The 72,089-nt window shown below is 40.6% G+C and overlaps 1 protein-coding gene across 1 annotated transcript; it reads right to left on the minus strand.

Moving 5' to 3' along the window:
• Positions 1-5,468: 5,468 nt before the first annotated feature.
• Positions 5,469-32,575, minus strand: triqk (triple QxxK/R motif containing). Its single transcript, XM_082520571.1, has 4 exons — positions 32,084-32,575; positions 26,567-26,641; positions 16,888-16,973; positions 5,469-7,260 (listed from the first exon to the last, which is right to left on the minus strand). The coding sequence occupies exons 2-4, from the start codon at positions 26,625-26,627 to the stop codon at positions 7,153-7,155; spliced, it is 255 nt and encodes an 84-aa protein (XP_082376697.1). The 5' UTR covers positions 26,628-26,641; positions 32,084-32,575; the 3' UTR covers positions 5,469-7,152.
• Between the last annotated feature and the right edge of the window lie 39,514 nt (positions 32,576-72,089).

Genomic DNA, 72,089 nt, shown 5'->3' on the forward strand with positions numbered 1-72,089 from the left:
AATATCAGATAAAGTTTTTCCCACTTTGTAGCATAGACTCCTGTGTACACTGCCATGTCACTCAACCTGCCACTAAGTGTGCAGACAGCCCAGACAGCTACCTGTCAGGTGATGCTGATTCTGTGATAACTTTAAGCTTTTTATACACAAGGACTTCAAGACAAATCTTCATGATAAAAGCAGTTTTGTATGATGTAACCAAACTATGGGCCTGAGTTTATCATCAATAGGCCTTTCCTCTGCAGGGCATGCCATTTTTAAAAAAAGTCAATTTAAAACGTGTCCATGGAACCTTTTTTGTTTTCATTGTAGATTGAATCCTTTTGCATGTTTTGTCTGATCCCATGTAAGTTTTGGGAATCTTTAAAGAGGGTGAAGATGATCAGCAAACACTCGCTGGTTAGCAAGCTGTATCTTGGGGAACATATTTTGCAATCTGAACATCATACTTTATTGTAACATCCACTGTCATTTCTATCATGTCTATACCTGCTTAGTGTGATGGTGTGCTAACATGATCTAATCAGCATTACACATGAAATACATGACGATAAAGCACAAAGTTTTACCTGATGACGGCTTAAAGAGGTAAAGTAAAGAAAATCATTTCTAATGTTTCTATTAAATTGCCAGGGAAGCCATTAATTTTAGTAGGTGTTGAGTCATTTTAGTTAAATCCACAAATGTTCAGGTCAGTGGGAGAAGGTGAAGACCACTAAAGTCATTAGAAGATATTCCAAAAGGAAAGGAAAATTCTTTGGAAATCTTGTGATCCTCCAGTTGTGCACATGTTTTAATTAGGATTAACTAACTGCTTTAATCCCCAAAGCCATGATCTACTATGATAAAAACATGATGTAACTCCAACATCTACAGTATATAATCAGTCTAACTTATTTAAAAGAAAATAGAAGTGAATAAATATTCAGCTCATGGAGAGAACAAAGACCCCAGTTCTTTTTTATACACTGTTTTATACACAGCATTTGGTTTTCATGACATATTTAACCCTGGCCTTTGCGCAGCTACTCTTAGTGAAAGAATTTTCTAGTATAAAACATCTAGCTGAGCTGAGATGCAGCGATAAAAAAAAAAAAAATGAAACAACATAAAAGTTTTTGCTGAATGGTGGTCTTTGTTCCTCTAAGTTTTCTATGACTGAATGATATCTCCCCTAACCTCCTATGACCCCCTGGCTCAAGGGGACAAGAAATAGAGAGACTGGTCACTGGTGGGCAAATAGAGAAAGCAGTGTATGTATTTGTGGGACAAAGTGAGAAAAGAGGGGAAAAGCGGGAAAGAAGGAATACGAGTGTGAGTGCCTTCTTGCCTTTTGCCCCAGGGTTAGGAGACCTGTGACTCTGTGTCTTCTAAATCAAAGACAAGGCACAGCCATAACCTTCTTAAGAGAATGAGGATCCTTTCACTACCTTGCAATCGCTCTATCTTCTCAGTGCTCAATGCTTACAAGTGTAAATATTCCCTAAGTAACTCACAAAACTACAGATGTAACATGAAAAGGATGTATTGAGCAGGTGGACTTTCCAAAGCACTGAGAAAACAGAAAAGACCATTACATAAAGACAGCAAGACAATTGGTACACACAGCTAATGGGCATATGGTCCCTGATCCTGTGATTTGACCTTTTACCCTTGTGTAATATGATATCTGTTTAGATTTGCTTGGGAGGCTAACAGAAAGATTGATAGCCACTTTTTTATTGGCGCATCGATCATGTTCACTTGTTTCACCTGCCAAAACATAGTGATGATGCTTCTGCCTATTAAAATACTAATCGTGCTGGTTATGCTGCTAAAGTGTGGTCGTCTTAGTTCTGTGAATTTTTCTAGTGCATTTAGGTGATCTAGACTTCATCTTTGTCTATCAGTCTATCAGTAAAACAAATAAATTGCTGAATGTTTTGTAAACTAGGAAGTGACTGGAGAGCCTCGTAGTGCAGAAACAATCACGTTAGCCACTTTACTCCTTAAACGCGCCCATCGCTGCTGTCTACTTTCTGGAACAGTGATTCGCAGAGAGCGGAGGAGGGAGCTGAGATCGCCTTACTTATTCCAGTAAACAACACAGCGATCTAAAAGACAACATGTAGATATTATTCCCTCGGGTAATTCAACGCTCACTAGTGCATAGCCAACAGCACAAATGTGAGAAACATAGTAACTTTGCTCTGGCTAAAAGATAAAAAAAAAATAAAAATGAAAACAACAGATTTTAAGAAACAGGTTGCTCATGTTCTTTGCTCATTTAAAATATATATATGCATGTGATCTGAACAGACAAATCACAGCAAAAAGTGGCACTTGGCTGTGAATTTTTATTCACTGAAAGCTCAGGCAGCTGTGATGCATACTGCAGCTTTTGTTGGAAAGATAAACGACACTTGAAATGCAAAACAAATAGATGCCCAAAGCAATCAGCTGTAGAGAATTCAGTAGAAGTACCCACTAGTTATTAGCTTAATGTGCTAACAGAGTCCTCAGTGTGCTCCTTTCCCATTTTAACTGGTGTGTACAAGAGGCCTGATTCTCAGGTAAATCAGTCTCAAGTGGGTCCGAGTTGGATGGTTTACTCAGGGTGTTGAGTCTCTTAGGAACTGAAGGATAGGATGTCAGCTGCTGCTTCCTGCTTAAGCCAGTAACAGGAACTGGCTGTGTTCCAGTGTGTGTGTGTGTGTGTGTGTGCTGTCAGACAGAGGACTGGGCAACAAGCCCAGGTGCAGCAGAGCCCAGGTGTTCCTCTACGAACAACACAATGAGTGCGTGCAAACATGGAGGGACCGACAAGCAAATGGAGAGGGATTGGTATCAGGGAGCACACCTGTTGAGCACCTGTCCTATCCGCTTATGACACACTGATTATAGATGGAGCAGTTGTAAACACATGCGCGTCAAAAGCCAAAACTTGTACACACACATATCAGTCAGTAAGAATCAACCACAGCGCTCTGTGCACAGCCTCACTCAGACATCAAACTACTTTTGAGTCTTTGCAACTTTTCACTTTCTCCCTGCCCTCCCTGCCTTTCTCTGATCTCCCGCTGAGTTCTTCAGTCTCTGTGTCATTAGGCAGCGAATCAGGGATTAAGAAAAGATGGGAGGATGTGATTTGCAGCAGAATCCACTAAGTCTGGCATTACCACACACCTCACAAAGCGCGGGGGAGGTTCTAATCCACCGCACAGCACAATCCTGCTAATGCATTCATATCAGACACGCAGACAATTGAGGTCGACTGAGAATTAAACACCAAAAGTATTACTGTCAAGTTCAGCATGGGCATGTTTGTTTTTACATTAAAGTCTGAACTGAGGAAGACACCTACATTTTAGCTGGGTGTTAGCGATGTAGGATGATGATTTATAGGACAAATACTTGCATGAAGAACAATATATATCTCTGAATAACAAACTTACATATAATATGTATTGCATCATACCATTTCTCAAGGACTAATGCAGAAAAGCTACTAAATGAGTCAAAAATGAAAAGATTCACTGCATACACTTTTATATATTCTGTCACAGTGACCTTGGATGCACACAGTAAAGTTTCTGTCATTGCATGACCTACAAATATTTGTCTTTTTAGCAGAAGTGCAGAAGCAGAGGGACATGTGAAGTATTAAAGCAAAACAATGACAGGGGGAGGGAAGGGGGAAAAGTGGGAAGAGAGAAAGAAGGGAAAGATTAGCAGTAGTACTTTGTGACATGCATCATCAGTCCTGTCTTCTCACTACATCTCCCTAATGGGAGCGCAGCAGTGTGTGTGTGTGTTTGCACGCAAACGCATGTGTGAGAGAGAGAGTGAGAGTGATGAGCCTCTCTGTCAGAGTGACTTGTAGAGACCGTGTGTCTGTGTGTGAAAGAGATAGGGACTAAATGAGCTTCTGGTGGGACTGACCCTTCTCACTTCTCACTGGTCCGTCAGAGAAACTGAGCGCTCCACTGGAGCATGGCCACAGGCAGGGTGCTGAATACTGAAAATGTTACACACACATACACAAACTCTGGGGAAAGGCAGCTGCAGAAGCTCTCTGTATGACCATATTCACATACACACAAAACGCATTAAAACAGAGGTATTTTAGAGACTAAACAGAAAATACATGGAGGTCAAGGTGCATTTATGTTCACACGACGTCAGAAAATGTGACAAAATGCACGTGTTTGTTTATGTCAAAAGCAAATACCGTGCACGCCAAATCTAGCGTGTTGCGAATGCGGGGTGTCTGGTTCACCAGTAGTCATAATTATGATTCATGTCTCAGTAAACAGCCATGCATGTATGATAAGGTTTGTATTGCCTCAAGTGTGGGAAAGCACAGCAAATTACATGTGCAAGTACGCATGTGTGTGTTGGTGCAAATGTGAGTTTCAGGCTAAGTATAATTACTCTTGGTGACATACCGTACATGACTAATGAGCAGAGTTTGGGCACGAAGCGTCGAGCTCATTTGTCACAGGATGGTAGGTAAAAATTTCAGTGCTTTCAACTCCCGTGGAAAGCTGGAAAGGTCATGTTAAATGCTCATAAAGCCCTAATGCCTGATTAATTTCCTGTGCAAGCACAACTCAGTGAACACCCTCGATTAGGAGTGACACGTCACATGACACGGATGTCACAGTCATGTCCTTTTGCCGCTGTTCTCTCGCCATTATACTGTAGCATCTCTGACTGCCTCCGCGGTTCAATCCAGTGGCATGCAAATAGCCTTGACATGACCAGAAGAGCACTCCACACATAGTCAATACAATTTAATAACCCATTACGGAGAGAACACTGTTGTTTATAGCTGGGAATTAAACCAATCTAAAAAGAAATAATGGCAGCTTTTACGCCATAAAAGTAAATCGACGCTAGGATTTTTTTATTCATTAACTTTTAAGACTCAAAGTAATGACTACACATACATTTAACAGCTGAATATAAACCTCTGGAGATAAGAAATATAAAACATCACTGGTTCTAATGCATATGATTCATCTAAAGTACACACTGTCTGATCAGCTGTTATTTTGATTGTGTTTAAATGGAAACATTTCTCTTATTTAAATTAATAAATGCAATTACAATCACCTTCTTACAGCAATAAAAGCCTCTGGGGTGGTCTGTACTTAACCTTATATGCCACCGCTTTTTGTTGTGTAGGTAGGAGGTGACATTGATGGTAGGTAGAAATGTGAAATTTTATTTATCAAATAGTCTGTAACCGTAAATGTACAAATACATACAATAAGATAACAAAGGATAGTGATCATTCATGCTATGGTAATATCTCTTGTATTTCCACATGATATCATTTGTTTTTTAAAGATTGTGGTTAATATATCACGGATATCGTCGATAAACATATATTACACCCTAAAATTACATACGAAAAACTCCAACAAAAGCAGAAAGATAATTCATGTCACAAAGAATCACACGATTGATTCATTTAAAAAAAGCACACTTTAAGATGTTTATTTAACAGATGTACTCGACAACAGAACAAACCACCGTACTGTTATGAAAAAAGATCTTTCCAAACACAGGTCTGAATACACGGGTTGGGCAGCGAGATCCTTTCTATTGTGCTGATGTCAAGGCTCTTGTAGTTGGTAATGGTGACCTTTCAGATAACAGGTGTCATGTATGAAGGTCTATTAGACCCGGCTATCTATTGTTACACATGTGGGAGGCTCATGGTGTTGGGGGAGGGAGCTCGGACATATCAAGGCGAGATAAAAGCCTCCGAGTGAGGGCGCGGGTGCATGCTCATCATAATGGTTTCTTTGACATGTGGTCTTTTACTAGAGGTCAGAAGGTCATGGGAGAAAAGGGGAGAAAAGGCAAAAACTGAAAGCTCAAAATCTATCTCACATTTCAGGAATCATATCAGCAGCAGACATGACTCGTCCCTCCCCAGAGCGTTTCTGAAATACAAACATGCTGGAATAAACTTAAAGCACTGATATGTATTTGGTATTGGTCTTGTATGCACTATGCAAAACTTCATTTTCTATAAAAACCTTATAGATGACAGTATTGCCCTTTCTGCGCAAAAAAATCTGAAAAATACAATTTTAAACCAAAAGAATTCCATTAAATTTATATGAAGATAATAAAAAGCTACTGACTCTGTGCTTCTGCTAACAAATGATCTCTCAAACAGTGGAAGCACTTGAACTGAAATGATTGCAGCGTGCAGGCCTCAGGCACAGAGGGAAGCAGTAGAAAAAAGAAGCACTGACAGTCCTTCATATCCCTTTCTATACAGACATATCACATTTTACAGAATACAATGCACACAAGATGGAATGAAAATAGTGTTGTTGTTTTTTATAAGGAAAAAAGACGCAGGCTTGTGTCACGTCAGCCATCAATTATCTCCACAATTTACATTCAATCTGATGAACCCAATCATATTTGTGTGCTTACCCTGAGGATGTCTGCCTCCACAACGTAAGTCGGGCAACGTGTTATTCTGTATTCTGCACACATGTTCAATCAGGACAAGGGCTTTGTGGATTCTAATCTCACACTTTGTGATCTCCAGATATCCAGGAGGAGAGGTTTGTGCACTGGAATGTGAGGCGAGTGTTTGTCTCGATGTGACGAGAGCTTCGGCGGGAGATTTACATTTTTCTATTAGCGGTGAAAACAGTGGGACGTGACTCTGCTGAATATGACTAACGAAGCTTAGTCTCCACTGTGGCTCGGATCAGTTGTGTAAAAGGATGCTAACTTTCTTTACAGAAGGTAGATGTCAAGCAGGGGGTCACCGTCGTTTAAATGCTTTACTCTAGTTGGCTTAAATTCACATTAAAAAAAAAAAAAAGAAAGAAGGTTTTACATTGGAGAGTCATTAGATTGAAAAAATTCATTGCAGAAAGAAATATCAAAATATTTCTGTTTGATCAATTCCAAAACCTTTGTCTTAAAAAAAACCCTGAAACTTGACTGTGTGATATGCAGTAATGTGTCTTTTCATAGTGTGTTCACAGTCTGCACGTCACCAACGAAATGTGGGGAAAAAACCCGAACAAAAGCCCCAAAAAACTGCGAAACTAAACGGCAGTTTGCGTTAACCAATTCGCCCATGTGCATAAAACAGAGAAGCCAAGTATTTGGTCCACTGTCCACCTCCTATTAATCCACGTCCACGTCCAGGTTAATCTCGGTGCTCAGGTTAAGGTAGAAGAAGGCGTACACGCAGAGCACGAAGAACAGGATTGCCGCGATGACCAGGAACGCATCCTGAGGAGAAAGCAAAGGTTTAAAAATATATTCAAAATGTTCTTGTGAGCATTTTTTTATTTTTCTGCCCAAATCCCGAGTCTGTCTTTACACTCATGAATGTCTGCTTTGTTTGAATGTCAATGCAGTGTTTCATAATTGTTGTGCTTATTTATTTGTGTTACGTCTGTATTTGCCAAGTCTCTAATGCCTTTCTTTTCATCTGAATTCACCGCATGTGAATAAAGATTTGTTGTTTTCTTTGCTTGTTTTGAAAACCACAAATATTTAAACTCTCGCTCACAGTTCTACTGATGTGCATAAAAGGGCAAATCTAACTACAGCAATTACATTTTAGTTTCAGATATTAAACTGGGAGGGAAAAAAATTACTACAGAGGAGCAAACAAAGCTATTATCATCATCATCTGTGGATGTCATAATAATATATGAATTTGTATCTGTTTTCATATTTAAACCAGAAACGTAAACTGGAAGCAGTTGAAAATCCTCCACAGCTTCACATTGACAGTGTCAAACAGCTTCTTCTTTTATTTTTTAATTTGAATTTTGTGTTGTTATATACACGACGCGTACACGCTAGCCCTGCAGAAAATATGCTAACAAAATATTTCTATAAAAACATTTGAAATCGTAAAAGAACTGTACCAATAGAAATCACTTCTCATAATTAGGTAATACCACTAATGTGAAACACTACTTACTTTATAAAAAAAAAAAAAAAAAAATCCAATCCACTATGTATTTTTATTACAATGTACATTTTACTCCAGTATTTAAGCAATCGAGCTAGAAAAACTTAAGAATACATAATAACTCGAAAATAATAAGTAACTATTTTATATATGATCACAACTTAAAACAAAATTTGGTTTAGGGGACTGATGATTAGGGCTGGACAATATGGAAAAAAAACAAATTTTTTTAGGACAAACTCTGGCTGCCGTTCATCTGTAGTGAGCGCAGACTGTCAGGCCACCGTTTACCTCAACTAATCAAACTATTAGCTTGAAATCAGTTGTTGTCGTCGTTGACAGCTCGTCAGCTGTCCTGTGACGGGAGGGTCTCATGTCTAATCTGCTGACAGTAACTGTCACTGTCAATATCAGGACTAAATACGCATGTTTATTCACTTTTGCATGGGTTAAAGACCTGACTTCAATTCAGGAGAGGAGTTAGAAATGAGGGAGGAGAGAAAGGACTGATGGAGGAGGAGAAAGAGATAATGAGAAAGAGTTGAATGGTCATATACAGTTTAAAAAAAAAAAAAAAAAAAAAAAAAGCTTATATGTGATTTTAAAGTACCATATAAAGTGTACTATGCTTGTGGCCAGTTTCTAGCCACATACATAAAACACGATTAGGCAGAACTGCGGTGTCCATCCATCTCAGCCACTGTATTCAAGATAACTGGGCAACACTGTGCCACTCACTCCTATGAATTTTCAATGGATTAACTGTAAGTTTATGAGACTGCATCAATTGATGAAAGACCCAATAACATACCAATGGGATATATACTCATAAGTACAACATTTTTTTCTGTTAAACAAACTCAAACTAAATTACTTATCGCCCTACTGGGGCGACCGTGGTTCAAGAGTTGGCAGTTCGTTTTGTAATCAGAAGGTTGCCGGTTCGAGCCCCGGCTCCGACAGTCTCGGTCGTTGTGTCCTTGGGCAAGACATTTCACCCGTTGCCTACTGGTGGTGGTCAGAGGGCCCGGTGGCGCCAGTGTCCGGCAGCCTCGCCTCTGTCAGTGCGCCCCAGGGCAGCTGTGGCTACAATGTAGCTTGCCATCACCTGTGTGTGAATGTGTGGATGACTGAATGCGTAAAGCTCTCTCTCTCTCTCTCACATGGAGGTGCAAAGAGTACCAGGCACAATATGTAATAATTAGGTGCTGGTAGGTAAAATTGAAGCAACATCTATGAAAAAAACAAACAAACAAAAAACACACACATTGCAGCATCACATTTCAGAAGCCGGGTACCAAGTGGCTGCAGCATTTAAAAAAATAAAATAAAAATCTATTTGCAGTCAGGCTCCACTTTCACTTTTTTCGTCTCTCCATTTTTACTGAAAAGTTAAACTTTCTTCTACAAAATGGCCTATTTTTTTATTTTTTTAGATTTTCTATTGGTTAATTGTCAAACAAATTGAGGCTTTCCAAAGGAGTGGTATTCAACTTGAAAATGGGAATTAGGAGCGCTTGTTCATTATGTGGTGCTCACACGATTACATCTTCATCAGCTGGAGTTTCATTAGGGGCACTCAGAGTATTGAACAATGCCAGTTATTCTTTATCAAGAGAACTCATTAGCAGCAAACTTTCTAATCAACACTGGAGAGCTTGGAGAGCTTTAAAAGAGCACAGAGTACAGTCTGATTGGAGGTTATTCAAAAAGAAATATTTGAGTGTGGAAATGAGTTTTAAATTGCAAACTGGGCCAAAACAACAAAAGGTGACGTGGCAAGTGTTACAAAAAAAAATCTCAAATCTTTGCAAATGTTAATAAATTCAGTTTTCCATTTATAGATTTATAAAAAGACTTCAGGGAAAAACTAAATTTAACAAAATCCACCTGTTCATGAAAGAGGCTGATGCAAGGTTAAAGACGGGCATAAAGCACTAAAAAAGAAAATAAGATAAGCTTAGCTAAAAGACACTTTTAAAAAATTGAAACAACAAAACTATAGGACAATCTGATAAAACATCAGTTCAACGATTCCCTTATACTGCACATACACACATGGCAGACTACAAAAACAATCAGTCAATGAGCCAAACTGCAGAGAGAAAATGATAGAAAAATAAATAAATAATAAAAAAAGGGAGTGAGAATGAAATAGAAAACAAGTGAGAGATAAAGCTCGGCACAAATGAGGGGTGGTGGGGGGCTAATAATAATTCCTCTCTGACGAAGGCGATGGGGGTGACAATTAAAAGGCGTCACAGCATCCACAGCTATCTGTGTACATGTTGTAGTGCCTAGTCATCAGCAGCATTGGTCTTCATTAGCCTCAGCCCACATTTATCTGAATCCCAGCAGCCTCCAAACAGCTTAAAGTCCTAGCTTAATTGGAAAACTTTTAAATTTCATGCACTTTAGTTTCATATATTAACCGCCAGGCTTCCACCGCTTGATTTACTTTTCTATTTTGCTTAGGCCTCGGAGAAAAGAGAACTGTTATCAAATCACCGAGGCTTGATTGTTTTCTGCTTTTTCGTGTGTTCTGTGGCAGCTTTGAGAAAAAAAAAAAAGAAAAGAAAAAGAAGCACAACAAAGAGAAGCGTTTGTAATTCTGTCGAGAATATCACAAAGAAAACATTGTGTTTCTGACATAGGTAAACATTTTATTGAATTGCTGGAGACACACAAAAAACAATTACAATTCAGGTTTCTCCCCCTTCTTTGCATCAGGTCTCAGAGATAAAGAGAACAGCTGGTTACAGTGACTTGTCTATAAAAACAAGCTGGAGGGGTTTCAGTGAAAACACTCGAATTGGAGAAAGCACCTGCATTTGATTGAGATCATTGTTTTCGAGAAGAGTAGCCCACTGCGTTGACTCTTGCCTTGTCTCACAAATACATTTATGTGCTTCCACACACACACACACACACACACACACACACACACACACACACACACACACAGCCTCTCTGCCCACATTTTGATGGAGACCTCTGGATGGGGCCCAAACACATCATCATCTTCATCGTGTGGTTCTCTCAGCACTGGCGGCAGCTGCAGCACACTCGGCATGCTGGGAGCCAAGTCCCCATCACCCTGGCGACAAGCCATAGCTCAGCAGACATCCCCTCATCTGGTCCGACTTTTATTCTCCTCCTGGGTTTGTTTGTGCACGCACACGTGTGTGTACGTCTGTTTGTATGTTCCCATGTGCTAAGCAGGTTAGAGTCGGTGTGTCTGGGGCTGTATGTGGGTGGCAGCTTGTGAGAGCCACACAACCGTCGGTGCATTTGGAGCACAGTTAGTAAGCAGGTCTCATCCATACCAGCCACAGCAACAAACAATCAACCATTAAAGTGTTACGTTTTCTGACCAATTACATTGAAATTTCTAGTTAATTTTTGTAGATATATTAGTTTCCTTTGTTGAGCAATCGATTCTCCATCACCACCAGAATAGATTCTCCTGCCTTCAGACCACATTCACTCTGTTGCAAAGCTGCAAATCTATTGATAATTTTGCTGAATTTAATCACGTCATCTATTAGAGTAAAAACAAAACAAAACAAACAAAAAAAAAACCAAAAAATGCTTACCACAGCGCCCAAGGGTCCAGAGGGGTGGAAAGCTACAGAGTTAAGGTTAGTGAAGGATGCTGAGCCTAAAGCCAGTTTTAAAGGTCACAAAGGTAGCTCTCTCTTCCAGATTGCCATGGTAACTCATGGTGTTGCACACATAAGCTGCTCTGGATGTAGTTCAGAGCTGTGGTTTAAAAAAGGGCTGCAAGCGTCACACTTTCACCCATCCTTTTTCTGACAATGTGCTCTGAGTGTGATGCAGATGTTCAGCAGAGGGAATATGTTTTATTTATGTAAAATGGTGAGCCACAAGTTGCTAACATGACTGAACGAAGCCGTGCAGTGACGTTGCAGCAGACTACATCACATGCATTCAATTCAGCGATGCAGGAAAATAATGACGTTTTATACTTGGTGCTTATTTGCTTTAAAAAAAAAAAAAAAAGGCAGATATGGTAACTATGAATAAATTTCACTTTAATTTGGCCAAAGAGTAAATTGATTACAACATCTCTGCTGTTACATCCCCATGCTGAAATGGAAACAAGTTTAAAGTTTAAAAGCTCGAATGTGCCACTGTCATGTTAGAAATAAACAGCAGCACCATTAAATAGAACAAAAGGCCACAAAGCTCCCAACACAACCTTGAGCTTTTCTCTAACAGCACTGATTCGGGCATTTCACCAATTACTGCTTCAGTTACTCGAATCTGCCCCGTTAAAACAAAAGTTGGAGCTTCTTGACGTGAGTTATAGTTGTACAAACATAAGAAATGCCAAATACTGTATAGAAAAATAGGATGTAATTTCAAAAACACTAAAACAACTCAAGATATGAAGCTGTATCCATGGTTCAAATCCTCACCTGCGTCCTGACCCACCTGCTCCTGTCACAAAGAGGCAAAAATGTCCAAAAAACTAATACTTGTGGATCTATAGGATCTCGCTCGCCACACAGCACACATTCACAAATGACAGATGGAAGATACCCATCATTATCTGTCGTCTCCATCCTCTGCCAATTCCATAAGAAACCCCACCCCACCCACTCTACCACAACTTCCTAGGCTCAGCGGCTAAATAAGACTGAGGGAAAACAGTGCAGAACTGAACAGAAGGCTAGTGTGCCAATTAGACAAGGCAGCAGGCTCGTTTCCTCTGCTGCAAGATAATGTGCTGGAGCTACTTTGAAGGCGCTGCTTCTTCTCTAGGCAACCTGAGGAGAGGCTGCAGACTGCACTTCCTGCCAGTTTCTCCCTCTCTGCTGTCATTACCACATACCATTCACTCTTTGGAAGAGGCAAAGACTTGTGTTCTGGCAACAAGTTGTTACTTCCGTAAACACACTGTGACTCAACCTGTGTATAAGGACCTGCATGGATACAGCAGGTGGCTGGTTTTTGGGTTGTTTTTCCTTTCTTTCTTTCTTTCTTTCTTTCTTTTTTTTTTTTTAAAGCAACCCAGACAACTCAGCACTATGGTGGGAACAGAAGTTCTCCTTCTCTCACTTTCTCCACCACAGTGTCTCCATCCTTTCTCTCTGCCAACTCATCCAGACTGCCCCGTTACCAGGACAGCCCCGAGACAGCCTGCCCTGGCAGCTGTCAGATTCTCTGTGCCCGCATGTCTGTTGGCCCTTCTGAGGTGCCAGCTGCATCTGAGAGCAGCATCTCAACCAGGAATATGGAGAAGAGAAGAGAAGAGAAGAGAAGAGAAGAGAAGCAGACAACATGCCCCAACATCCAAACCAGCCCTAAAAATTCCAGCCAAATCTTTGCTGTCAACCAAAGGTTCAGAGAGAGGGAGGGAGGCTTTCTACTGTCATCAGAGAGCTGTGTAAAAATCACTTCTTCAACTTCATATCACGCTAAAAGGACTTGATGGGAAAGCAAGCGTGACCAAATATCCATTACATTTGGGCTGAATTTCAATCGAACTCGGGGCCAAGAGGTCTAAGACAGTTTAATATCCTCGTCCCAGAGGTATTTTTAATCCAACCTCTGAAAATTCCACTCATCTTGGGCATGAAAAACATGAATTATTCATGACCAATATCAATATTTCAAGATATGGACTAATCTAATTGGATTAAAGACGTGTTTAATGAGGCCCTGCATGTCTAAGAGATGCATATTTTAAAACCTGACCATTTCACCCAGTGTTTAATCCTCATTGTGATTTGTTCATCTCTGCCCACTTCGTAGCAACTGAGGCTTAATCAGGAAGTGAAACATTTTGGCTTTTAATGTCCTGTAAGCAGAACTTGTCAGTGTAACAAAGGACAATAAGTGTTCAAGGACTAATACTGAATGTTACTGTAATGACGTCTTTCAATTGAGTTTCACTAAAAAAATAAAGTTATAAAAGTTCCTCTCATGGAATCTGTGATTTCAATCGTCTTCTTCTCTTGGCTGCTCCCTTTAGGAGGCGCCACAGCAGATCATCTGCCTCCATCTCGCCCTGATGCTAGCATCCTCTTCTGTCACACCAACCCTCTGCAGGGCCACTCATATCCCAAAATGTTCTTTTTGGTCTTCCTCTTTTCTTCTTGTTCCATCTTCAGCATCCTTTGGCCAATAGATCCATGTTCCCTCCTCTCTACACGTCTCAGCCTTGCCCGTCATTGGCTCCAAATCTCTTGACCTCCTTTTACTTTAGCATTACCTGCTCTATCCATTTCATCTTCTTTCATCTGCATACTGTATTTTCCTCTTTTCACCCACCTTCCTGTTGCCCCTCCTTTGCCATTGAAAGGATAAGACCACCTTTGTGTTTTATATCTCCTCTTTTTGTTAAAGAAAAGCACTATTTTACACACAATCTATGAAGGACACTAGCATACCTTCTTTAGCAAAGCAGCAGGGATCTTAAAAGAATAGAACAGCACATAATTATGTGAAGATCTACTATGGATTATTATATTCCCTGAAGACCTAGAGTAACTTCTTTCAATAAGACAGTGTGAAGAGTCTGGAATAAATAATATAAATATAAAAACTTAATACAAAAAGGAGCATGGGACGGGCGCTCCGTCTCTGGGCTGGGGCCCGGGCCGGGCCTCGGGGGCTTGGGTCCTGGTTGGTGTGTTGCCGGGGTTGTGGGCGGGTGGGTGCATGGGGGCCCGGCCCTGGAGCAGGGTGCCGCCAGTGCGTCGAGCCGCCTGGGGGGCTCTTCAACTGGTGGGGGGGATGGTCACATCTTGCAGGAGCTTTCTTCTCTTCAGGAACTCTCTGCAGGAGGGGGAGATACAGGAGAGGTGGAGGAAGATCTCAGCCTGGGCGTTTACCGTCTTATGTAGTCTGGAAGATGTGTGGATGGTGGGGTGGGTGCAGTTTTCTCTGTGGTGGGGTTGGGTGGACTGTCCAGGGCTCTGTGGAGCCGGAGGGCGCTACTGCACTGGGCCCCGGTCTGATGGGCCTGGGCCCCCCTTCCCTGGCGGGTCGCGAAGGATGGGAGTGCCTACTGGGGTCAGCGGGGGAGCTGGCCCCAGGGAGGGGTTACCTGCCCCTCCCTTCCTTCCCTCCCCATCTCCAGCTGCCTCCCTCTTCCCGCTCCTCCACAACCACCCACACATGCAGGGCCTTGGAGTGGGGGTATGTCACCAGGGTGCAGAGGAGGCTACCCCCCCTGTCCCCTTCTGGCTGCCTCTGCCTCAATTTTATCCCACAACTTAGACATTCACATTATTCACACTCTCATTACACATACATATAGGATCTTGGGGGTGGGCACAATCACGGAGTCCAAATTACCATCAGGGTGTACACCTCACCCCTGACGTCGTTGCCCACCTCTCAATTTTAAATACACTTAGTCATTGAGGGCTAGCAGGAGGGACTATGCGCTTACCTGCTGCTCTCTGGCAGGTAGCTCCATGCCCTCCTGGGTTTTAATTGCACCTTAGAACACATATGCATCAACACTACAATGAGCGGGTGGAGGGAGGTTTGGAGTCTTCTCCCACCCCCATTCTCTGCGGCCTGCTGGAGCGGGAGGGCTAGTAGGAGGAGTTGGCCGTCCGACTGCGGTCTGGGGTGTGGGGCCTCCCTGCTGCTGCGGAGTCGGGGTGGTCTGCCTCTCCCCACCGCAGGGAAAAGGGTAACACCACCTGGGTCTGGGTGCAATTCCCCCCTCCAGGGGCAAGGGTACCTAGACCCGGTTTGTAGAGTACGCTTGGGGAGTGTGATTGTGTGTACAGCGTCTCTTTATGTCTGTCTCCACGTTGGTTGAGTGTGGAGTGAGTGCATATGAGAGCATGAGGGTGGGAATGGATGTTTGTGTCTGTGTGTGCCTGTATGTCTGTGTCTATATGTCAGGTTGGGTATCAGACGCTACCTCTCTGGGGACACCTCAGGCCCTCCAAGGTTTGGAGGCCTATCTCCACCCACCACCACTTCCCCTGCCGGTGGCGGACTCCCTCAGGTGTCGGTGTGTTGGTGGTTCTTTGTGTCTGGGGGTGGGCGTCCGGGTACACACCGGCTCACTCCTTGGCGGCCGCTTGTCGGGGCCTGGGGCCTGGGGCTCGCTCGGGCCCCTTTGGAGGTGGGGTGCCCCCGGCCTCTCGGCCTGGGGCTCGGTCACTCAGGCACAGCTGGGGGCCGGCGGAGCTCACGGGCGCGTCACTGCAACTCCCCCTGACTTCTGCTCCGCGGCTGCTGGGCGAGCCCTCATCTGGGACTCTCCTCAGCTCTTACTGGAACAGTGGCGCGGCTGCCCCTCTGTTGGTCTTCCATGGTCTCTTGTGTTCTGGGGGCCTCTGGATGTCTGGAGTTTTGATCTCCTCCATACCCGCTTCACACCCTGGAGGACGGGGCTGTGGCCCCCCCACACTCCCTAGCAGATCATTACATGGAGAAACCTTTGGAATGCAAGCATGCTGATCCACACAGGTATGCACACATGGGTATTCACAGACGCAGACTAAAGCTTTCTTGGCTGCTGCCTCAAAGCACACTGTGCGCTGTCTATCTTGCGTGCTGCACAATATCGTTTATTATTTAGTAAATATTGATATCTATGACTAGCTAGTTTATTGTGATGGTGCTTTGTTTTCTCTATTATTATGTTGCTCTTTGTTGTTTGCTGTCTCCTCTGTTTGTTTTTTTTGTTTGTTTGTTTTTTTTTCTCCATACAGGTGACCCAGGAGTTCTTTTTTTTTTTTCTCTCTCTTCCCCCCCCTTCTCACCGTCTCTTCTCCCCTTTGGTTTTCTTTCTTTCTCTCCCCCTCTTTCTCTCATTCATTCCCCCTGTCCTATTTATTTAAAAAAAAAAAAAAAAAAAAAAATGACAAAGGATGAACTGAAGCTCAGTATATAGATAAAGGCTTCAGTAGTCCTAAACAGAAACCAAGTCTCACCCTGAATCCAGAGGAATTCTTCTTCGCTTCAGCTTTCAGCCGTGTTGCTTTCAAAACCGACTTTGTCTTTTTGTAGTCTTGCTTACCTAAAACACATGAAATAGATAAAAAGAAATTAAATGAAGTACACAAATAAATGACCAAGATTGACTGATATTGAGTGACAGGTTTCATTTACTGTTGCCAAACAACCAAAGAGACCAGAAAGTTTTTGTGTAGAAGTGTAGCACTCTGGGAACAAATGGTTTTTATATAATTCATAAATGCTGGTTGTACTCTGGTCTTTATTCTACAGAATAGGGAGGTTGCTGAATGGAAATATAACAGTTAAATGTGAGTTTCTCTCTATATATTCATGTGCTCAAAAATGGGTGGTGAGAAAGTGAGAAATAAATTGTGCACTACTGAAATTTCTCAAATAAACATATACACGCCTCACGCAGTCTACAAAACACACGGTTCACCTGTGCTTACTTGACTTCCCGTAGGCTAAATTCTCAAGGGTGAGTCCTGTGGGCAAACTGGCCACCCGGCAAAAAGTGTGTGTGTGTGTGTGTGTGTGTGTGTGTGTGTGTGTGTGTGAGAGACAGCTGGTTGTCTTGGTCTAATTAGAAACAACACACAGCAGGAAAAGGAACTTTGCTAACAATAGGGTGGAAAGGCAACAGCTTGCTGAACAGTGTGTGTGTGTGTGTGTGTGTGTGTGTGTGTGTGTGTTCAAGTTGTGCAATTTCCTATTTTTTTTTTTAAACTATTCTTTCTTCAAACTTATGGTTAAATCTAGATTTGATTAAAGGTAAGATGAGTGTGGTGCTTGAAGTTAACTATGAAGTTTTCATGATTTAAACTTGATTGTACTTCATTAGAAAAACAGGGATGTTACATAGTACAGACAGACCTGGTGGTTTTTCCTCTTCCAATTAATCCTTGTTTACAATGGCGAATAGGAAGAGAGACTGGAAGATGTATTTTGGAGAGGGTTTGAGAGGGAAAAGCTGAAATAAGCTAGTGGGAAAACAGGTGTAGGTGTGTGCGTGTGTAGAGCTGATTTCCACTCAATAAGGTGTCACTCTTACGGCCCAGTCACAGAGGAAATGACCATTAGCCTTATGTTAAGCATTTCACCTGCTTTTCAATAATCTTGCTCCCCCTGCATCTTTTTTCCAAGATCTGATATTCACTTCCCATCTCTCCGCGCTCTCTTTTATCCCCCCCCCCCCCCATTCCTCCTGGTCCTGAACCCTTCGTTCACCTCCCACTGACTCTGTGGAGGGCTAATAGAAATGGGGAGCGTGTTGCCAGGAGCAAACAGCGAGCTAGTGGGAATTCATTACGGGGGGCACTGAATGTCTCCTCCACTTGTCAGAAAGTGGAGAGGGGAAAATTTGATTGGAGGGCACCTCAGGTTGCTCACTATTCACATAACCGTTGCAAAGATTTTCACACTGTAAATGGCGTGATGTGAGCAAGGACGGGGTTTAAATTTCAATGCTAGATGTATATATTGGTTGAAGACATAACCATCTGGTAACAATTAGTACTTAACTGAGGCCAAATCAGAATACTTACACCAAGCAAGGTAATGTGTAGAGTAGTGTATATGCTAGAGAATTACCTCAGTGTGTGTATATGGTATTCTAATGCTGCTGTGTTACACTGGTGTACCTCCTGTAGCTACACAGCAGCTTTCTCTTGTGGTTTATTTGCGTGGGTTTGGAGCCTGCACAATCTACATGCGCGTGCCTGATGATATTGCACTAGGCTTATGAGTACTCCTATTTGTCATCACCGTTTCCACTGAGACATTTTCTGTCACCAATTATCTACCTGCATTGAGCTACAAGCAATCCTCCCATCCCTCCCTGCCTCAGCCTGCCACCCTGAAAAGCCATCACTGTTCTCCTGTACAGCAACAACAATGACACGTCTCAGAGGAACATTAACCCCTGTAAAACGGCCTAGGGCACCTGCTGGGATGGCTTCCCTGATCGTGCCTTTCACTGAAGTCATCGCCGAAGAGACAGAGAGGAAAAGTGAAAGTGGCCTTCTCCCCCCACCGCTTAAAGCAAAGTTCAGATTCTTCTTGCTTGTTTGTCATCAGGTTACCTATAAATGGAGTCTGATGAAGACGGCTGTGAAATTAGTTTTTATCTTGAGCCATTATTCTGTTTAGCATAATGAGAGAGGTAGGGGGTATTAGCTAAAATTAGTCACATGTGATTGTGCACTCAAGGGAAAGAGAGGGGAGGTATGTGATTTGTGTCATACAAATTGGCCATTAAAATGAAGATAGAAGAGTGGTGAGTGATGATAAGAAACTTTACCATTTATTTTAAGTTTCTAATGCATACAATGGAATCCAACAGCCTGAGCCTCCTAAATGCTTCTATTTTAGAAAACAAATACAGATCCAATTCGAACAACCTGTATTACAGCTGGCAAAATAAGCTTAACAATTTTGGTGAAATTTTTAGTTGTGATAAAAAAAAAATTAATTTCATGAATATCTTATTCAGTAATCGCCGTTTGCATTAATGACAGCGCTCAAGCTGGACTCCACAAGTCTGCATAAAGATGAGACATGTTATCAAAAATGGAGACAATGCCCCAAATAGTTTACTGCGATATTCAGCACTCCTTGGTCTTCGAGCATCATCGCAAGGATGTAGCTCAAAGGATGTTACGTGCCTCTGAACAGTGGGTTGCTACTTGTTTTGGTGCAGGTGTTTAGTTCAAGCTATCTGCCATTACACTGTGTTGACACGCTGCACTGACATTCTCTAGGCTGATTATCGTCTCACACCTTTCTGTTACTGCTGTGAATCTTAAAGTCTAAGTCATCGTTAAATTCTTCAGTTGTCCACACAAACATTTTGATGTCTTAAGCCATGCCAAGTGTTTGCTCTCATTTCCTCCTTTCTGTGAAGCGGTTTGGAGACACTACCCATCCTCTGATGAGATCGTCTTCCTGCTACAGACTGAAATAACATGTTCTTTATTTAGAAAATGCAGCTGTTTCTAACAAAGCTCGATGCCCTGAACCTCATGATCATATGGTTTTTCTTTCAGTCTCCCTGGTAATGTTCGGAATAGGGCTGACTGAGTTTTCGCAAAGCATTTGAGAGCCATTTGAAACCTTTACTCCAGTCATGATGTGATGCTAACAATACCCCTCTTTGCTTAGAATAGCAATTTGATTGCTGACACTTTCTCTTTTGCAAGGAGATCATTTTTCCCCACTATCACAATGAAGGTAGTAACCAAATCGAAACTGCACAGCCACATTTGTAACAGGTGTGCAACGGCAGGATGTTCATTTACGTCAAGCCTCTAGTGAGTAGATTCAATTCATCCCTTTTTATATGCAACAAACCCTTAGACAACCATGTCTACTTTTAGATTTCTGGTTGCAAGTTCAAGAGTGAATTGTTCACAACTGGTGAGACCACCTTAAGCCTTTCATATAATTAACTAAGTACAGCTCTGTTAAACTTCCCCTTTCCTCCTTCTTTGTTATTTAAAAATGGAATAGAATGAGAAACATGGGGATCATTTTGTGAATAAATTATTTCCTACTTTTGAGGAACTGAGAAATGAAAGCCTATCATGAACTAGTATAGTTCGGCTTCTTTTATTCGAGTCATGCATCCTCCTATATATAAAAACAAAAAACAAAAACTAATTATATACTATTCTCAGTCACATCTTGGTAAATTTATTCCAGTGTCAGAAAGTATTAAAAATCAAGTAACTATACCATTGCAACGAGCTCCATTATGAACCCAGTATACCCCACAGTTCATCTAATGCCATGTCTTCATATAAACCATGAGCGAGAAGCACATTAGCAAAGTGGCAGCAGCTCCAAACTTCTGCCTGTGTCAGACAGAACACAGCAAAAAAGCCAACGCAAAGGAAAAAATAGACTTAAAGTATAAGAACATGGTTCAGAGCACACATATGGACTTACAGTACCACTGTACTCATTTAGTAGACAGGCATGAGGATGACTACTGAAAAACTTGCAGCAATATTCAGTTTAATTGCAAGCACGACTAGGTACACCTGTTCACCTGCTTGTTAACACGAATTACTCATCAGTCAGTAGCATGGCAACAAGTTTAGACATGTAGACATGGTCAAAACAACCTGCTGAAGTTCAAACTGAGCATCAGAATGGGGAAGAAAGCTGATGTAAGTGACTTTGGCATGGTCATTAGTGCCAGATGGGCGGGTCAGAGTGTTTCAGAAACTGCTGATCTACTGGGGTTTTCCTAGTCAACCATCCCTAAGGATTACAAAGAATGGTCCAAAAAAAGAGAAAATATGCACTAAGCAGCAGCTCTCTGGGTAAAAATGCCCTGTAGATGCCAGAGGTGAGAGGAGAATGGAAAGAGTGCTTTAAGCTGATAGGAGGGCAATATTAATTTAAATTACCACTCACTAAAACAATGATTTGCAGAAGAGAATCTCTGACCGGACAACATGCCAAACCTTGAAGCAGATGGGCTATAGCAGCAGACTGCAATAGTCACTCTTGTCAGCTGAGAACAGGAAACTGAGCACAGTGGTACAGTGGTTAATGTTGCTGCTTCACAATAAGAAGGTCCTGGGTTTGAATGCACTGGCTGGGTGTTTTGCTGAGGATTTTGCATGTTCTCCCTGTGTTGTGTGGGTGTTCAGGTCTCAGCATATCCCAGCTTCATCTCACAGTCCAACTTTCAATCCTGAAACTGGCCACTGGTGTGAATGTGAGCATGAATTTAATGGATGTAGCTATATGACCCAAAACAAGGGCAGCTCTGAAGTAACCACCAATTCATTATTAAACTGATAGATGATATAACACCAGGTTGCTTTAAAGCCAATATATGTAAAACCATTTACTGCCTACAGCACACAGCTATCGCTAAGCCAAAATGACCACAAACAGGGACATGTGTATGTTCAGAGGAAAAATAAATAAACTAAAATGCCTGAAGATTTCTGTGGGTGACTGTTTGTGTTTATGGGGACTAACCGTCCCACATACTGCATCCAACACAGGCAGAGTAATTTGGACAGACAGCCCTGTCTAGTGGTTTCTGAGTGCCCTGGGACAATTCGGGAAACACACCGACAGCGTGTTTGACAGTTTTCATGCTTTGCTTCCGCGTCTATCTGGCATTGCAGCCATATAGTCAGTGACCACATGGTGCGGATCGCTGACATCTGCCAGGATGAGTGGTAGAACCTGAGAACTGATGCCAGACTCTTGGGGTATACTGAGCCCTTTTTCGCTTACTGGAAGAGAAAGGAAGCGAAATAATAAATAATAAAAAGGAGATTATCCATGATATAACGCCGAGAGATAACTGGTACACCTTGTCGATCTACTGCGCTGTCTTATCTACAGATAGGAGTGAAGTATTTCACCTGTAAGAAGCAGTATATCATGGGTGTTATCTTTTATTTGCATGTAAAATGGTAACTTGTAAAGCTATTGGCTTCCAGCTTGACATTTTGTATTTAAAATTGTGGGTGTCTTTATCTATGTGGACAATTTTCCCTAGTTTTCAACAAGCATTAAGGATCATTGTGACTGAACACTTGTACTTACATGTAAGAATGCTACAGCTTTATCTATCCTAAGGGCATTCAATTACAACAGGTTTAATAATGTTATTTAAAAAAAAGAGAGTGTCAACAGTAGCTATTTGATGGCCATCTGCCATGACAAAAGCACTCCAGCAGAGATGATGGTACAGCTCAACAACCAGCCTGGACTACCGCCGATGTGCCATGAATAAGCTACCTATTACGATTTCAAATTACCATGTGTGGCCCATTCCAGCTCTGAGGAGAACAAGCCCCATGCTCCATTTGAAGACTTCATTTTTCTCCATCTTTTCCCCCCACGCTCTGTTTTTCACCTTTGCTGTTAAACAGTGGTTCAGTGAAATTGCCTGATGGCCGTCCTTTTCAAACAGAAGGAAAATGGTAGAAATTGAGGGGTTGGAGGAAGGCGGCGGGAGAGATGGGACCAAAGTGTGTTACACATTTCTGAAGTGATAAGATGTGCTCAGAAAGAAAACACTAAATGGGGGAAAGGAAAAGAAAAAATGGACTCGTGGGAGAGGATGTGATGGCGGGAGATGAGCTTGTTATGTTATGTCTGTCTCTCATTTGTTGAACCTATCAGGTTTTGCATAATGGCAGACAGTTAAGGGATATCTTCAGGCTAAATAATTCTATTCTTCTGTCCCAGTATGAAAACATATACAACAGCAATCCCTCTCCTTTATAAGCTGGTGGTGTAAAAAGCTTTCACATGCCTGAGGAAAATAAAATAAAATAAAAAACACAGTGCCATCTTTTTTTCTTTAACAATAATAACAAAAAGAAAGAAGGATAAACGTGACATAACTTTAGAAATGGAAATATGAACCGACCAAACATTTTGCTTTAAAACTCATGAGAGCACCACGAGTCCTGTTAACACAAAATTAACACCAGAAAATACAAAACCTGGAAAAAATGTGAGGATGTGAATCACCACAGGCAAAAGAAATAACATGTACTTAAAGCTGGAATGAAGGTGTTTAGAACAATGCCATTACTGTCACAGTAACGTCACCGTAGTTTACAGCTTTTTAAATAAATATATAGCATCTCCATGTACTCTGACTTCCTCCCACAGTCCAAAGACATGCAGTTAGTGGGGATAGGTCCACTGGAAACTCGAAATTGCCCATAAGTGTGAATGCGGGTATGAATGTGAGTGCGAATGGTTGTCTATGTCTATGCGTTAGCCTTGCGACAGACTGACGATCTGTCCAGGGTGTAACCTGTGTCTCGCCTTAAGACAGCTGGCATGGGATCCAGCATCCTCCCAGCTTAGAACAGGAAAGTGAGGGTATTATTCACACAGGCTCACAAACATTGGACAACAACAAAAACTGTAAAAACATTGCCTGGTCTGATGAGTCTGCTGCCACTTTGGTAGGATCAAAATTTGGTATAAACAACATAAAAGAGATTTATCCTGGCTTCTAGTAATGGTCCAGGCCATAGGTGTCAAACTCTGGCCAGCCTAAATACATTTGGCCCGCAAAGCCATACCGCGACTTTGTTCCAAATTTGAATTTTGGCCCACTGTGTATTTGAGTTTGACACCACTGGTCTAGGCTGAGGGTGGTGGTTTAATGGTGTGGGAATACTTCTGGCTCATTCTGGTTACTTTAGCACCAATTTGGCAGAATTTAAACACCACAGCCTGCCTACTGTTGGTTACCACATTTATCCCTTTGTGACCACAGTGCCCCCATCTTCTGGTGGCTACATCCAGCAGTATAACACTCAATGTGACAAAGCTCAGAACATAACAAAATGGTACTCAAACAGCCTCCATAGTCACCAGATCTCAAGCCAACAGAGCATCTTTGAGTTTGGGGGGGAAACCCAGAATACCATCTTGGATGTGCAGCTCTACAGCAACTGTGTAACAGATCCGCAGTAATTGTGTAATACAATTATGCCAAAATCTGAAGACAAAAGGGGGTCCAACCTGGTAGTATCAATGTGTATCTATTGAAGTAATCATATTTAACTACTAACTAAGCAAAAGAACGCAAGAAAAGGACATGCACATTTGTGTAGCCAGATGTTGTTGCCACATCTCTTGGACTGGGATTCAAGTCACCAAGTTAAATATTCTTTCCTTGAATGTACTGTAGCATCAGATTTTTAGATTCCCACAGTCATGGAGATCCAAATAAATCTCAGACATCATGTTAGTTTAGTAACTGCACTGTGCCATCACTCTACTACCTTGTAAAAGGACAAATCATCAGTCATTAGTTGTCAATTAATCAAGGCCAAAACCAGATCTTTCATGAAAAGTTCATTTCCATGACTTTTGTGTCTTATAAGACTACTGTGTCACATTTCATGTTAACAAAATGGGAGTCCCGGGATTTAAAGTAAAACCTTTAAGCCTGCAAAGCCAACAGAGCTTCCCTTTGTATCCAAGTCTGTCAGCTGCCCACAATTATCCAGCTTTGCCACTGGCGACCTTTTGGCTTTGCTCTACACGAGAAAAACAAAAACAAAAAGATATGATAGGTGCACTGATCTTTAAGAAACCACAGCTGGCACGCTAAAGTTGGCTGAGCCTTTGATTGATTCCAATCATATTGCCTTAGTTGGCCCTTTGTGAAGAAAGGGGAATGAAGGGGGAAGTAAATACTACATGATTAGAAAGCCAATAAACCTGACAAAACAGCTTCTGACAAGATGGTCTTTAAGCAACGTATTCACTGTCACCTGAGACGCTGCTTTTTCATGACCAAGTAGAATTATTTGCACAGTTTGCATAATGGCTGTGAATTTGGATGAATTTTCTTTTTACTCTAGTGCAAACCAGAAACACTTCCAACGCTATGCAAAGAGATGATGCATAATCCTACACTGACAAATGTGAGAACGGCCACCAAATACTTCCCAGTAACATATTATTATTATTATTATTATTATATGTGATTTCTTAAATGTGGAATGTCAGCTTGATTTTTTATAATGCGGCATTAATTACGTGTGCATTCCTACACTGGCACAATCAACCAATCAGTGAGGATTATGTGTCAAATGGAATTCGACCACAAGTAGATAAATACAAACTACCAAAAAAGCATCACAAAATAATTACCAGTAGCCTTGTTTTAATTATTAGTTAATTTATTGGTAGAATTTTGCTGAAACTATCAGCCATATGTTATATACGCTGCTATAGAGAATTTATGACAATGGAGAAAAACAGTTTGTTGGATGAGTTTTCACCATAGACAGTATGAAGATAGATACAGCGATCATAACATCACCCATCGGTTAATGAAGTCTTATTATGAAGTTTTTTAGCTGCTATAGTCTTGGCATTTTAAAAACAAATGTGATGACCAAGGGGTGGATTGGGCTACAAAGCACTCTTGTCAATCACAACTGCATAAAATCACCTGTAAAATGTTTATGAGATCAGTTCTGAGAGCAGTTTTCCAATAGATTTCTATTGGATTAGAAGTCTTTTTGGCCCCCATTAGAAGTAGCGCATGTATAAAGCACTGTTGCATTTGCTTCTCTTTTTAGACCTAGATGCTAGATCTATGTTTTGCACTGTGTATGATTTCCACACAGTTCAAACATGTCAGGTCAACTAGCAATAACTAAAAGGTTTTCAGAACAGGTCCACAAAATTCAAAAACCACTCAAGTTCCTCTTCTTGTACAACTATGGATAGTTTTCAGTGATCAGTGGAATGCATTTCTCAAAGGGGCTAGATTTTAATTTTCAGGAAGCAGAAAAAGTTGCAGGTTGTGTTGATGCCAGTGGGTTCATGCCTAAAACTTATGGGCTTTAAGCTGTTTAAGATTGGTTCCTCTAAAATTTCTTTGTTATTATACAAGTCTGCTTTGACTATCTCACTAGGGGACCATTTCACAGCACGCAATCAGATGAATGTTGAAAAAACAAAAAATGACTGCCTGAGAACACTACCTTAAAATAAGAGATGAGACGAACTTCGAACATAAAGCTTTTTATGGACCAGTTTTTATTTTTTATTTTTTCCAAATACACCTTGTGCGTTATTTCATTTAATTACATTTGATTGATTTGCTGTTGCCGAGCAGCAGTACAGATGACTCACCAATCTGCTTTCTGTATTGATCAACCGGTAATTTGGTTGCACTGGCATCTTTCTTCCCCATCCTCCGTCCTCAACCTGACAGAAAATGAGAATAAAAAACATTGAGACAATTTCACAGTTAAGTCTCCACATTACTCACGATTGTTTGCAACTATACTGCAGCTCCACTCCTTCTGTAGCTCGGGATAATTTATGAAATCTGCAGGAAGGATTCAAGTTAATACACAATCACATATAGCGCACAAAGTAGTCAATTTTGATCAGGCAGATGGTTTATCTTTCACATACATCTGCTACACGTAATTAAATTAATTCTCACCACCTACCATGTGTGTTACGCTCTCGGTATGTGCACTTCCTACCCATCTCATTTAGCCTAGCACCATTTTCCTTCACACCATGAGTTCTCTTTGATTACATTGACAGCTCAGAGGTAAGATATAAAGACAGAGAGCTATGAATAATATAAATAATATCTTTAGGATGTAATTGTACAAGTGAGTGACTACACTTGGGGTATAGAATAAATATGAACATAAAAGCACTGCACAGCAGGAGTAACAAAGACGTGGTCAAAGGAAGAAGACTTATGAATAAGAAAACAAACGTGCTGCAGGGTTTGATTTGATATGGTTCTCTCTTCTATTTGGCTTGTGTTTCAATAAATGAACCTTCTTCAAGTTTAAATATAATAGAACAAGGGGCACTGGTAACAATAACATGCCAGATAATGATTAGACAATTGGCTGTTGTAGTCAGTAAATTGCACTTGCAGATTACACAGTAAAAGACATCCCTATAAACATATCAAGTCATAATAAGCAAGTCATTTTCCGTTTCACCTGTTTAAAGAGGCGTCCATACAGGAAGTGGCGTGGTGAACAAAAGGCTAAATATCACTCCCATCACTAGAGAATTCCTGAACTATCGTGCGACTCTTTTGGTTCTGTACATCACCTCAATGGACTAAAATAAAGCAAACAAGATGTGAGTGAAGAATAGCTGCCAATCAAGAAGTTTAATGAAGAAAAATCCTCATTAACCATTTAGGTATAATCAGCAATTTTAACAGTCCTTTTATTTCGCAGTGAAATGAAAAAAATCTAATCAATAAGCAGTTTCATGGTCAGGTGTGTTATGTTATTTCATGACAAATGAAAGTGTTGAATTGGCATTCTGTAGCTGTAGGTCTCAATATGACGTCCAAAAATATTGATCAGAAAACCAGATGTGTCAGCGGAACTAGAAACTTTAGGACAAGGCAAATCAACACAACAACAAAGCAACACTAAAGGGCCAGACATGATGATGTGATGATATGAGATTCCTTTCTTTGGTGGAAAAAGAACCACTTCACAACATCTAACCAAGTCAAGAGCACTCTCATAGAGGTAAGTGTATCATTGTCAGCATCTGCAATCAAGGGACTCATTCATGAATGTAAATGAACTCAAGACCACTGGTGCAACTCAGGAGGAAGAAAGTTCAGATAAACGTGAAAACAGAAAGAAAAATGGCTGTGGATGAGGAAACGTTGGCAGAAGTGATGATATCTGAGATCCACAGGCCAGACATGCAAAGGAAAACACTCAAAGTCGATCATATGAGATTTCTTGCCTTTCGCAATGCTCCAAACCTGGTGGGATAGCATTTTACAGTCCAGCTGGAGAATGTTTCTTTTGTGATGCGTTTGAAGTCAGAGCTTTAAACGGCAGAGTAAGTTACCTGACTTGAATTTTGTCGGCTTAGTCTGTGAAGCAGATTAAGGTACTTAATAAAGACAAAACTAAAAGGCAGAAAGACCCACAAAGAAGCAGAAACTAATGGTGGCTAGGGTAAAGGCTTGCCTCGCAAAGCTTCTCAAGACAGGTGACCCTCATGGGTACCACACAAAGGATTCTCTTTATAATTATGTTTGCTTGTCCCATAATGTTTAGGCCTGAAAAAAACTGAGTCTTGATTTTGATTAATTAATTTTAAACCCAATTTAGTTGATTATAGAAGCTAGTTTAAGTATATCGAGTATTTTAACCATAACCATTCACTGGTTATGGTATTTGGAGATGGCGAGGTTGTTTTTCTGTGTACCTATAATAAAAACAATACTTGAAAGATTTTATGATGTTTAACACAAATAACTAATAAATAAATAAATAAATAAATAAATAAATAAATAATCAAATGAATACAAATGTGTGTCAATTACTAAAAGTACACCACTGGCATATAACTTTAAATGGTATACATTCAAGTGACAAGAACTACACTACAATCAAATTTAATTAATTTAATTGGCTATATAAAGTTGGAATATTACAGATGCCATTAGATGTGTTACTGGGGTTTTATCCTATATAAAAATACCATTATAATGTCTTTGATCTACTATAACTGTTGATTTTTTAAAAATGCCTTATGGCCAAAAGATAATCTAAATAAGAGAAATGAATATGAAGCATCTAAGCCCACGTAATGCTTTTCTTTACAAAACTTAGGACTGCCTGTTTGTTGCATCAATCCAAAACGCTTGTTTCTCCTGCTCTAAATTCCAGACAGACTCTCTCACAACACACTGCATCAATCAATATTGTAGCCCTTTGTTTAAAGTAGTGGGAAAAGTAAGAGTGAATCTAGGGACGCGTACGTGTGGTTGCTGATGATACAGAAATGTCCGTCCTGTTCTCTGGGCAAAAGATTTGAGGTGAAAAGATTTACAATTACCCACATTAGACACATAATACCAGCTACTAAATCCTGCTACTCTAACAATAAATTATTATAATTTAAAAAAAAAAAAAAAAAAAAAAAAAAAAGAGAGAGAGAGAAAGAAAGAAAGAAAATGTTCAAGTGTGGTAAAAAGAAACATTTGTATGCAGGTGTGCACATAAGAGGAAGAGTTAGGTGAATAGGAAAAAGTATCTATGTGTATCCAAGAGGAACAAGAGTGGTGGAGAATCTAGAGCTGCAGCTGGGGAATAGAGGAGAGAGACTGAATTAGCATGTTCAAGGAGCGTGGCTGGCTGCCTGTGCTGACTGATACCTTCTCAGGGGAGACTGCAGCTGCCTTGGGTAACCAGAATTTTACCTTACATTAAAAACACTGTTTTCAGCTACATTTCAAACACTCTTAGTGGCAGCATAGAACAAGGATGTATGCACAGCTATTGTTCTCCAGCAGCTGGAAACCAGAGTCAGCAAATAAAAGCAAGTCAGAGAAAGACAAAAGGAGGAGAGGAACCTGTCCAAATGAAAATAAAATGTTAACAGTTGGAGGCTCTCAGAGCTGCTGCTATGCAGTATTATTCATTAGCATCACAATAATATACCTAAATTGGAGTCACTAACGTTTGAACAGATACATTTGAGTATATTTTGCATCTGCATCAGTGGAACATAGCAAAGCAGCATGCTGCTGCTAGTGACAGGTGCATTGTTGGAATTGATACTATAATACATCCCTGTCCATTTTTTCACCGTATAGTCATAGATGACAAGGCAAATAATACATTCCTGTCATTAACAGTGTTAACTGTAATCTCACTTTACTAGAAACCTGAAGTAAATCTGGATTTTAAAAAATTGCTTTATTTTTTAAAACTAAAGCATTTTACAACAGCCATTTCCCTGAAAGACACAGTCTTCAACCCCAGTAGAGTAAAAACTACAAGTCAAGGTTTTACTTGCCGTGCACAGGTTAGACGAGTGTCATTCAAGAAAATGCTTACAAATGAGTACATATGAACTGAACCAAAAGAAACAAACGGTTGTATTAAGTATCTGTACAAAAGATTTGTCTTTATCTTGCTCACATTGCCCTCATAATGTTTAAATAAGTATACCAGCCTGTCTGTAAATTTAGCATTTAAGACGATTCACAACCATCAGCTTTAGCAGGTGAAGGAATTTGTGAAAGAGCCAGAAAATCATTAATGTCAATGTGCTGTAGGATTCATTGAGTAATTATATGGTGATGTCAATCTGGAGAAATTGTTTCCAAGTGCAAACGTACAGCAAATGTGAAGAAAAAGGATTTCTTTAGGGTTTACAGATAAAGGTCTGAAAAAGGAAATATCCAGCTCTCTGGTGACAGGAGAATGGCTAGACTCCAGTGAGCTGATAGGAAGGCAACGTAATTCAAATAGCTACTTATTGCAAGCAATAGATGCAGAAGAGCGTCTCCAGAAGGGCAACAGCAGCAGAAGACAGATGATCTGATATCCTCGTGTTGGTGTTGTTCCCACATCATCATAATAAATGTTGTTCCAGGTTCAACATTGCAACAACGCCAACACGAGGATATCAGATCGTCCGCAGAGGACCACACCAGGTGCCCCTAGGTGTCAACTAAGAAAGTGAGGCTACAATTTGCTCAGGCTTTGATAGTGGTGGTGAAATGATGTGGAGGATATTTTCTTAGCACACTTTGGGTGCCTTAATACCAACTGAGCCTCAATTAAACACCACAAACTTTCCTAAGTTGTTGCTGCTGTCCGTTCCTTTATGACTACAGTGCACCAGTCTTCTGATGGCTGCTTCCAGCAGAATAACACACCATGTCACAAAGCTCACATCATCACAAACTGGTTCCTTAAATATGATAATGACTTCACTGTGCTCCAATTATCTCAATTCCAAAAAGTGCCTTTGCAATGTGGTGGAACAGGAAGATGACAAAACCTCTGAGGAATGTTTTCAGCAACTTGTTGAATCTATGCTTCAGATGATTTAGGCAACTCTGAAGGCAAAAGACAAACCTCATACTAGCAAGGCATACCTGAGTATAGCATTGCATATTAAGCTCTAGTTGCTCCAGGTGACCCAGATTAGTCTGAAAAATTATGTATTCTCGGTAAACTTCAAAATAACATCTTTTCTTTGTACCATTCATGCTGGTGCCACAGTCTGACTCCCAAGCACATGAACGAAGCAAAGTCAGAAGAACAACTTCCCAATCTGGAAAATGTGACAATTATAAATGCACGTGAATGCACAAGTAGTGTTAGCAAAGGGTCATGCTAAATAGGGCCCCAGTGCCTCACAAAAACAAATAAATAAATGTTGATAAAATTCAGCACTTCAAAGTTAAATATTTTCACAGATCAGCAGCTATTTTCTAAGCTGTATGTGTTTGGAAAGAAATCGTTGAAAGTCTTTACCACCAGTATCCATTCAGACAAAGCAAAACCATGATTATTTAGTCTGAATGTTTTTATGTTTGCTGGAACTGATAGGTCAGCTTTGTTTCGTCAGTTTATTCTCCCCTCACTGACATCAACAACGTAAACAAAAGTAAGGTCAAATGTAAAAAGGCAGATTTATGATATGCTTGCGGAACAATGCTTGTCCTTCGATTTCTCAACAACGTCAAAATCACCAGTAAGTCTTGACTATTAACAGAACACCCATTTAATGTTTCTGAAAGCCCTTTAATGTGTGTGCAAAGACTCCAAAAACACCGCAGTAAGTAGAGACGTGCAAGAAGCAATGTTGATTCATTGCACTGACGGCGATACTTACACTGTGAACGCGTCGACGAGAAGAAGTTTACGATATGCACGGCTGCTTTACGTGAACCCGCAGGACGACCGATTTCACCAATTTTATTTATTGGACTTTGATCTAAATTTCTCCGAAATGCCAACACATCACTTCTTCCGCGGACAGTTCCTGTTTTGCTCGGCAACGTCGATGGCAGGCAGCCTTTTCATCCAATGAAACAAGAGTATCTTTCGTTTTGACCAATAGCGGGGCGCCGGGTGGGACGCTAAGACAAAAACACTGGAGCAGCATGTGACGGGTTGATAGTCGGACACTCCCAAGCGGATCCTTTTCTCCTCAAAACTTTTTAACCAGGGTCACCAAAATGGTATTTATTTCTTCAGTGTTTCAGAAAAAAAAACAGTTTTAGATGTTGCTGCTATGCACAAAACACAAAAATAGCCCATCAGGCATATGACTTTATAACAGTGCTACATCATTACATCATACTAAACTGTCAATAATATCAGGTAGCAAAAACTAGCAAGAACTATTTGCTAATTAAAACATGAGTAATAATGTACAAATATAACGATTTTTTTAATGTTTTACATTAAATGAAGAAGGAGCAGAAGGAGCAGTTCTGTCGAGCTTTTGCCTGTTAGACAAGTGTGTAAGCCACTACACTATGGAGCCACTGAGTGTAAAATACTCAGATTATTACATACAAGAAATGCGGACAACTTCACAATATTGTTTCTTTGACTTTAAAACCAAAAAGGTCACTGATAATGCTCTAATCAGTTTTGATAGGACGTACACTGAGAAATGGGAGCCAGGGTTCAGAATCTTCCATCACTGCAAAATAAGATGATCACACAGACCTGTCTGCACATCACATGCAAGGATGTGTTCACCCTTGGTTCTCCCAAACAGTTAAATGTTATTTAAAGTAACAAAGACATGTGCTGTGTTAATTAAATAGTCATGTTCATTTAATTTGTTGTCCTTAAGTTATTCTTGCAGAATATTACCAATGCCATTGTGATCATTGTGGAAAACAATAGCTCTGTTCTGTCACAATTAAAGGAAGCAACAGCCAACCTCATCAAAGATGAGGCAATCTTACTCCACCATGTTCATTTCTCTTTTATCAGTCTTTGTTTTTAACAGTTTTTCCTTGTTTACTGTGTAGAGTTTTATTCCCCCCTAATTGCATTCAGCCTCATTGCTGCCTGGGGCTTAGTGCAGATTATGGGTAGACTTGCCACCGCTTGTAACTTATTGAAGTTTAAAATGATTTTCTGCTCTCCCATGGGCATGCCATTTGCATGCAGCACAGCAGTAACTAATAGATGTAATCTGTCTATAATGTGTCTGTATTACGCTTTACTTCACATGAAGCTGCCATTCATAGGGAGCACTTAAACACTGCCCCTTGATTGAGAAACAATCGTTTGAGTGGCATTTGTCAGTGATGGTATTTTCTTTTTATGAGGAGAAATATTGCTGAGGAAACAGGATATTTTCCATGTATGTTCATGGAAAATGCTTTTCTAAAAATAAAACTGAAGTTATGTGAACTATCTAAGGCAAGTACTTTGATTTCAGACCATATGCTGTAAATACATAACGTCACGCATATTTGCCAAAAATGTTAGACCTGTTAACAAATAGCCTCAATAAGAAGCCTGAAACTATTGTCTTAATATGGCCATCAAAAGCAGCATGAGTGCAGTTAATGCAGAGCTCAAATGTTCTCTTGTTATTCTAAATGTGTGTGATTAATTTCTCCCGTTGAGTGAAACAAACCAACGTGCTGTGCCTGTCACTCTGATAGATATGGAAAGCATTAGCATCTACTGCTGCTGAGAATGAAAACTAGGTAGGATGGATTTGCCTGATGAACAGCTTCAGCGTGTGGCCTGTACATGGAAATGTATGGATAACTCTTGAAAGGAGATGAGAGGATTTCCCTCAGGATCTGTTACAGAGAGGTGAAATATTTCACTCTGTCTCAGGGATGATGAGACAGAGTACCGGGCTGTGGTCGACTCCTTTGTCACGTGGTGTGAGCAGAATCATCTGCAGCTCAACGTGGCAAAGACCAAGGAACTGATCGTGGACTTCAGGAAGACCAGGAAACACTTGACCCCTGTTTCAATCCAGGGGGTCAGTGTTGACATTGTGGAGGACTATAAATACCTTGGAGTACACATTGACAATAAACTGGACTGGGCTAAAAACACCACAGCACTTTACAGGAAGGGCCAGAGTCGTCTCTATTTTTTGAGGCGACTGAGGTCCTTCAACATCTGCCAGAAAATGCTGAGGATTTTCTATGAGTCTGTGGTGGCCAGTGCGATCCTCTATGCTGTTGCATGCTGGGGGAGCAGGCTGAGGGTCGCAGATGCCAACAGACTTAATAAACTGATCCGTAAGGCCAGCAATGTTGTGGGGATGGAGCTGGACTCCCTCAAGGTGGTGTCGGAGAGGCGGATGCTGTCCAAGATAAAGACAATGTTGGATAACACCTCCCACCCACTCCATGACATGTTGGTCAGTCACAGGAGCTCGTTCAGTGAGAGACTGAGATTACCGAAAAGCACCACTGAACGACACAGGAAATCATTCCTGCCTGTGGCCATCTCCCTGTACAACGCATCCACTTAACACACTGTTTGCTGCTACAGCTACACATGTTTCTTTTCCAAATATTTATTTATAAGTGACTTATGTATGTATGTATGTATATATATGTATATATTGTACTATTCTTAGTTAGCGTATTGTCTGTCTTGTCTTAATGTTGGTTTAAAATGGAGCACTGTAACAAAAAATAATTTCCCCCAGGGATCAATAAAGTATTCTGATTCTGATTCTGATTCAGTGATTGAAGACTTGTTAAATGAAATTGAGTTTCAGCTGTACAAATGTCTGCAAAGTGACCGCGCTGCAGAGGCGGCATGAAATAGAGTTAAGCCTCGGCCGTTTTCCTAATATGATCATCTGCTTTGTAGTTTGTTTGTTTGCACTTAGATCTATTTATGTGCGCCTGCCTCTGTTTCTCGTTTCTCTTTTTTGCCTCTCGCTGCCTGTCTCTCTTTGAACCTCACTCTTTTACACCCCACCCTCGATTCCTCCCTCTTCATCTCTCCTCCTCTCCGGCAGTTATACGGCCTTTAATTGCCAGACATTAAAAAGAATGCAAGAGAAGAAGAATCCCCTGGGGCTACTGGCAGGCTAAATGGCAGATCTGCTGCCATCGCCTCTTTTACATGCAGCAATGAAGACGTGTCAACATAATCTTAGGCAATTTGCAGTCATCATCGGGGGGACTGATTAATTTCTGACTGTCAGTCGTAAACAGTAGAGTGGTCTGTCTATATTTTAAGGTCTTACTTTAAATGTTTTAAAGCAAATTTAATGGTTAGCAGTCAACAAAAAGGCATTCGTATTGACATGGAAAATAATCCACCTGTAAAATGCTGTTAATTGGAGATATTAGACCTCTTATCAAAAAGGGCTTAGGGCCCCTACACACTGTATAATAATAAAAATGTCACACCGTGTGAAGCAGATTCTTTGAATATTAGCCACAATCTCTTTCAGAATGTACACTATCAATTCTGAGGCATGTGAGATTAAGAAATTAATTCCTTGTGAATCTGCAGACACACCAACATATCCTGTTATTTATCAGTGTCTCTCAGATGTTTAAAAAATGCATTTGGCAACATTTAATGCTGTAATGAGCTTTCTTAGTTTATAGATGTGGGTGGTGGCAGCAGCTACAGTCGTGCTGTCAGAATTTGGTCATATTTTCACTGCAACATGAAACCGATGTAATGCTCAGGGTTTTGTTTTATCAGATTAACTCAAGAGGATGCAAAATTGAACTGAAAGAGATTTCCACAAAACAGTGTTTTAATAATTCAATCCAGAAATATTCAGAAACACACGGTGCCCTCTAAAATATGTCACATGAATTCTTATAGATTGAAGTTTAGTGTTCGCCTTTCATTTCCATCTTCAGTCACGTTATTGGTTCGGAGAAGACAAAATTCTTTCCCCTGTTTAATATTCTTATCTCAGTTTTCCCGCAATGTCTGCAGTGTGCGGTGAATTCTCTCCCCTCTCTATCTCTCAGCCACAGAGTTCCCTCTCATTGACGGGAAAACTGTATCAGCACCGATACAGAGCAAAATGAATTTTGGGTTTATGAAATGCAAGGTCTGGTATAAGAAAAAAAAACGAACAGACCTAGAAAGATAAGTTATCGTGAGGTGGATTTAGCTCCGTTTTGCTCCAGTCATTATCCGGTATCGGAGTCTGATGACTGGGAGTTATCCACTTGTGTGAGGAGGGTCTGGGTATGTCGCGACTGGGCACACATGCATGCAAATGAATTCTCATTGTAAACTGTGTCAGTAACAATCAATATAAAATTAACATTTATGACACGTAGCTCATAGCTATGCTAACTAGATAACCCAGCCACATTGCTCTACGAGCCCTTGTTGTCCTTTTGCAACCAGGAAGGGCATTCAGCAAAATATCTTTGCCAAATTAACCTCATGGATCATCAGTAAGATTTCCATAAGGAACTGGATGAGGTACAGAACAGGTTACGCTAACTATATATGCTAAGAACGCTCTCCTTCCAGTTATCAGATGTTTTAGTACAAGCTAGAGTCAATGTTAATCCAATTACCAGTTCATTTTCTTCCTGAACCTGACCCTATCCTGTCACTGGGCCAGAGGCTGAATGAAACATGGAGGGGCTGCAAGTTCATCATAGGCCATTGTTTAAAAATTTCTTAACAAATAAATGAATCAAACAGCAGGCTAAATCCATATGTACCATGCAAAGCGAGATAGTTGGGAAATTTAGATTGCTCATTAGTAGAAGGGATATGAGCTTTTCATTATACAAAGCAAAAATGGGACCTCCTTTTTCATGAAAGGAGTTTCTTCTTCAGCTTAGAAAGAGGGAAGGTGGTTCTGCATGGATCTGATGGTTGGTCTGGCAGGTGCTCTTTGGTGGTTTCTCCATGGTTTCTATGTATCAGTGTAATATCTGGATTTCAGTAAATCACTTTGACATTGATGTTAACAATTAGCTTTATTCATGAATTCAACAATTTTTTTGTTTTCAATTCAAGTGGTTGCCAAGGGCGACACGTGACGTAGTGAATGTTATGGTAAACAAATGCTCTTTAGGGTATAGATGAGGCATCAAATATTCACAACAAATGCAGATTGGAGAGCGTTGTGTAATATACAATGCTTGTGTGTGTGTGGTAACTGCCTGCACTGAGTTTTAGCTCTGGTGTTTGTACAGGTGCTGCAGTTGGATCTCTGCGAGGTCTCCCAGTGGTCACACTGCAGACTGGCTGACTCGGCTTGTTTCTTTTCACTGTTTACTCTGGCAAGTCAAGTCAAGGTCCTACTGAGAGCTATTCTTGAGGTACATAATTTTTGTCACTTTGGGTTCACCACCAGCGAAGATGCATAAATACTCTGGTTTTTTCTTTCGTCTTTTTTTTTTTTTTAACAATTCGGTCCAAAAACACACACATCTGGAAACATGGAGTAAATGATTCGCTTAAGAAAATAACTGCAAAAAAAGGAAAAGAAAAACACTTACTCATCCATCCTCACAATCCTACACTGCCCTCTCAATAAAATGTGATAGACTCTAATACTACCTTGCCTAGTTGTCGTAAGACAGCTGCAGAGTTCTGACATGTTAATTTCGGCCGTGAGTTGACCTCCAGCTAATTATCCTTCAACTCTATAAACACTAGTAGCACCAGTTAACACCAATTAATGGTCACTAATCATTGCCAGATGCTGCACCTTGAGTAATTTGCCTACACTTGCACTTACAATTTCACACATTCATATGATTCTAACTGTCCCACGCACTGACAATTAACCACATTTTGTGCACCACTATTTCTTGCATGTTTAATATTATATATAGACAAATCTACACAGGGATAAAATCCCATTATGATAAAGCTTAAATGTCTTCAGTAACATCACAATAGTCATATTATATATATTCTGGAAGCTCATAAACATAAACCAGGTCCAACTTGCAATGTGCAACATCTATCCAAATACACCTAATGTTGAAATGCATGCATTGTTAAAATCCTACATGCAGAGAGGGACAAGGTTGATCTCAGAGCATGTGAACTGGGCGGACACTTTTAGCAAAATAGTGGATTGTGCTATTTCATGAAAAAGAAGACAGGGTACATTCCTGTTGGCACAGATGCGCTTGTACTCGCACTGCTTTGAGTCCTCAAAATGGAGAAGAAAGGCTCTTTATAGGAACCAGTCAATCTACCATTTACAACGAAGGCATATGTACAATGACACGCATAGACAGATGCTCAACAATTACATAAGTATACAAACAAAGCAGGAGAGAACAGTTATAGGACAGGTGGAGTCTTGGAGCTCAAAATAGCTTTTCACTTCTTTTTGTTTTTGCAATTTTTTTTTGCAAAGTTAGATTGGGCTAAAGAATTGCGGGGATGGAGCCTGTGTGCTTCAAAAATTAGTGCCCTACACCCTCACTGACATCATAGTTGCCAGGATTGCAGCTTGACCTGCAGTAACTTACCGGTGTGTTGGTGTTGAGCTTGTATTATCAACAAACTGTATGACTTAATTTTAGTAGTAGTTGTGTATCAGTAGGATTCAGCTGAGAACAGCACAGTGAACTTTTTGAACTGGCCCCCAGGGCCTATCTTTAATGGCAATAATAACATGAAGGCATTACGCATTAGGAAAATAAATCTTAACAGATCCCAACACAAAATAATCTCTGAGCCTCAAATAATTAAAAGCTATATTCGCTCCCTCAGATCTGTCTGCTCCAACATCATTCTTGATTTGCTGCTTCATTGTTTGTATTGATTAGTCGAGTGCGCACTGTTTGCTCTCTTGCCTGCCAACTGTACTGTTGCCAAGGGAAAGCGTGAACAAACCTCTGCCAGCATCAGCCTCCTCCAGCAACAGCTGTGCCACATATGCTGCCGATCAATATAAACAAACATGGCCTCCCTGCACCAGGGATAAGGATTGACAGGTATGATTCATCTTCTGTGCCACTGGTGGGGGGTGCGAGTAATAATAAGGAGAGATAGATCTTTTCCCATTGCAGTACGGCCACTGGGGTTAGTAGGGGTAGGTCAGAGACATCATTCGCCCCCCAAGGTAACTGGCAGGGTTCCCCTCATAACCCCTCGCAGTTTTGCTGAGGATTAGAGCAGCGTGAATCCACCAGGGCTGTAATTTGCGGCGTTCTGTACACAGAGTGAGCAGCAAAGATGAATGTGGAACAGGCATGGATCATTGGTGCCGTGCCAGTCGCACTGCAACTGAGCATATTTAACAAAGACAGTGGGGAAGATCACAGTATCCGAGTGATTCATAACACTCTGCTATTTAATAAATACTTTGTAAGCTGCACCATTTCAGCATATGATCGCCTCATCAAGCGATTTGTGTTTGATGCATCTCACTCTCAAAAATAATGATGAAATTTCTATGCAAGCACCATTTAAGGATTTTGATCATTGCACTGTGGTCCTTTGTGACTACATGACAGGAGTTCAGCGGCTTGTACATCACGTATGCCATTGTCTCAGGGGCACAGCTGAAAACACAGGCCATGGAGGACAATAGCGCCATAGAGTGGCTATGACGTCGCCTTGATGAAGAGTAATGGCTTGAAACAATATTTCCCCAAGGAGTAGAATTGAAATCTGAACAGTGTGATATGGTTTCATCGCCATGCAATTTGGAGATGTCAGATCAGTTTTGCTGGGGCCAGTGTTGTATGATGGAGCAAAGCACAACCACAGGAGGAATGGGTGATTATACAGACAGCAATGCTTTTATATGGGCTGCACAAAGCCTGCAATATCTCACGGTGAAGGGTAAATAAATATTGTATCTGAGAAAGGCATCCAGTGGTAAGTCAGTCATTTTAATGTAAGTGTTCTCTAGTTGATGTCGTTTGAAAGAATTCATTGACATGTGGTGTGTTTGGTCAAAATAGTGATAGCGTCCTGGAGAACAACAGGTTGGGGTTAAGTTTAACGTCATAAATTTTTCAATATATACATTTCTGTTCATAAGTCTTGAGCTGCCCTTTACATCTTTATAGTTTTCTAGGAAAATGGGAAATAGGTGCTGCAACGTAGTAAAATATGCAACCATAAATTGAAATACAACATATAATTTAAATTTCATAATTCAAATAAGCTTGAAAGTCAATATTTGGTATGACCACCTTTATTCTTCAACACACCCTGAACTCTCCTAGGAAAGAGTAATCTTCAGGAGTTCTCCAGACAACTTCTTTAGATGTTGTCTTTTGTTCTGTTTTCTGTCAATATGATCCCACACTTCTTCAATAATGTTGAGGTCCAGGCTCTGGGGAGGCAAATCCATGACTGATGACTGATACTTGCCTGATACTTTTACTGCACTGACAGTGTGTCCAGAGTTCATGGTCAAGCTGAAAAATTACGCTGTTGCTAATCAAACAATTTGCAGATGGTTTTGATCAAAACACATATTTTTTATTTTTGTGTCATAACCCACGGACAAAGTTATATGTGTTATCTTTGACGTTTTCTTAGGTTCAGCTAAAATAAGGCGAGCAAATAACATGTTTTGTGACAGGCTGCTAGCCACAAAGTGCCTAAAGATCTAATTTAAATATGTTTTTTCGCTTAGTTTCACTGGTCCTTTAAACCTTTTTATATACTCAAGTAACTCATAGGTCACAGTATAGGTCAAAATATATACACTTAAGAGGTGGCTTAAAAACTTTGCACAATACTGGAGAAGCATAAAATATTCTAGCTGATAAAGTGACCATATTCCAGCTTTTTGGTAACTTTTTTCAGTACATCTAAATTGTTTATTCTTATTCAAGTTCTCACAGTTCTCCTAATTTGTCAAAGTAAATATTTTAACAATTATAAAAGAGCCGTCTCCGCTGGAGCTCATTCACAACCACAAAAATAAACCATTTACATTTAATATCCAACAATGGCAATGAACCAAACTTCCAACCAAGAAGGCAATGAAAAAAGTTGACATTTTGAAACACAGTGTCTCCTTAAGCCAAAGCTACTGGAAAAAAATAATAATAAAATGTCTTCAATCAGTGTTACTGATACGGAGCTACTTAATAATCAGGTTTGATATTTAGATAAGGGTTGATTGGTGCATTTAAATCAGGCCCATTGTGTGGTGTAGTCATTAACAAGACCACGGCTCTGTTGGACGCCTCCATCACGCAGGCTGTCAAAAGTCACTGCTGACAGTTTCCTCTGGCAGCCTCTATACTTCACACATCGACGTCACCGCGAGTTACAGCGGCAGGGGATGAAGCCAGGTCGAGGCGATGCGCAGGGTTAAATTAACCGATGGGCTCAAACACTCATCTTACTGGCAGACTGAAAATATTTAAGTCAGGCGAAGTACCAATCATTGCTTTAATAACTAGAAATCTCAGAAGAAACATGCTTAAATGGTAAACCACCGACTTCAAAACAAGCATCAAAACTGAATGCTGCAGAGTCTGGAGTCAAGACCATGGCAACAGCCTTTTTCTTGCTTTTTCTATGACTAAAGCTGCACAGCTGTGCAGATAGTTTATTTGTTTACTTTATTTACCAGTCAATTACATTTTAATGCGACTTGCCTAATGTCCACATTCTGTCTTCAGATGTGTTATATGTAATGACTGTGATAGATAAAAGATAGTTTAATTATACTAGACCCTAATTGTGTGCATGCAAAGCCTCTATTACAGCAGCCTTGAATCTATACCATCATTGAGTGGGAATGAGCATAATTGGAAGTCTTTGTCTGGTTGCAGATATCAGAGCTTCTTAGAAATGTGATGGCAAATGTTGCCTGTGAGGCCGCTAACAGTGACAACATTGGTAGAAATTTAAAATAGCAAAAGTGCCAAAGCTTGACGACTGGTGTTGGGCAGAAGGATGGGGCAAAACATTGATGAAGACGATACAACATAAATTTTTACTACAGCAACAGCTGCTCTCCTTTATTTATCTAATGGCATACACAGCATCCGGCCACACAGTTATCTTTCTGTCCTGTGCACAATCAATATAGTAAAAAGTTGTTAAGGGGCACCACAATATTCTAGTCGCTCCTTTCAGTTGCTGTGGTGTTGTTTTAGTCCCAGTGTGATGCCATTCAATACTGCCCTGTCAGAGCTCTCACGACTCAAGGCTCAACAACTAATTGCGATGACATTTTCAAATACGCTCAGTGCTATGAGCCACGAGCAGTAACAGCCACACACGGAGCCCTATATACTCCAACGGTGATATAAAACCTTTATTAGAGGTTATGTCAACAAAAGTCACCTCCTGGTGCAGAGGCAACATTATTTTCCACTATTTTCTCTTCATTATTTTTGGAATTTGGGTGGTGTAGTGGAGGTTGAGGGCTCTTTATTTTAGGTGCCCTTTTGATCCTGCGCTGAGAAAAAATCAGACCTTATTTGAAATGAAGGTTAAAAAGTAGAAAATGAGGAAATAGGAGTGAAACACGGAGAAGATTAATTTGTTTTTCACCAATAATTGCACCATTATTACGAGTTTTCGTGAGAAATCCCTGGACTGAGCCAGAACTGTGTTTTCTTTAGTGATGCAACAGCTCGAGCTATACCTTCAAAGTTTAAAACAAGGAATTTGTATCATTTATTTTAGTTTTTTTATTTACTCTGTGAGACTGTGAATTATACGCCACAAATGAAAATGTAACAATGTATTTTGTACTCCTAGAAATCTGGATCTATTCAGACTATTGCACTTTATTAGTTGTCTGCCTGCTCATAACTTTTACATATGTCTTTAATTTCTCGTTTGAATTCTAATATCTGTTGATAGTTAGCATATATTCCTGTTGTGTATATTTATTTGGTGATTTCTTAGATGTCTAATTTTATCCTAATTCTATCAATAGCAAATTAAATGCTCATTTATACTGGAAACAATTACTGACCCAAAAAGTAAAGCTTTAGTGTTTTTCTTATAAATCAATATTTTTTTTAACATAATTATTTTGAACAGAATTTTGTTGGTAAAACATTTTATGTTCCCTGCACTGCTGCTAACATTTACAATTCACACAGTGTATCTACTGAGTAGTGTATCCATACGCCTGCTCCACAATGTAACAGTTGCAAGGTGACGCAATACAATCTGTGTTCTTAGCTTGTGTGGTCAGAAAGAGAAAAGACAACGGGGCGCGAAACATGCCTGGTTTTTATTGTAATATTTTTAAATTAAAAGTAAAAAAGAAAAACCCAAAACATATTACCTCAGTCCTGAAGAATGACTAAAATTACATCAGTATAACGTGGCTTTACATTTTGGATAATCATTTTTCTTTCCTTTCTTAGACATTGATTTGTTGATGCAGAATGTCATTAACAACAGCGCAAACTCTGCTTTCTATTGTCGGTGGAATTTGCATTCACTTATTTTGTGAAGAAAATACATGATTAGAAAATGGATCTGTCTGTTTATGCTTTTTATGACTAAGAATATCCAGCCATCCAATTCAGCTTCACTGGACTAAGACTACCAATCAATACAATTATTTTAACTCAATGAAATTAGCTGAAGCTCGTATATTCATTTTACCATTCTGTGCACTTGTGATGGTGACGTTTTTCTGCAGCATTATTTTCAGAACCCGTGTTGCATTTCACTGTTGTGACTTTTTAAATTATCTTCAGAGAATTTTATGACCTTTCCCCTTGTTAGCATGTCTGACTGGACTAGAGACTGCTCAGTCGGTCCACTTTTCACAGAAGCATCAAATGACACGTCAAAATACGATTTCTAATATGAACATGCTCAGAGCTTGAAGCAGAAATTCTGGGTTATCTGTTATCTGAGTATCTTAGTTCATTTTTCGCATTTTATGCAGGTTCAACAGTTTGGAAAAAAGTGCGATTAGCCACTAGAGAAAGAGTTTCACTGTGAACACACTGCTCGAATTAGCAGCACAACAATCTCAAGTTTAAATCAATTTTAAACAAATGTTAGCAACAGAATCACCAGCAGTACCAAACATCTTGGGTGAAATATTGTGCGCATACCTGAACACTCGAACACACACACACACACACACACACACACACACACACACACACACACACACACACACACACACACACACACACACAGATGGTGAATTATTAATATATACACCCTGAATCGCATACGTTGTTGGATTCATCAGTGATGTGAAGACCCAGTAGACTTCCATCTGTGCTGCAGCCTGATGCTTTTACATGTTGCAGGAAAGTCTAAACTCTGGATCTGGAAAAGTCCTCACTCCTTCTTCACTGGGATGCTGATGATCACAGTGCTATGGCAGTCCATGCCCTGGAACACTCACCGAGATATAATTTTGTCCTCATGAGAAAATGTTATCACACATTATCATATACTGTCAATTAACTTTAAATTAGGCTTATCATCAATTAATTTAGCTGCTAACTAACACAAACAATTCACAACCACAGTCATTTACTTTGTAAAATAAGGTTTCCAGAGCTGCACCAGACTGACTTGTAGCATCCTCCTTCAAGCTTTTGTCCTCTTGATCGTTCTTAATAGGAGTGTCGTTGTCCTTTGCTTTCAAGTTTTCCCCTAGCATAAAGCCCGCAATTACGTGTATGACTGCTGTGTCGATAAGATTACTGTCTTTATCTAGGAGGAACAAAAATATACCAGCAGTTAGTTTTGCGGGGAAATTATTTTATTTATTAGTGGATTGTGCACGGCTCACCGTAAAACTAGAACAAACCAGTTTTCAGATTATTTAATAAGAGAAACCTAGAGTCACATCTTTTACTTTGTTGTTTGTATTTTCTCTCAGCCAGAAACAATGGGAAAACATTAATGACTGAGGGTGCTGAATAATGATTTGATTAAAACAGAGACATGTGCGCGCACACACATAAATGCACCGCCACTGTGTCCTCAAAACCTGAGAGACATCGCACATGAAAGGTGCTCGACATCAGAGGGAGTCAAATTGGCCTTGGCTGGGAGGATTGGTCCAATCAACCTCCAACCGTATAATTAGTAATTAGATTGGGATTAGAGTCAACTCTGAGTGGTGGAGCGTGGCCAATTCAAATCAGCATATGAAATGTGATTAAATTAATAAGAGAAAAATTGAAATATTAATGTCCTCTTTTTCCTCTGGGTCTCAGTTTGATTGGTTTGAACTTTGGTTAATTATGGACTCACGTAGAGTAAAAACATTGTGGACTATTTCTTATTAAAGTTTGTTTTAGTGCTGCAAATGAACATACCCTCAAAATTCAACATCCAAATAGGCCCATGCGCTAATCGTCTTTTAATTAAAAATGACACCAGAAAACACAAAACAGTCGATGACAATGCAAAAATATTATTTTGACTTTTATGGATTGTCATTTAGCTGTGTGTATCATTTGTTTGTTTGTGTGATAAAGGGGCACACACATCCTGAATGTGACTCTTCTGTTTTTCTTTTCTGGTCCTTTCTGTGTCTCTTTCTGCTCGTGTGTGTTACATGCAGGGCCAGATTTGTCAGCACGCTTTGAATATCAAGAGGAAATCTTTTGTTAAGAAAGGTTAATAACATAAAAAATTGCAATACACAAATAAATAAATACCAAGCTCACTTATCTGAAAAGAATATGAAGTTGCCCAACCACTTCAAAAACCCATCTCAAGCACAAGAAAATCTCTCACCAGCTGATTATTTGGAGGAAGCAGCACAGTGAAACTGGAGCCCCTGAGGGTCTGTCCTTCCTTGAGACTGTCTAACTGGCCTTACTTTGAATGTTCGCACTTCAGTTTCCTGAAGTTTTTTTTCTTCCTGAGTGGAGGAGGTCAGGGTAGATTTCATGGTCTAACAGCCGTGGAAATAGGAGTCGGTGGCGCTGCGCAAATAGACGTGGCGATTTGGATTTAAGTAGCTGCAGATAATTTACAATCAGCTCCTTTTCACTCCTCCGGTAACAATTGTGTCAAGAGAGTGACCATTTGTGTCAAAAGTTTCCTGCATGATTAGTGCTTAGGCATTAAAAGGATTAATTCTTAACAATAAGCCTGTCATTATGATCTGGATTTTTTAAAAAGATTTAATAAGCATGGTGATCAAAAGGGTTCTTAGGGAAGGGTGACAACCATTCATTTAGTACGGACCTCCTTACCTATTAAGATCTCATTTAAAATTTGTCCGAATTCCATTATTTAAACTTACACTGTTCACTTTAGTGTGCCAAGGACAAATGCATTTGAGACTGTTTCTTTGGGAACCTCGAAGATGTATCCTCAGTTTTCCAGAGTAAAGAGGTTTACTAATTCATCCCATGACTCGCAGATTCATTATATATGGATGTAAACCTGTGTGACGCGTTGTGGCATGAGTTTTTGAGCATGTACAAAAGATTTCACTCCAACATGCCATGTAAGAAGGCAAGATGTTAAATATTGAAGAGGCAGCAAAGCTCTGGTGCAGGTGTTTTGTGTTGTTTTATCTTGTGTTGCATTGTAGTAATAGGGAAACGCCAGGTGTGTTTTACAGAAATCTATCATCTTTAATACTTTGATGTTAGGATAGGCAAATAGGAAAAGAAGGAGAGAGAGAGCAATGGTGGCAAACAGAGAGAGACTGAGACGATTCCATGTTGTGAAAATGTGCGAGTAATTGTTTTCCCTGTTTGTCTCCTCTGGTTGGCATCTGGACAAGCTTCCTCACCCAGGGTACCTACATCACCTGGCTATCCTCCAACCACAAACAACTCAAATCAAATTTAGAAAACAAAGAGGAGCTTTTATCATATTTTAAATTACTGGATTTTAAAATTCATTACTTTAGTGTCTTTTTTCAGCAATCTCATCAGTGTCATTTGCAAAAAAAAAAAAACCCATTTGTACAGAGAAAATGTTGTAATGTGTACTTTTTTTAGGTACATGTGTTTCACTGCTTGCAAATATATCAGTCACATGGCAGGAACTTAAAGTAGACGCGGTCAAGACGAGCATCACAGTGGAGATGAAACATCACTTAAGTGCCTTTGAATGTGTTTTGGTTGTTGGAGCCAGACAGCAGTTTCACAAACTAATCATTTACTTTCAAACACAACCATCTCTAGGGTTTAAAGAGAATGGACCCAAAAAGAGAAAATATCCCATAAGCGACAGTCTGGCCAGAGGAGAATGGCCTGACTGCTTCTAGCTGATGGGAAGTGAAAAGTAACAGGTATAATCACTGGTTACAACTAAAGGATGCAGAAGAAGAGCTTTGAATACAAAACACACTGAACATTAAATAGTCTCACCAATACTGGATAATAGAAGATTGGAAAAGCATTACTTGGTCTGATGAGTATCGAGTCTTCTGGTGCAACATTCGGATGGTGAGGTCAGAATTTAGTGCGAACAGCATGAAAGCAGGGATCCATCCTCTCTTGTTTCAACAGTTCAAGCTGCTGGTGGTGTAATCATGAGGGGGGGAAAGGCTCTTGCCACATTTTATTTAAACATGAGGGCATACCTGAGAATTATTGCTGACCGTGTCCATAGCCGTGATCCATAGCCGATTGCATGCTTTAGGCAGGATAGCACACAAAAGCCAAATCTCAAGCTGGTTTCTTTAACATGACAGTCAGTTCACCGTACTCAAATGGCCTCTAAGGCCACCAGTTCTCAGTCCAATAAAGCACCCAACCTTTGGGTGTGGTGAAATGGGAGCTTCAACTCCTGGATGTGCTGCCAACAAATCTGCAGCAACTGTGTGATGCTATGTCGCTGTGGACCAAAATCTGTGAAGAACATTTCCAACTGTTTCTCAGTTTGCAACGTAGAAGTTAATAATATGCAATATGTAATAAACCTATAACGACTAGAGGGACCTTTTCTTAATTCATCATGTCTAATTTTGATGCTTTAGATATGTCTTGCCAAAAACACTTCTTGATGCATTCTTAGTCCAAGCACATTTTTTATTCATGTTTAAAGATGGCCATTATGTAAAATCATTATCATTTTTTTTCCACAAAATTGTGACTTTCAAATTCAAATGCAATGGGCTTTCCCCCCAAAACACTTATTTCCACCAGGCACTCATCAGTTATTCAAAACAACAACAGAAAAAAGAACTTTATGATTTTTCTTTTTAAACATATGAAATTTCAGTGCTTTCGGTGGCTTGATCACAATATCAGAAGATGCATGTCATTTTCATTTAAAAAGATAAGAGCATTTTTGCCAGCCCGTTTTACACTACATTTATTGAAAGAGAATGATTCTTGGCAGAGGCATCTATTATGTTTTATTAATAGATGCATGTACTAAAGAAGGAGGGGTAGAAAAACTCGTGCGCACCGCTTGTGGGACGTGATCACTCAGTGCATTAAAATGTATGATACAAGGGAGCTAGTGAGACGGTTATCTGTGTGGAGAAAAAGATGAATAAATATTGAAACATCTTTATAAAATATTAATGACAACACAAACAATGTAAGTAACTAAGGGATTTAGGAGTGGCCAAAGAGTCCAGTGGGGATAAATTTTCACGTGCAGCAAAGAGTACGCAGTCTTTTAGACTTTTTTACTGAGCGGGAATAGAAGCAATTTTCTGAAGCATCTCAGACGAACTGCTGCGCAGCATGAGAAAATAAATATTTCTTTGAGATCACAGGTTTCCCCTCAGAGAGGCCCGTGTCTTTAATGCATCACTGGGAGACAAGGGGGGGGGGGTTGGGGGGGGAAAGCAGTTGTGTATAAAATATGATGACTCCTGGGATGTTTGGTTTATGATGGGTGCAGCTTTTTGATGCAATATTTACCTAAAAGAGCGCTTGTAAGAAGAGGGACTTTTTTCCTGATGGACAGCTAGCGTGGTTATCAATGGTCTCATTGTTGAATCGATAAAGTTTCCATCTGTGTCCTGGATTTGCTTTGTTATCCTGTCACTTGCCAGTTAATATGCAGTGTGTGTGTGTGTGTGTGTGTGTGTGTGTGTGTGTGTGTGTCTTATGATGGTGCAGCTCCCTGAAAAATAAATACCAAAGATTTTTAAATGTAGCATCTGTCCAAGTTTCTGTTATCAAGTTTGCACTGTTTGTGGCATCAGTTTGGGCAAATTTCTTCACAGCCATTTGGTTAAACTTTAAATTTCCAGTAATGCATTTTTTCTCCCCTCATGCTGATTTGCAACTAGCTCATGAAAATACACATAATATGTAAAAGAAACAAAAGACAGTGGTGTAAAAAAAAAAAACAACTCACTGCTGAGCAAATACCTTATCAATAAACAGGCTGTGTTGCTGAAGATTGCCTCAAAAATGTTAAAGTGAAATAAAATAATCTTAGCCATACACTCTGCGGCTGACTGCCATGTACTTTCGATGTTTTATTCAACCTGTTATTAGTGGTGCGTCAGTACTTTCTCCACTCAGAACATCTGTTTCCATATTTTTTTACTTCTGCAATTTGATGGCAGAGTAGTGCTTTGTGAACACGAGAGAGAGAGTCTGTCAAAAAACAAAACAAAACAGACTTTTACTTATATGTATACATTATATATGTATATAGTTGTACAATGGTGGACCCTCATTACACACGGCCAAAGTTTCTGGTAATGAAGTTAGTGAATGTACAAGTAAAAGGAACAAAACTGATGCTTCAGACTTCTCTAAAAGTTCCCCTTCAATCATTTTTTGCTACTCTTGGTTCTGCCGAGCGTCTGGTTATCCTTATTATGGTTATTTCAGTCACATAGTTCTGGCACAGCATCCCACCCATGATGGACAAACAATCATAAGAAAGGCTTACAGAGACATACCCATAAACGGAGAGACAAAAATATTGCCTATTTTTACACAGTGTATTAAATCCGTGATTAGGGTTAGGCTGAGTTTATGGTAAACTTTGATAGAGTAAATTGTGACTCATGCAAAGCTACTCTAGCAGAATAAGCAGTGGAGCTTAGGATAAGAGCAATAGTTAACCTTTGAGTTTAGTTTAAATCCATATGTGGATGTGCAGACAAACCCCTGCAGCGCTTTCTGTGCTAATGGAATTTATTTTCATCAACATATATTGACATGGATATACGCTCTGGTTGAAAATGTTGAAAAATATGCTGTTTTTAACTTGGCTTAATGAATTTAAAAAGTATCTGAAAGAAGTGGAGTTCCTAATAAGATCTCCAATTAGTCTGAATGTATGCTGAAGAGACTTTGATCGTAGCATTCCTCAGGCCTCTGGAATGAAAAGTTGAATATTTCACATAAGCTCGGTCACAAAAAATCTATTCCACTCTTAAAGCAATTTGCTCATCACCCATTTCTTTGTAGCTGGCAGCTGGTCAGTACAGGACATCCAGGGCGCTCACTGAGTAGGTAAATCTCCTGTATGATAAACCACAGCATACGTTTTTCCCATCACTTGTCATTTCAAAGGCCTCATAGTACCTTTTCTCCCCAATAGAGCACTCTGCTCTCAGGTGGTTTACATGTGGTTCCTATGGATATTTAAAAGTAGAATGGGACAGCCTTCAGCTATCAGGCCCCCTCTTCAGTGGAACCAGCTCCCAGTTTGTATTCAGGAGACAGACACAATGTAGCTTACCATCACCAGTGTGTGAATGTGTGTGTGAATGGGTGGATGACAGGTTGTGTAAAGCGCTTTGGGGTCCTTAGGGACTAGAAAAGCGCTATACAAATACAGGCCATTTACCATTTTATTTACTATCTCTACTTTTAAGATTAGGCTTAAAACTTCCCTTTTTGATAAAGCGTGTAGTTAGTGCCATAACCCTAAGCCATCCTTTTGTTATGCTCCAATAGGCCTAGGCTGCTGGGGGCTTCCAATGATGCAGTGGGTGTTTCTAAGTGGTTTAGACACCACTATGGACTTAATCATTTGTAAATAATAGCAAAGAAATGTAGCTTTCCTCCTCTCAGTGGAGGTGTGCATTTAATTGGCATTCTTTCGGCATCTATCATTGTAATTAGATAAAGTGGAAGGTAAATAAGATCACACTGTCCTATTAAGCAATATTGGTTTCTTCAAAATTCTTTAACATGGGCATATGTTAAAAAATGATGCAGGAAGGCATTATGGAAACACAAAATTCACTCGCATAAAAGACGCACGCAAGACAACACACAACCCCCGCTCTCCCAGGTCACGTGTCCTTGTCCTGTCTCATTCCTTTCTGCCACCACAGTAAGAATTTTTTTATTCTCTACCAATCAAGCCTCCCTACAACCACCCCTGTGCCATTTAAGTACCAGGCCCTCAGGTGGGAGCCTGAGGGATGGAAAAGAAACGTGTCTGCGCGTCTCACGCGTAGGAGTCCACAGCTGCATGCCACGTCTGCTTCCCCTGCCTGTAGACATGCTGCCATTCATCGCCTCATTACCATGGAGGAGAGGAGGAGAGGATGGGTGAAGGTAGGCTGCACAGACTGTAATCAGCTCCCTGTTGCTGTTTTTCACGCACTGCATATCACATTTGAGATTCTGCATGCTCCATAGCCTCCAATAATAAAAGTTACCATAAGCTGACAAGTAAAACCAAAAAAACACTTAGCTTGACATGAGTGTTGTGAATCACAAAGTTTGAATAGGCAGTTAATGGAGATTCTGCCAATCTTTTATTAATGTGTTATTACAGTCAGCACTAAATATCTGTTACAGTATAACAAAATCATTGAGATTCGCTGTGATATGTTATGTAAGCTGTTCATGAAGAGAAAACAATTTTTCTACAGTCTGTACTGGTTATGATTATATTTAACCAGGCAGGCCACTCGGGATAACATTAGTTAACAGGAGGTAGCATAAGAATAATGCAGGCGTCAAAAAAACATCCCTATTTTAATTATGAGTTATCAAAGCAAGACACACACAACATTCGAAGCCATTTTGTTTATCAGTGACAGGATTTTGTTTAAATACAGTGTCTTAGATGGGTGTCAAAGCATACCAGCTTAGCAAATAATGTAACAAGATGGATTTTCATATTGTGGCGCCTCCTGTGTTTCAGCTCTATTTAAAGTTTGGCCATAAATTAAGCAGTAATGCATTATTCATGGCACCACTTCTACACTCTCCTGAGGGAGGAGGCTGGGGTGTTGTGCAAAGTGGGGATCTCTCTTCTCTCTCTCTCACTCTCTCTTCCTCTCGTTCGTTTTCCGTGCCGCTCTCTCTCCTTGACAGCTGTCTACATTATCTCGCTAATGGTCTGAATCAATGAGTTGCTCTTACACTCGCGCATGTCAAAGCCACAGAGCCGTACAGGTCTTTGACACAAAGTTAGCAGCAAATTAATGGTCTCTATGTAATGTGAAATTCAAACAAGCCGAACATTATTGTGGTCAAAACACATTTGATTTGATTTAAATGCTAGGCATCTCTCAACATTTGTTTTCCTTTTATTGTACTCGCGTTGGTTACGGATGGCAGAGGTAACGTAGCACCCTCCATTCAGGCAGAGTAACAAAGAAGTCATATTTCAAATTCATAGGACACTTCTCCCTAATTTACTTGCAAACTGAAGCAGGCTGCAAAACCAATTTGCTCTCAGACTCCTGGTTTTGCACAGCCACGTCCAACCAAGTGTGAGTGATAAACACAGAAATGAAAGGAGGCACGGTATAGAAAGAAAGATACAATATAAAGCGAAAATCGCAACGGTTTTCTCAGTGAGCACTGGAGAGCCGAATGTTGTAAATGCGGAGTTGTGAATGTAGCATGGTGTTCCTCTCAGTGGGTGAGAGGTGGATAGTGGACAGCACCAGGCTGCTTACTTGGGTCTACCATTGCTGAAAGGAGGGGGGGGGCAAAAGTGTTGACAGCAATTTCACCACAGGGTAGGCACGCACACAGGGTGCCCCAGGTGCCCTGGCCTATACACAGTGTCTGATTGCAGTAAATTGTGGTGCTGTTTTTAGTACACAAACAAAACTTGCTCTGTGTGTGCGTTTGTGGAGAACGAAGGAGGGGCAGAGAAGCCTAATGGTGCACGTTAAAGCTTAATGTGCAAAATGCAACACATATTAAGTTTCTAGTACATTTCTGAGTAAATACCACCTCAGATGTGTGTTATTGTTGCTAAAATACTTTCAGATTTGAATGAGGTTGTCGGTACTGTGGGTGTGGTTTGAAATCTAAACTAAGAGAACATAATTGGTCCGTACTGCAATATTCAGATATGTGGAAAATTTGCAGCTTCAGTTTCTTCATAAAAAACGAATCAAAATTCACTCCTTTGCTACAATCAAACTCTCTGCCTTTTAATCAGACCACAGCCTTTCACCAAAAACTATGACAACTTTAAAAAGTGATTACAGGAATGCATTGTGGGGGGGGGGGGGGGGGGGGGGGGGGGGAGAAATGATGAAGCATGGCCGGTCTAATAAGCTGCGACATCTCATCTGAGATTCCCACTCCGTCTAACAGTGCACTTACTTTCCAGAGAGAGAGTATTCTCGTCCTATCTCATCCATCTCGCTTATGCAAATGACTGTCTTAATTTGGTTAGGGCGTAGAGTCATGTGGGAGATAGAAGAAAGTACAATCTTGTTTACATTAATGGGTGATGTTTTCAGCCCGGTTAACCAATTCAGAGGCTCATTTAGCCATGCTGAAAGCAGGAGTGAGAAGACTAATAGAGCACGTTTGACCACAATCAAGAAAGCAACTTGTTTTTCAAAATTAAAGAGTCAAGCTCTAAACAGACATCAAAACAGCCCTACAATGTTTGAATTTTCATTTACCTATGTTGTATATGTTTTCCAACTGTGAAGAAGTAAAGTAGAAATCGTCCATTCTAAGCAATGAGCAAAAAAGATCAATAACAGTCTGTCTTCGCAGCTCGTTAAATCTCTTCTGTCACGTCTCACGTGCAGTATATGTGGCACAATGTGACCCTACTGCACAGATAACCATTGAGGTGTGAACAATTTCTCCACAGAAAGTAACAATAAATGTCTTTTGAGAACAAAGAGCTGAGGCATAACAATTACAGCTGTCACTGACCCTCCTGTGATAACCACACAGAGTAAGAGAGCACAGGAGAATAATTACAGCCAGCTGTATCCCAGCCAGTTTGCAGAGAATGTCCACTCCCTGTGATACATCAGTCTAATTTCTCTCGCTTTTTCTCATACTTTTATAGAAAAAAAAAAAAAAAAAGGGGGGGGGGGGGTAGATGATTGATTTTGCCTTTTTTCACCGGCTCTAACACCACCTCTGGTCAAGGATAGGTGCCAGTCGTTTTTCCATGTGATGCTATAATAACATGGTTTATAAAAAAGCAACATACAGAGATAATTATGTTTGCCAGTCTTTTATAGATGAACATCATTCACACAGATCAAATTTGTGAGTTTATGTATCAAATCATCTATCAAATTATGCTTCAACCAGTGAAATCCCAGAAAGCTGATTCTGTTCATCTAGACGTTGCTTTTTTAATGGGAGAAAACGATGCTGATTAAATGATTTTTAAAATCCTTTGAAAAGCTAAAAATATAAATAAATACATTTAATATTCATGTTTCTATATTAAAGTAAACAGTGGAACATTGTGCAGATATTCCCACCTGCCAGATTTTCTTGGATTTCTTGGATTTCCTGTCACGTAAAAATACTTTTTGTGATCACATGAAAAATTAAACATAACTTTATGCTTTAATAGCTAATAAGTGCAATTTAGCTAATAAATCAAATAATGACAACATTTTAAATCCTTTGTTTTAACATAGTTTGGTGCTTGTCTTTAGAACAGGTAAAATCCAGGCTTTCCAGGAAGTCCACTTCCTATTCCTCAATGCAGAAACTGCACAAGTTAAAACTGAAGTTCAAAATGAAAGTAAGCAAACTGAACATAAATGCCAATGGGCAATTATTATCCTTCCAGTGCCTGTGCAAGTCCTAACCTTTAACGCCACCACGACGCACCAACTCTCTTGTCCTCTCTCTGCAGCAATTTCCTTCGCCACTAGAGCCTGAGAGTAGAGTCACACCAGCACGCTCCACTGGGTCCTGTGAAAAGATGCCCAGTTAGTGTGAAAGGCTGCCTGAGGGTCCCAGTGCACATGTGTGTGGGTATGTGAGTGTGTGGGCAGGTAAGTGGACAGCCACTTTATTGGCTTGTAGTAATGCCAGCTTACTTGTGCACGCTGATGGGTGTGACATTCACCTCGCACGCCGCTGTAGCCATTCACTCATTCGCTCTCAAACAGCCACATGTTCAATCAACCGTACAGAGGAAAACTCTTGGTTTGTGCTTCTCTCACAAATATTTAGATACTTTTGCAGACAAATACACATGCATGCGGGGTTTTTTTTAATTTTATTTACTTAGACTTGAGGACTGAATTTGCAGAATTAGGGTTAGGGTTATGTATTATGTATTTTAAACTGGTGGCAGCAGAGGGGGGACACTGATGCCAGGACTTCCACCTTCAATCCAAACAGTCTGTGAAAAAGAAAAGATATCTGGATGTGATGTGTGCCTTATGTACAATTTTCAAAAACTAACTCAGGGTACACACTTACACTTACACTCACACTGTACAGCACATGACGTGTGCCCACACACACACACACACACACACACACACACACACACACACACACACACACACACACACACACACACACAGAATCCCACCTTGCTGAACTTCTCAGTAAGTCATATTCTGATGCTGTGCTGTGTGTCATTTTAGCAGCCTAGAGGCAACGGCTGAACTCTTCTGATTCGATATGCAAAGAAAATACTTTTTCCAGAAAGAGCTGCAGTTTGGGACCAAGGTGTTGTTCAGTCTTATTCCTCACACAGAGATATTCTTGTTATACCTTCAGATTTCCTTCAAGCGTGCTGCTTTGGGCCATCAATGTAGATATGAGCTGAAATTCATTCCTTGAAATTCCTCTTGGTTTCACCTCCTGCGGATGCTAAAATGCAAATGAGCAAAAGTTAAAGGAAATAAAGTGATAACGTGAAAAGCCAGAGATGATGGATAGTTGCTTTCATTAAAAAGTAAGTGTGATGGAGCCCTTTGACCAAGCTATTTCAACACATCAGTCATTATTGAGGGCTCATTTGTCAATTTTACATCAACACACGCTAACTGTTTTCTCGCTTCTCTATGTGTTGTATCAGCCCACGCAGCTCCTCGTAGCCTCGCAGTGTCTCTGTGTGAGCATTGGAGCCATCTGTTGGGGTAAACGTGTTGTCAGAAACAGCGAAAGTGAGATGACAGAGAAAAGACGCTCACCCCGAGGCACTTCCTCTGTCATCACTCCAAGAATCCCACTGTGCAGACCATGAACATTAACTTCCCAAAGCACTCTGGGTAATCACTTTCTGCCTCGCACTAGCCAAAACAAAGATTGCAGGGGATTTTCTGATGCACACAGTTGGCACATGGAGCAGGAACTGACAGTGAATGAACACTTCATTCAAGAATGTTTTATATAAACAGCAAGTGTTGAAAATCGGGGAGATGTGAAATAGACAAAGCGACTTAATTTGGGGAGAGATCAGCATGGCAGATCTTTTGTTGATGCTCATGCTAATGAATGCTTACAATGAAACCATACCAAGCTCTAGTAAGTATTTACGTCCCTGCGGGGCGATATTTGACATCAAAAGGCAATCTGTAGCTCAATGCTAAGTGAGTGTATCAATGCTCTAATCCACTCAAAGTTTATTTTTCTTTTCTGATATAAAAAAACAGCAGTATTGAATCATCTGCCACGGTACACAACTGATGTATGAGTAAACTGACAGGCGGCTGCTGAGGGGATAAACAGGTAGAGAGACAGGAAGAAAGACACCCTAACAAAGAGATTCACACGCACACACACACACACACACACACACACACACACACACACACACACACACACACACACACACATCCAGCTCATTCAGCAGCACTGGCCAATTTATTTTCTTCAAACTCCACCTGGACGGGAGACAAATAGAGTCATCTGCTGGCCAGTGAGGTGACTATAATTTGTTTGCCTGCACGACTGTAATATTCGGTTTCTCTCCAGGTTAAAACGCAATTACTTCCTAGCAAACACGACTCGGCTAAATCGGCCACAAGGCCCGGTCCAGCCATCTGTTGCTTTCTTGTATCAGGATGTAAGCATGGCTGGAAAAAAGTCTCCCAATTAGACGTTCCACAGACGAGATTATCGGCCCTCGTCTAATGCATGTATATGCGTTTGTATGTCAGCAAACAACCACAAAGCATACAAAGCTCATAAACATGCCTGCCAAAACGTATGCACATACCAAATGCACACACAAGCGGACAAGCATACACATGCAGAGCAAAGCCTCGTGATTTAAAGTCTGCAATCTGGTAGAAAAAGGGAGCAGCTTAGATTTGCTTTCTGTGATAAGACTCGATACATATGGAATGTGTTTTTTTCCGAACTCAGCTGGGTGCCCAATCACCTGAAAGTGTCTTCTCTTCAGTTTTTGCTTGTGCAAAACTGTGAACTTCAGCTGGAGAAATAACTTTCGAGCACCGATCTTCCACATCCACAAGAGCCTCTTGCGTCTGCCGATTGCCCTGCTTTCAGTTATTTTGTGTTCACACACCTCCAAAAAAGGCTCCAACATTTTTTTCTATCATATCATTGAGGGGAAATTGAATTTTAAAGATGAGCACTGCGGTGTTGCTGAAATTAACCTTAAATGCTACGACCGAGAAGCTAAAAACATAATTTGTTCATTAGATTTGCAGTGTTGTTTTTAACGCCAAGAATCGGGAGAGAAACACCAGTGGGATGTTGTTAGGTTTTGTTATACATTTGGCACAGACATAAAGAGTCCTCACACTAACAGCAATCAGCCCCAGCACTTCCAGCCCTTTGTGTGTGCAAACCAAGGCAAGAAATGGCCCCTTTCTCATCCCAAATTACACCTTCTTTGGGTGCAGCCCATAAAGAAACTAAATAAATACAATATGCAAAACCATGCCTAAGCTAATTAGCAGCAGGCTCCCTCACAATGAATGAAGAATACAATTAATCAGTGTGTGTGTGTGTGTGTGTGTATGTGTGTGTGTGTGTGTGTGTGTGTGTGTGTGTGTTTAGGGGGTTGCCGATGAACATATTACTGATGCTCCCTTTGGTTTGGCCCTGCTAATCTTCAGCCCCGTGTTTTTATTTGACAACATTGCTCTGTAAAATGTACATGCTCACAGTTTTGCATACACATAAAAAGAGGCAGTGTGGGTTTATTTTAAATGCCATTCTTACAATAGATAATGCATTAGGGAAAGTCTGTTATTTTTAATTGCATTTCCACCCCCCTCCCGACCCTGGTGGAGTAACATACCACTACTGTACGAGATAAGTCTGTTTGTTTTCACATCAAATTTTCAGCTCAGTTCAGTCGCAGCGTGTCCGCAGTTGGACCCTCACCAGATGCAAATCACAATGTAATGATGTGGGCCTATTAATAGATTAGATACAGTCTTGTCTGCTGCAATTTATTAAACATGATTACACATCTTGGCAGCAGTTCCAGCTCTGCTAACCAACCCTGGAATGAAACTTCACACAGTTTGAATCAATTAAGTCATCAGTTTGATTGTGGGGTTTTTTGTTACAGATCTTTAATTAAAAGTCTTTGTTGATTTATAGAAAGCCCCAAAATAGCCAAGTCTCGTATTGTAGTTGTCACTGCACATGGCAGTAGCGTCTTTCATTGTTAAATGGTAAGAAAAAAATGCTGCCCAAGAAGTCATTCAAAAGGCAATATTTTCAAAATCATTTAAAGAGCTTAATTACAAATATACACATGTTCGAATCTTAGTTATATGAATCAATTTTAGAAAAGGAAATTAAAAAGTAATAAATCTCAAATCATGACGTTGCCAAAACTACTGCTGTCTGCTGGTAGTCCAAGTCTGGAAACTGACAGTGCATATGAACTGCATCAAAGCTTTCTGCAGTGGCAAAGTGCCACCCGTAACAAAGAGAGCCTTATGGCTAGGCCTGATCTAACATACAGCACCCCCCACCCTCCGAGCTGACCCCTGTCGGCCATCAGCACATCAGAGCAGAGGCAGACAGTGGACAGTGGAAATGCTGGACCTCATCTCACCTCTCAAAGAGCTTTGTGACCCTGTTGCTCCCAGCTGCATTCACACCGCCTGACACCAAGTTCAAAGTAATTTCTTCTCAGTGTGTGTGTGTGTGTGTGTTTGAGTCTGCTGTGTATGTGTAGGGTGAGAAGAGAGAGTAAATCAGGGGGTTTGCTCAGACTGTTGTGTTTGTGTGCTCATGGGGTTGTGTTCTTTTGTGCAATATCTATGCACAAAAGCATGTTTTGAAAGACACACTGAAATACATATGCACCTATACAGTATATGTGTTTGTAAGTGTGTGTTATTATTACAGCCTCTGTTTAGCTGAGCCAAACAGCTGTCACAACAGTCTGGTCTCAGGCCTTCCTGCTCTTCTGAAAGGAAAATAGAAATATTCTCCTTTTCAGCAAATCTGCTGCAGAAGAATGATATTTTACATATGCAGCGTACACTTGTTTAAAGGTTCGAGGACATTAATTTCTTCCTCTTTTGTAATCAAGTCAGCGTGACATGAACATCCCTCAGTTTTTTTAAAAAAAAATAAAGAAGTGCTTTTCAAAGAAAGTGAAAAAAATAAATAACTTCCATATCTCCTTTTAGATTTGGGTTTCTTATCGGGGAAAAAACAAACGCCTTTCCCATGTTGTGCGAGACAAGCCAAAGATAGAAGTGAAAGAAAACGAGTGGATGAGCAGATGTAGGTTGATGCACCTCAAAGGACTCGTCTTAACCCCATTCTCCCCCCGCCATTTATTTCAGCACAAAGACATTTTCTTCTGTCTACAAGACCCATTTAACACATGAGTGGCAGCGAGCTCGCGAGGGGGTGAAGGTTCATAAAATTGATGTACCTCAACATCAGCTGACCTTTGTCAGACTGTTTTGGCTGCTGATGCTTTCTCTGATTCACGCAGCGAGTTTCCTCCAGCTCAACTGATTTTTTTTTTTTTTTGATCTAACATCATCGCTAATGCAGTTCAATTAAAGTCTCGCCAAAAAGTGCCCCAATGAGAACCCATTTTGTGCATTCAAGAATCTTTCAGAAGTAACTGATCATATGTTTAAGGGGACTAAGGCATCAATTTCATAGCAGGGAAATCTGTATGAAGGTGTTTTCAAAGTGGATGCATTTCACAATGTAGATGAAGGCAAAGAGGCAGTCAAAAAAAAAGAAAATGGAGACACTATAAAAGCTTTGAAAAGCATTTCCAAAAGAATGCCGGGGTTAAATAATACTTGTCAGTATTGAGCAAGAGTAGAAAACGAAGATATATCATCGAATCGATGCTGACAACGCCGAACACGATGGAATGAGATACTATTTCAGATAAAGTGCTGATTTCTGATCTCTGCAGTGCTTAGTCGGGGCACATTTTTGACACTTCCTACCAAAAGTATTAACTAACTGAAGCTAAAGCACCTCAGCTACAGTAGTACAGTTTGTATAAAAGATTTTATCGCATTTTCTTTCTTGTGTATTTCTGTCATTCTATTTTTTGATGCACGAATGCTTTTATTTGCCTTAAAAGCCAAATTTATTTATTTATTAACCCAGATTACTAGTTTCATTTAGACACAACGGTAAACAAGATTAATTGCACTGACTGTCACCTTGAGTTGAATCATTTTCTTTTTGCCTATAATTCATTAAAGATGTAACTTAAGCGTGAGCTCATGCGAAAACTTTGACTGGAGCTGGAACTCACTAAATGTTTTAATGAATTGAAACAAAAACGAGCCAGCGGAGCGAGGACACGCTATCAACTACTGACTCGCCTGGCATTCTTTCACAGCCCACAATAAAGCCCGAGACCTTCCATGTCATTGCCATGAAACTAAAGCTTTAATTTGTCATTGTGTGCAGTGCCAGCAAAACATGCCAGCCAAGGAAATAAATAAGACACAAATGAGTTCCTCTAAAAAGAGCCACGGCGTATAGAAGTCAGCAGAAGCAATTGACAAAACGGTTCTTAATAGGCTTTTCGACGGGGCTGACTGAAATGACGGCTAAATTTCTGCTACCACATCAATTAGTAAAACTTTTCTTTCTCTTGCCCTCTTTCAGCTCTGAAAAGGCTATGAAATTGCCACCGCCCGGCACAAAAAGAAAAGCCTTTTATTACGCTTGCCTTTCAAACAGGCTGTTGACAAAACAAGTTTTCTGCCTGCAGTAGTGAGCTATTTGGGACCTGAGAGGGAGGAAGACACAGCAGTCACAGCATTTTTCTGAAACAGCTTGAATTAAGCGTGGCAGCATTTGCATCAATGTGTCTTTTCCCCATATGGTGCTCTGAAGATAACCCATGAACCTACTTCCATCTGCAGAAGTTACACTGATAAGTTTTCTTTCTAATCAACCAGATGATTACATCACTTGCCATTGCTGTGCGACTGAAATGTTAAACTTGTGTTTCGATTCAAACGCTTTAATTTAGTGCTAGTTTATTTATTCACGAGCAGTATTGTGGAGTTTATAACACTCTGATATTGTTGCCTCACTGGTGCAGAATCTCTCATTTTAACCTCAGCTTCAGCATCCAGGCCATCCAGCACAGCTCTGGTTAATGCTAAAACAGGTGATGCGGACATGTGTCCCACAGGCTTTGTGCCCTTGTGCCTCTCTACCACCGCCAGCTCAAAGACGGCAGAGAGCGCTGATGACATTAGACTACTGGGGCCACGACCAGCTGGCCACCAGCTCCGAGTGGCCCTCCCAGCCCCAGGACAAGCATGAAAGGGCCCCTCAGTCCTCCAGGGAGTGCTTAGAGTCTTGTCGAGCATTGTGGCCCTAATGGTCCCCCACAGCCACACTCAGTATTCATAGCTGGCCATTATACTCAAGCGAATCCAATCGCTTTGCCACGCCTGTTGGAGTCAAGAGGGAACGCCGCCTCCTGTTGAAACTATGGCACTGGGCAGAGCTTTCTCTCTCTCCCTCTCTCTCTCTCGGACATTGGTTTAGTTCACTCTGCGTCCTTCACCTCTCCTCTATTTCCTTTCTAATTTCAGAGCTCTTTTGTTTCCTGACTTCTCCCCCTGCCTTCTCTTTCTCTGCGGTCAGCTGCTGGACTGTATGGGGTTGACAGGACCCTCCAGGCTCACCAGTAGTCGCCACCTGTCCAGCTTCGAGAAGATGAAAGGTCAGACAAAGACACAGCAGACATCCATAAGTCTGGAAGGGAAAATAAGATCCTAAGAGGCTGCTCTGAGCGCCGAGCTAAATTGATTTTTTACACCATTTTTCCTTTTTTTACAAGCTAGAGATCAGCTGTTTTGTATGTAAATTATGATTTGCATTGTTTGGTTTTTTTAATTTCTTTGTTTGTTTTTTGCATGACAGAAATGACACAGAGTCGAACGAGAGCAGTAACAGGATGCAGCTATGTCGAGAGCTGTAAACTTTCATTGAGGCTGATTAAAAGCTCACAGCAGCATACATAACTAATTCCTTCCCAGGATCACACGCACCGCAACGCGTAGCTAACCCCTAATGTGCAGCAGTTCTTTAGTGTACAAACCACAAATCTTCAGTCTCAAAGTCACCCTATCAAAGCTGTTATCAGCCGAGCTGGGAGGCACTTTGATGTCCCAACTGTCTCTCAGGTGCACACGGGCCAATTAGTGTGAGTTCTCTTTGTGTAGAGGTTGTACACAAGTGACCTGATGCTTGATGTCACTGGGAGTTCAAAGGGCTGACAGAGTCAAAGAAAATCCCCGTGGGGCCTACATGAGTGAGAGTACAGCCTCTGCTATGCAAACACAGCACCCCCCCATCCCCCATCCCCTTCCCAAAGCCCCGGAGCTCCAGGCAGGAGAACAATATCACGTCGAGCCGGTGAATTTCTAATGCAGAAAGGAGGAGACATGTGCACGCACACACACGAACACCAGAACACAAGCATTAAAGTACACACACCTACCTAAAAGACACACGCACACACAGAGATGAGGAGAAGACTTGGAGATTAATTCAGGTTTGTGTGCAGGGAGGCAGGTAAAGAGTGGATTGAAAGAGAGTTGAGAAAGATTTTGTCCATAGGGAGGAACGATAGGAGAGTCAGAAATACAGTTTGAAAAGTTGGGTAACTCATATCGATTGAACACATGGCTTCAGAGAGGGGAAACTTTTTATTATCTGTCTGTAGTGCGCCTTGTAGAACTGTGCTGCAGTAAAAGTCATTTAAGGCAGGAAATGTCCTAAATATCCCGAGTTCATAAAACTAGGAAGCTTTAGTTAGAAAGATTTGATCTATAACAAAGACCAAGGAGAACAGTTTATCTCATGAAACACCAGCAGACCTGCTCTGTGCTGGCTTTTAAGGTTTTAAATGGCACTGCACCTTCTTACCTGTCAGAACTCCTTAGAACTTATCGCCCCAGGAGATCTTTGAGGTCAGCCGACCTGATGCTTTTAGATGTTCCCAGGTATAAATTAAAGACAAAGGGAGAGAGGGCGTTTGCTGTGGCTGCACCCAGACTGTGGAACAGTTTACCTCCTCACGCCAGACTCTCCAAAAGCCTAGAAACTTTTAAAACCGCTCTTAAAACTCACCTCTTTTCATTGGCTTTTAGAAAGGTTTAATTTATTTGTTTTATATATTTTTATTTTATTTTTATCAGCGAGGTGTTATTACGAAATTGTGTTCTATTGTATTTTTATCTGTATTTACTGTACAGCACTTTGGTCAGCCTTGGTTGTTTTTAAATGTGCTCTATAAATAAACTTGACTTGACTTGACTTGACTAAATGGGTAACCATTAAAACAAAAATCCCTCTTCTGGGTGAGGACCCTGATTTTCAAAGAATCATCGCTGTTATTTCTGATTGTATTATTTTTTTTATTTTCTTCAGATTGTTGTGATGTGGGACTGCAGGCAATAAAAGTTCAAGAGTCTTCTTCGAATTCTTTCTACTATTGCAGTCTCTGGGTTGTATTCAAAACCAAAGTGGCTAATGAAAACTGTATTAGACTTTATAGACTGTATAGACTGTGCTTGCACAGTATAAGGGAAACACACTGGCCCGCCCAGCCAGAGCTGATGATCTGATAGATCCAATGGGAAAATGTGGTGAAAATCCTCAATATTACAGAACAATATGACACAGTGATGCTAATATTATATTAGTGTGATATGGAATCATTCTTTCAAATCTTTTTAAGGAATCACATTAATGCTTCTTTCTTTTTCTTTGAAGGAAGCTTTCTTAAATATGGCAAAATAGCTCTTGTGTTATGATTAGCATCGTTATGCTGCCTCGGGCTCGGCTTAAGACTTTGGGTTGTAAACAGAAACACTGCCTCTGAGCCCGGGATGCTTTCATATATAGATGCTTAACAGGCAAGGAAGGCCTAATCTCCTTTGCCTACACCCCAAAGCAGCTAAACTGTAAGTGGGTAAAGGTTCCAGTTTTGTGTTAACTGTGGCTGTTCTATTCAGATGGCTTTTAAATCCACCAAGTGTCAGATCAAATGGTGATTGTAGGGACTGTTGAAACTGTTAATGGACAAAACTTCAGAACCACTAACTTGACCACTGGAACGTCTGTTTTTTGTATCGTTCTGTCTTTTTTGAGTCCATCAGTTTTGATTATTTTACTTTCACACAGCGAAAAAGGTCAAGTGAGGCAAAGACCTAAAGGATTCTCACTAACTGCTTAGTGTGTTGAAACACTTCATTTGATTGCGTTTGCAGAAATCAGTAACAGAAGTGGATGTTATTAAATCAAAATTGCTAGCACTTGCCTTCACATGCTGTTCAGATCAAATTTCACAATTTTGCTATTTGACAACAGTAAAAATAAAAAGCCCTAAATTTTATTTTATTAGCCTGAAATTTGAGGACTCTTCTTAAAATGACCCAAAAATACACAAAAAATGATTGATTCTTTTTTTCATATATTATACTGTTGTACATGTGCTAAATTGTGTCACTGTGGTTGTTCTCGGTTTTATTTAACTTGTATGTATTCGGATGTTTTTTTAGATCCATCAAGTTTCAGTCTCACTTGGACTCGATTAAATTCTTGAAACTGTGAAACCGTACATGCCATGTCTGTGTGTATTTTTATGAGATACTAGTGACAGAGTTCAGAAAGACTGTCTGTGTTCCTGTAACATTTGTTCAGGTTCCCAAGTGCAGAGACATGCACCTGCTTGTCTTTGAAGGGTCGTTGAACAATATAGCATAAGCGTGATCTTCTATGTTGCACATGAGGAACAAACGTCATACAGAGATTAATGGATGTGTTGACAAAGACATGAGATGTGTCATGGTCTGTGTGAGCAGCTGGGTGTGGCCTATATGGATCCCTGCCTCCTGTACCATCCTCTGGCCGAGCCTACCATCCTCTCACCCGGGCAGCGCACCTGGAGTTAATTCATTGCAATCAATGGAGGGTATTTATAGTCAGCTTGACCATCGCCTCACCGCCAGTTTGTCAACCCACCTAAGTTGGTAACAGGCTCACACTCTAGCTTGAGATCCAAGTTCTTGTATGCTTACCTTGTCTGTTTTGCTCCTAGCTCCACAGGCCCACTACGCCACGAGACCACCACTAAGATTCTGGTCACAAACCCTCACAGGATTTTCAGCCACACTCCAGGGAGTATCACCAACCGCACTAACCTGCCTGCCCTTCTGCCATCACCACCCACGCGGGTCCTGGAATACTCAGGTCAGACCTTCTTAACACTCCTCTGCCAGTCACTCGGACCTCTGCCTCCCCCTCCAAGCCTCAGCCTCCTCCTGCCCAAATAAGCCACTCCATCTCAGTATCCACGACAACCTCTGGCCCAATCCATGCACCCACTAGCACCACCTCTCTCTCTTTCTCTAGTGCTTCCGGCGAGCACCACGCCACCAGTCACCGCTTATGTCATGTACCTTGGGCTACCACACTACAATTCTCTACCTAGTATTATATTGTTTATCGAGATACGCCAAGGTTCTAGGTTTTGTTTCTCCTTGTCAATCCTGTGTCGTTGTAAATAAAAGCTTCTTTGGTTCAACTGTTCTGCCTCCTCACTTCTATCTCGCACTTGAGTCCAGTTCTGGTGCAGACCTCTGGCCCCCTTGACAGAGATGTATGTGAGGCAGAAAGAGTGTTTGAAGTGGACAGAATAAAGACTACTTGTGCATTCTAAATAGATCTGTAATTCAAAATTTTGTATAAATACTTGGCCCAGGTCAAAACTGACCCAAAAATAATTCAAAACATACAAAAATAAATTTACAATGGCTTAAAGATTGTATTTCAGCAAATACAGCCCCTCTTTTTGTCTCCACATGACTGTCAATATTCATCCAAACCTGGTCAGATGTGATTGGTCAGTAGAACTCAGCCTACAAATAGGTTGCATATGTAAACCAAAAAGCCTCTGATATCATAAAGTAAAACTTCACAGAGATTCTTGGTAGTTAATTATACATGTGTTGTTGTGTGAACAAAAGCATTTCATCTGCCTCAAAAAATATATACTGCTCAATTTTTCACCTACGTTGAGGTGCAGCCAAGTTTTCTTATGAGACATCAAGCTGTACTCTTGTTTATATCCCTCATCCAACCAAAACAAGTGTACATGTATGCGTCTACGTGCACATTTTTAGAGGGTTGTAGCAATCCCAGTACCGAAAATACTGAAATCGGAGTGCCAACAACACACCCAAAGACAGGAACACACAGACTCACTCTCAAGCAGGATGTGAAAACAAACAAACACACATACTAACAGACACACACTTCATGTTCCCTCTCAGTAGTATGGATAGGAAGTTGGCCCCCTGTAGCATTACCTGCAGCCAAGTCAGAGGGCACCATTAAAATTCAACATGCTTTCACGAGCCCCCCCATGACCCAGGAAGTGTTTAGCATTCTGCTCACACACTAAACACCAACAGCTAGAGCTCACACAAACCCTCCACATCTCCTAGCTTGCTCTCTGAACAGAAAAATATTGTGAATTCCAGTCTAAGTGCATTTGTTTAATATAAAAAGAGATATTTTTGCTGTTAGCTAAAGGAATTTGTATTGTGCGAAGGGAAAAAAATCTTTCTGTTTACATCTGTCTCTTTCTCATCTTTTCTTTCGGAGGTTCAAGGACGTAGCACTCCGTGACAGCACGGAGAAAAACTACCACGCCATGCCTCAACATTTTTTTCTCTCCTGTTATTAAGTGTCCTATTTCATAAAACATTTCTCTACCTTCTGCAATGAAGCGAGGGAAATAAATAACAAGGCAGGAAAAGCATGTGGGGGGGGGAAGTGACACAAAGGTTTACAGCAATTGTTGTGATTCCCCAGAGACTGAAGGAAGAAGAAGAAAACACTGGAGCTAGAGAAGGCGCCGGACCGAGCTGAGGAGAGACAGGTTAGCCAAACCAGGCGACGTACAGTGCAAGGGGGCTTGAGCTGATTATGTGAATACGTTTGATTTGAATTTAAATGATGTTAATACAGCAAAAAATATGAATAAACCACAAAAATGTAAAGGCTTTTTTGTTGTTTAGGAGACAGGGTTTAGGAAAAAGGAAAAAATGATTTAAAAAAATACTTAATGGATAACTTGGATTTTATGTAGTAATCCCAGCCCAGCTAAGCCAGATGCTAACTGTTTATGTGATTAGACAGCTTGGCCAAATTAGCTTCCTGACTCTGAATTTTAACCTCCTGGATGTTGAAGAAACTGTGGTTACCATTACACAAGGCCAGTGTTACTCAGGTGTTTAAAAGAGAGACTTTAGGTAACAATTTTACAGCTCACTGTTGGTGAAGAGGTCAAAGAAATGTTCATGTCTCTAAAACAACCAAAAATTGAACTTTGTGTTTGCTCAGCTGATTTTCCTCTGGTCATCCTGTTAGCAAATATCTTTTGGGGCATTTTATTGAAGCTGCTTCAAACTGCATACAGTTCCTGCAAATGTGCAAACTGCTTTGCAACCCAGTCTCATCTGTTTTGTTGCATTTCTGACTCCAACCTTTATGTTTTTTGACAATGAAGCTTGCTCTGACCTTCGAGGGTCACTGCCCCAACGTGTGTCTGCTCCTCTTGTGTTGTGCCTTTGTGTGGAACGATGGGTAGGTCCCAGAACAGAGTCATGCAGCCAAATATAAAATTACCGCAGAAGGAATAATGATACTAAAAATCTTTAAAGTGGTCATAAAATACTTGAAAGTCACAAATCACAAAAAGAAGTTGTGCATTTTAATCATGTTAAGGTACTGTAATTATTTCCGGCATGTAAAAACTATTAAAACTCACCTGTGGTAGAGCAGAAATGAGAAGGAAGTAAGAGGAATAAGTGCATAGGTAACAAAGGAAAACCATAGTGGAGGAGAGAACACACCGAGATAACTCCCTGCTGCAAACAATTAAGGAACTTAATGTCCATTTACCAGCAAAGAAATAGAACATTTGAAGGGCTATTATGTGAGAAATCAATGACCTTGATGAAAAAAAAATGTTACACGAATAAATCACTACAGTTTATTTGCCTTGTGTTTTCTGCTAACAGGAAATACCTGTAAAATATCCTTACATAAGTGACACAGATGTTGCTCAGTGTATCAGAGAAGATGCTTTTCTCACAGCTTTCCTGTGTGTGTGTTTATTTCTAGAAAGAAATTGTAAATTTTGCTCCATATTTAAATTATTTTTCTTTTTTTAACTTTTTTTGGATGTCTCCTCAATTACATGTTCTTTTGACAGTTTCTTTACATACACGTGTATGTGCAGGTGTAGATTTCACTCTCTTTAAAATATTTATTTCTGCCCATAACTGGAAATGTGAATGTGTGTTTACTAAGAATCAAATACATCTCTGCAGCTATTTATCGAGGGTGCCGAGCAGATGCAGCATTGCAAAGAATTCATTCTGTCTGGCAGGAAAAAAGGAGGGAGAGGAGGCACTCATGAAGATTTCAGCAGACCTCTGTACCTTTGAAATAGTTCTTTTCAAAAGCAGCATAGCGTGTATCCATACATATTTCATCTCTATTGCTCTGTGCATGCTCAGAGAGGCAATGGGAATTATTTATGTGGTCCAAGAAGAGAGGGAGATAAAGGAAAAGGGGGAGAAAGAGAGAAAGAAGGCGACAGACAGGTCCGACATTATTCAAAAGAAACCTCATCGCACGTTACGTGGGGCAGAAGCCAAAGAGATACGTGCTCAACTAATTAAACATCTAAATGAAGTCATTAAGTCTGTGGCCTTTTTTATCCAACTGCCTCTGGTTAAAAATAATTAAATCTCCCCTAAGTTGCGCTCTGATGCTCTCTCTCTCTTTGCTTCTTTAGCCTCCACACCTTTCTGCAGCTTTGTTTCGTAATACAACTAAAAAGACGTTGGCAACGAGCCCAAAAACACACTGCTGCATGCTGCTCGCCTCATACTGCGGGCGATTTGCGTGCCATGCTGGCACTCGTATAAACAATCACGCGGTTTGATGCTGCGTGGTCTTTACTCAGCTCAGGGAGACGCTCTTGCAGGCCACTCACGGTGTGTCATTAAAAAGTGCACAGGCCAGCTCTGGGAGAAGTGGTGGAGAGGATTCATTTAATCGTGCGCCGGATTTGCATGTGCTTTGGATGTTTGTTGAGTCCTTGTATGTGTGTGGTGTGGCGAATGCGTGCATCATCTGCTGACTTCTACGTGACTTGTCAAACCTGTGACTTTGCAGCGGTGGTTCTGGATGGGGAGAGAATAGCATATGTCTATAAATGTATATGTTTGTCCATTTCTTTCATTCCCATTTCACCTGGCCTCATTATAACCTGATGTATCTATTCTCTGCATCGCAGTGATCTCCATAGTTTCCATGTTTTGCTTAGAGGTCCAACTGAACTAATTGTTTCTTCTTCATACAGTTTTTTTTTTTAATTTAAGTCAAATAAATACTCTGAAGTGGAAATCGACTTGCTGAAGGATGTTCGATTTGCCAATACCAAAGAGCCGAATCACTTTGCGCCTCACAGCCATGACATTAACTTACTGAGTGGTAGAGAACGAGACAAAAGGATAAGGATGTGTGTCTAAAGTGGGCGGGTGGGGGTAGGTGGTGGGGGGGCATATTTGTCAATTAGTATGCAAATTCATGCGGGTGCCTCCCTCAGATATCCAATCAGGCTGTCATCTCAGCAGCGGGTGTGATTATGAAGTCCCTATGAAGTGTGGCTCTTGGGCTGCCATGCAAAATAAAGGACAGGGGCAAGCCAGAGACGGACTTACACACTGTTTGGATGACCGCTCATTGTTTGGGGGTTCACATCAGAGATGAGCGTGCATGTGTAATCTTTGTATCATGACTGATGCAACCTATGTACATGCTTTGAACTTAACCAATTTGAAGATTTGTCTTTGCTTTAAAGTCTCTTGAAAAGCATGCACCGTTTAAAGGCGTTATTGTTTACCTTAAATGAAGCACCTTCTTAAATTCCATTCATATGCACGAACATGCTCAAAAACACGAACATGCTCAAAAATACACCCTTTTCTTTACTATATAAGAAAAAAGGAGCTGCAGCATCTTTCTTTCTTCGACCTTCTCTTTATCACTTCCTCCTCCTCTCCATTTCTTCTTTTGTCACTGTGTGTCACTTTGCCTTGAATCATTTGTGGGCATACCTGCATCAGATGTACACACTTCCTGCGTGTTTGTGCGTGCATCACGGCTGTCACCGTTCACTCTGCCTGTCAATGTGGGGGGAAATGGCTTGTGAGAGATTAAAGCTTTGTCTTGTCATAATGAAAGGTTAGAGCTGCACAGAGATTTGAGTCCAATGAAATGAGAGGGACAATACAGACAGAGAGACAGGCTGAGGGGAGAGAGAGAGAGAGGGAGAAAAGGAAAAAAAATAACAGGGGCGGTGGAAAATGAAGATCAGAGGCACTCAAGCATCACCCTGGTGGAGTCTCGCCATTTTTCTCCATGAAGTCAATCAGGCGAACGACAGACTGCCACTGACAAATGTTGCCTCAGAGTTCTCTTTCTCTGTCTTTTCCCCTCTGCTGTTGTTAAACCCACAGATCAAAACGCGAAAACTGCTATCCAGCTATCTCAACTGGATAGATGGGCAGAAATGGCAATTACAGAAAGAAAATAAAGTCCATGTACACAGAGCAGGGAGCTTTCACCTGCTTTAATCGTGTCCTTCAGAGCATCTTTATATTTTGAAATTAATGTAAAATATTTTGTCTTTAAATTCTTTTAATATGCACCTCACCTGCTTGCATGTTATGTTATGTTATGTTATGTTATGTTATGTTATGTTATGCATTTTTTGGCATTCTTTATCACTCTGCCAATTTATCATGTGAACCCTCTAATAGTATACCACAGCTCCCCCTAGTGGAAGGGACAGATCCAGTCAACCATGAAGAAGACTGGCTCTTTTCCTGAGTTACCCAACAACTGACTGTAATAATGCTGATCACCTTTATTTTTTTAAGTGTGAATCAGCAATTCTATAATTGTATAACTGATTTTCTTTTTGTTTCCTTTTTGTTTTAATTCAATATTATATGTTTCAAAAAGTTGTAAAACTTAGCTGCAAACAACATGAATCATGAGGGCTTGTGATTACAAAATAGTTGACTTTTATGAGCACGCTCATGAGTGCTATCCACGCTTCTCAGGTTTGACTGTGACAGTGTTAACAGCAGTACTCTTCACTCACAAAGTGGTGTACACAAGCTTTTCAAGGACTAGAGTGGCAAATCCAAAAAGGGCACCTCTTCTTTGCACGTGGTTCAGTTTTGCCCTGAGGGGTGACACCAAAGTGGTGCTTGAGCTAAACACGGGGACTTTTGGGACAAGCAGAAGGGCACT

Source organism: Aulonocara stuartgranti, assembly GCF_965226115.1.
Source record: "Aulonocara stuartgranti genome assembly, chromosome: 22".
NCBI classification, from domain to species: Eukaryota; Metazoa; Chordata; class Actinopteri; order Cichliformes; family Cichlidae; genus Aulonocara; species Aulonocara stuartgranti.

Bases quoted from the DNA above. Each gene is read 5' to 3' on its own strand.
- triqk (XM_082520571.1), bottom strand. From the start codon at position 26,627: ATGGGGAAGAAAGATGCCAGTGCAACCAAATTACCGGTTGATCAATAC. The intron at 16,974-26,566 runs GTGAGTCATCTG...CATGTGTTTTAG, and splicing joins TCAATACAGAAAGCAGATTG to GTAAGCAAGACTACAAAAAG. The intron at 7,261-16,887 runs GTGAGACTTGGT...CTTTCTCCTCAG, and splicing joins AGAATTCCTCTGGATTCAGG to GATGCGTTCCTGGTCATCGC.